Here is a 66,771-nt window from a genome sequence, read left to right as displayed (position 1 = left end):
ATAATGGATGTAATCGAAAGAAGGTACAGCCCCCCAATGACAACAGGCAATGACTCAAAATGAACAAAAATTTTAAAGATTCCAATTCCAGGGGTCCTAAGAGTGCGGTTCTAAATTTTTCATGTTGAAATGAAATCTTCATTTCGAAGCAAAAGAAGCTTCACCTATATCTATTATGTGAATTTGAAAAAATAGAAAAAGTCAAACTATGCCTTTCTTGGCAGGGTCCCTTCACAACTGAGAAAATGAATGTGGGCAGAGGAGATTAGATCATTAAACACAGCAAACACTCTCTCATGGCATTCCCTGGAGAAATCAACATGCTTTGCCGTTTTGTCATTACTTCTTTGATTCCTTCGTAGAAATTCGTTTAGTGGAGCAAAATTCCCATAAGCCCAAATAATGTATCTTAAAGCTAAATGCACATCCAAAATGCAAATCTTATGTTTAAAAGTAAAAATTCTCCCTAGAATGATTACTTATTTGCTGTTTGAAAACAATGGTCTCAGCCAGGCATGGTGGCACACAATGGCCTCAGCCAGGCATGGAGGCCAAGGTGGGTGGATCACCTGAGGTCGGGAGTTCCAGACCAGCCTGGCCAACATGGTGAAACCCTGTCTCTACTAAAAATACAAAAATTAGCCGTGGTAGCGGGTGCCTGCAATCCCAGCTACTCAGGGGGCTGAGGCAGGAGAATCACTTGAACCTGGGAGGTGGAGGTTGCAGTGATCCAAGGTGGTGCCACTGTACTCCAGCCTGGATGACAGAGAACCCGTCTCAAAAAAAAAAAAAAAAGGTTTTTTCATTGCCCTAGTCGTTATATAAATGGCAACCTGAAGATGTGGCAAGTCAGAATGTTACTAGTAAACCACAGTACCTGTTCCCGGAACCCGGAACCCCAATTCTGTATCCGCAAACAGGAACAACTTGCTGTTTTCAACTGGTCTGGAAATAATGTGCAAGGAAATAAAAGAAGGCAACAACAAAAGCTGCTGTTCCATACCTGTTCCACTGTTTCAAAGCAAACAGCTGCTCATTTCCATCCTTCCCCCTGTGCAGGGTTAAGCGGGTCAATAGAGTCAGGTTACTTTTCATTTGTTACTTTGCCAGCCAGTTGGTTATCTCTCTGGAAAACACAACAATGAGAGAATGAAACATGCATGACCGTAAAGCTTGCAATTACAAGGCATCCACTGATACCAAAATATATGCCGCATCCCACTTCTGATCCTTTGTCAACTGGTGCTTGGTTCAACCAAACACCACTGAAGAACTGCCTCCAGTGTCTCCACCAGGACTCTCCATTAAGGAAATAAGCTCATCTCCTGACATGTGAAGTGGGTTCCTTCAAACTTCATTTTCTTTTTGGTCTACGGCTAGTACTGATCAGTTGATTTAAAATTACTGGAAAGACCATGCAATATTAATAAGCGGGAAACTTTAATTGCTCACTATTTATTAACCCAATATTTTCAAATCTGCATATGTAACCCTTGTCTAGTTAACAGGCATTGAGTCACAGTACTGACTGAGGTGGTTTTAAGAGTTAAGGCGTCTCGTGCTAATGCCCATACTCTCACAGACATTAAAAATTCTCGTGAGACAACAACTCTTATGATTTCGAGTAAGATCCCACAGACTAAAAATGTGTTACGTGAGACAGGTTTTATTCCTGAATTTGGCACAGTGGGGTCCTGAAACCTGAAGGAGTAGTTTAAGTGTGCTGCTTACCAAGATAAGTAGCCCAGCTTCAGGCAATTTTGTGTGAATGATTTAGAGCACTCTCGCCTCTAGAGGGCATTGGTATTTTAGATACCTTTGGATTTCCAGCCAGAGTTTATGAAGCTGCCCATCATCACATAAGAAGAAGAAGGAAGAGGAGGAGGAGGAAGGAGGAGGGAGGAGGAGGAGGGAGGAGGGAGGAAGGAGGAAGGAGGAGGGAGGAGAAGAACAAGAAGAAGATAAAGAAGAAGGAAGAAGAGGAAGAAGGAAGAAGAAGAAGAAACACAAACAAATTTAGAACTAAATACCCAAGTTCCAGCATCACCTCAGTTTAAGGACAGTGTCCTTTGATGACATAAAAGTAGTTGCTATATACATATGGTGAGCTTTGTATGTTTATTGCAGCACTATTCACAATAGCAAAGACTTGGAATCAACCCAAATGTCCATCAGTGACAGACTGGATTAAGAAAATGTGGCACATATACACCATGGAATACTATACAGCCATAAAAAAGGATGAGTTCATGTCCTTTGTAGGGACATGGATGCAGCTGGAAACCATCATTCTCAGCAAACTATCGTAAGAACAGAAAACCAAACACCACATGTTCTCACTCATAGGTGGGAATTGAACAATGAGATCACTTGGACACAGGAAGGAGAACATCACACACAAGGGCCTATTGTGGGGAAGGGGGAGGGGGGAGGGATAGCATTAGGAGATATACCTAATGTAAATGACGAGTTAATGGGTGCAGCACACAAACATGGCACATGTATACATATGTAACAAACCTGCATGTTGTGCACATGTACCCTAGAACTTAAAGTATAATAAATAAATAAATAAATAAATAAATAAATAAATAAATATGGTGAGCTTATGGGTAGCTTTTTAAAAATGTATGTTTTAGTTTATGTTTCAGATTTAGTCTAATAAGAAATACTTTTAGTAAGAGTCATTCTTTTTGCACAATTAATCACTCTCCTTAACCATTAATCTTTATTTTAAAGTATTACATAGAACATTAGTTTCAAAAAGTTAAGTAACGCAGAACTCTTCAGCGAAGTGGAACTGTAGCTGAGTTTCAAAGAGAAAGTGCAGTATTCATTCAACAATTAGTCACCTATTGAATTCAAACACTGGACTAACTGCCAGAAATATACTGATAAACAAAAGTCAACACAGACCCTGGGTGTGTGAGTCAAAGAGTTACAGCCTTCCGAGAGAGGCAGCGAGCAATCAAATGGTCACCCAAAAAAGTGGAAAAGTGAGACTTTGGAGAGATACTACAAGAACATAAAATCAGTGAACAGGGGAAGATTAGAGAAAGCTTCCCTGAACAAAAACATCTAGGCAGAGATCTGAAAAGAACTAGATAAAGGAGTTGCTGGTAGTAGCAAATATATTCCAAGCAGGTGGAAGAGCATGTTCAAAGGTCCTATGTGCTTAAGTCGGAGAAATTAAAAGGACATACTGATGCGTACTGTCATACATAGGACGTCATTACATGCCTGTAAGCATATGGCTTCCGATATCAAAAGATACGTCCAGAGATCAATGGGATCATATTCCACATAACCAAGTAAGGCTTTCTAGAAGTGGTGAGTTTCAAATGATGTTTGCAAAAGGAAATAACTCATGGTTAGCACATTAAACAATTCTTTGATTCAAAATGCACTAATGTATTGTAAAAGCATTGCCAAGTGGATCATTTATATTTTGAAAAAGAGAACTTAGTAGATCTTCCAAGATTGAACCAAAGAGTCCTGTCTGTGAGGTGGGAAACTGAAGATAGAACCATGATGGGGAGGAGGGTTTTACATGCTAATCTTCCTTGTTTTCTCTATTTGTGGGGTCTTCACCATTCCTTTAGGGGCTTCTAGAGAACTTTTATCCACCTCTTTCAATTGCCACATATGGCTAGGGTTATTTTAAGAAATGACTGGTGCACCACCACAGAATCTGCAGCAGGTACCAGCTGAATTATTTGAATATTCCACCTGAACTATCTAACACATAAGCATTAGGGTTACATAGTCTTTCTTTTAAATTTCATATCTCAGCAAGCTCAAACACCACTTGTTTTGAACATGCGATGTGCAAGGACATGATGAACAAACACATTATTATTACTAATATTGTTATTATTTTTACTACCTCTCTACATCATTTGTGTTATTAGTATTACAATATATGAAACTCAAGCCATCACTTTGTAAATTTCAAAGAGATAAATCATCTGGTCAAGATTCATTGCATTAACTTACTTGGGAAAGGGAAAAAAACAGGTGGTTGCTTTGATTGCATAAAATGAAAAAGCTGTCGCTACTACTTCAGTATCTAAGATGTCGCTACTGAACAATTCTGGCAATTCTTCTGTAAAATCAAGTGCCTATATGTTTCTTCAGAAGAACAAACTGGTTAATTCCTATTATGTTTTATCATTTTACAAAGTTAAAAAAAGTCCCTTTTAAAGAGAAGTTACAAAGGGGAGAGAATTTTAATGTGCTGAAATCTATAAACATGTATAAAACATAGAAATACAGAAGGAGAAGCAGAGAGACCTAGATTATAACTCTCTCTAGAAGCACTTGGAAAGATTTTAAGAATTCTGACACCTGGGGCCCACCCAGACTATCCCAAAGCAAAAATCTGGCTCAGTGGTGCTGGGCTTGTGTACTTTTTAAGGCTCATGAGGTGGTTCTAAAGAGCTGCCTGGATTGAGAGCCCTGTTTACCCCGTGTCAGAGAGATCTGACTGCCGACAGCTCTCCAGTCTAGCAATGTGGAAAACACCTGCTGACCAGCAGCTGTCTGGAGGAATTTCCCACTGCCTGGGTTTCCCAAGAAAACATTTACTGAAGATAATGGCATCCTTGTGAAAAAACACAAAATAAAATTCAGTTTGACTCAAGAAGGAGTATCCAAAAACATTCTTATTTCTTAAACATTGGACAAGTCACTTTTTTTTTTTCTTTTTTTGAGTCTCACTCTGTTGCCAGGCTGGAGTGCAGTGTAGTGGCATGATCTTGGCTCACTGCAACCTCTGCCTCCCGGGTTCAAGCGATTCTCCTGCCTCAGCCTCCCAAGTAGCTGGGACTATAGGCATGTGCCCCTACTCCCGGCTAATTTTTTGTATTTTAGTAGAGACGGGGTTTCACCATGTTAGCCAGGATGGTCTCGATCTCCTGACCTCATCGAGAGGTCACACCTGCCTGCCTCGGCCCCCCAAACACAGGTGTGAGCCACCGTGTGTGGCCTCAAGTCACTTTCTTGAAGCCTATGTCTCCCCTGAAAATCATCATAAAATATAAACCCATTTTACTTTTTATCTCCTAGAACTTTTATCAAATGTCTATTACGACTTGCTAAGAATTATACTAAGAACTTTTATATACATAGATTATTTTCTAGGGTTGAAGTTTGGGAAAGTTTTAAGAAGGTACTCTCTCCCTGCCTCCCAAAATGGGAACACAGTACACTGGAAGAGCTTTAAGAATCTGAATGTGTAATCTTGATAGATTTCATTCCAAATTTAAAATGCATCAGTGGATGGAATGAGTTATACAACAAATGGAAATTGCTCCCCCGTATCACAGTGCAAGGCACTATACTGGGTATTTTGGGAGACTAAGAGGTGGTGATGATGATGATGATGTTGTTTGTGATAGTAGCTAACACTAACTAGATTATCTCATTGAAGCCCTAAAAAGTATAAAGTGGACTGGGCGCAGTGGGTCACGCCTGTAATCCCAGCACTTTGGGAGGCCAAAGCTGGTGGATCACCTGAGGTCGGGAGTTTGAGACCAGCCTGGCCAACATGATGAAACCCGATCTCTACTAAAAGTACAAAAAATTAGCCAGGCATGGTGGTGGGCACCTATAATCCCACCTACTCAGGAGACTGAGGCAGGAGAATCGCTTGAACCCAGGAGGCAGAGGTTGCAGTGAGCCAAGATCGCACCACTGCACTCCAGCCTGGGCAACAAGAGGGAAATTCCATCTCAAAAAAAAAAAAAAAAGTATGAAGTGGGTGTTTTTATGCACTCATTTTCTAGAGGAGGAATTTAAGATTGAGGAGGTTGAGTGAATTGCCCAAGGTGACCAGCCAATAAACAGTGGACTCTGGCTTTGAAATCAGGCTGGTTGATTCCATAGCTTAAGCTGTCACCCATTACAGAGCTTTGCTTCAGGAGCTTGTAATTCCAGGGGACTGCTGCCTACTATATTCCCTTGCTCACCAGTCTATGACTGTGCCAAGTGGTGCATGTTTTAAAGCTCAAGAAAAACATTGGGGTAATGGACTTAAACAAGGAACTACCAAGCGTGTTCACTAATAAAATCCAACTCACAGTTCCAGTGTCAAGGTTAAGAACTTACTTCCTTTGGTTAAGTAAACTTTTGGTTAAGTAAAGCTCAGAACCTGAGAACTGTGCTACAAAAAAATATTGACTGAGTCTTGGTCCCTGCTAGGCAACATAATATGTATTTCACATGTGTGAAATTTAAACACCTTGTTGCTTACTTACAGTAAGCAATTGCTGTAATAAACCAAGGAGGCTTCGAGTCAAACAGATGTATTTGTTTGACAAAACGTAAATAGAACTTTGGTCCCTGATTTTGCCAGTAGTTATTTTCTGTTCCCATTAGCCTAAGATGTCTCTAGTGTTAGCTTTAAAAAGGGTAGAAAACAAAAACAAGGACGGTATTCCCTGCTCAGGACAAAAGTCCTTTCTAGTGGGGTTTCTAATATGGAGGTTGCTCTGCAAATTGTTATCTGAATGTGGCTAAGCAACCACAAAGCCATGAGTACCCAGAACCCAAAATACTTTCCAATTCTATTTGTTTGGTGATGGTAACAGCATGGGCCTGAAGATATATCTTTATCTTAACTCTAAATAAACCTCTTTCACTCAGCCCAAGTAACAGACACATATTTGAAAGAGAAGGAAATGCTAAAGATTCCCTCCTGAGATTAATGACACCACTTACGTCACACTGGATCAATTCCTAAGTGCTTTCACAGGTCATATCGTATCTATTATTTGGTACTATTAACAGGTGCCCATTTTAAGAAAGGTAACCTGTTAGGTGTGATTGTGTGACTTCTGCCAAGCATGAGCATCAGTCATGAGGGTCATAAATCTGGAACTGGAATCCAAGTGGTCTGCTATCAAATTATGTCCTTCTTGATCCCAGTTAAATAAAAATACTGAATGGAGCAAGCAAATTGTAAATGACAAAGGGAACCCCCTCATGGCCAGGTAGTCCCCACAGTGGTCACTGGTCTTGGAAGCAGGGCAGTCCCTCTGCCCGCCTTCTGGGCCCACTGCACCAAGCAGATCATGGCCTTGCATGAGTTCCCATTATCCACAGTGGATCTTCTCGGTGGAATGTTTCAACTTGCTTGTGGAGGTCACAGCCATGCCCTCATATTCTCTTTTATAGATATACATTCTCCCCTCATTTTGCTGAAGTTTTCTCTTTCATACAAAAAGCCAAGGCTCACTAAATTGCCATCAACTCATTAATAGAGCTTCTGGTCTGCAAAGCCATCTGCTTTCCTGCAGAGCGAGTGCTCCTTTGCTATTTACAACATGCTGTTGCTAAGAACAGTCTTGCTCTCTGCTGAGTGTCATCAGAAGGTGCCCATAACCGTATGGCTAACATTGAGTGGCCTGTCCCAGAGGTGAGAATGGAAAAGCCCCTGTCTGAATGAGTTGTGTCATCTGCCACAGATTCTTCCACAAGCACACACACCCCCTTGGGGCCCAGACACTTGTGATTAGACAGGCGATGGTGCTGGTAGCATCTGCCTCTGCTGCCCACCTCTGGCAAGGCACCTCTCCCACGTGGTCTCTCCTCCCAGGCCTCAGGTCACCCTGGAGGTCAGCCCAGCCACCCCTTCACAGGGCCCCCAGTACCCACGAAGCCTCCCATGCCCTCAGTAGCTCTGCTCCTGCTCCTTCCAGAGCCTTTTAGGAGCCTTTAGAAAATTTTCTATATTTCTCCAGAACCATAAATGCTCTGCTGTCAGTGGGAAGCTACCAGAGGGCAGCTGTCAGTGGGAAGCTATCAGCGGGAAACTGTTCAAGACCCCAGACACACACACTGGTGAACTGGTCCCTGTTGCCGAAGCCCAACCGCTGTTGAGGCAACAACAGTGCAACCTCAGCCATCCTTCGACCTTCCCTGGAGAATCCTCCATTCTCCCAGGGCCGGGTCTCACCTCCAGATGCGAAGCGGAACAACTCACAGAACCAGTTTAAAAGGATGAGCCCAGGAAGTAATGAGCTGGGTCCCTGCAAGAGGCAGCTCTGACCTGGGACACAGTCGTAGCCCTGCTGCAGAGCAGACCAGAGCTGGACAATCTCACGACTGGGTGGGAGAGCAGGAAAGGAGTGCTGCCCCACAGGCCCCCTGCCCCAGGCCCTGGGCGTGAACATCCAGCAAGTGGTCCCAAAAGCCTCCTCTGCAACTTTCTTAGAAGTCCGAGCAAAATATTCAAATGAATCCATGTTCAATTCAGCACTTCTTAGTTCTTAAACTTAAAAAGAAAAAGAAAAGTTGGGTGCCAGGATTGCAGTCCTAAAGCAAGACCGACCCACCATTCAGTATGACTGTGGTGCCCTCTGGTGTTCATAAAGAAAGAAACTGTAAACAGGAGTTACAATTTCAAACTGTTTCTCACTCCAAATCACCCTTGATTTTCCATGTGCCTGATGCCTGTCTCTCAGCCACCTAAGATGACGAGAACTGCCTAGAAAAACACTCCTGGAAACATCCGCGTGGGGCAGGTCACGTCTGGAGAGGACGCTGCCCTCTTGGTGCATTCTTCTGAAACTAGAGTTTTGCAATAGCGTCCCACAGCTCGTCTGTTGGGGGATTTATAAGCTACAAAAATCTGAGTTTTTTTTGTAAGGCTTCTGTCTGAAGGGAGAAACATTTGAGCAACTGTGGAAATTCTGAGATCTCCACTCCATCCACTCTTCAGCTATGTCAAGACGAAAGACCCCTGAGAGATCCAGGTAGCAAATGACAACAAAAACCCAGGAACCAACCAGAGACAATCAGCCAGTTCACCAGCAGTGAATAAGTGCTGCTGGGGGCTGCTGGGGGAATGCCAAGGCTAAGAGATGTCCTTCACCTCTCAGAACAACAATACCTGGCACCTCGTGGGAAGGACCCGATCATGGTAAAGAAAACACGTGCTGGAAGAGGGAAGGTCCCCTAGGAACAGAGACAGGGAAAGGCAAAAGCCGACCTTCCCTTTGCTGTTCACGTGGAAGAACTTCCATGCCCTCCTGCCCAAACGTGAGGCTGTGACAGGGTTGTCAGTTTCCCCGCGCTGCCGTCAATGGCACAAACCGCGTGGCTTAAAACAACAGGAATGTCTTCTCTTACAGGTGTGGAGGCCAGAAGTCTGAAGTCAAGGTGTCTGCGGGGTTGGTTGTTTCTGGAGCTCCGAGGGGAGTCGGTTCCCTGTCTTTCTCTTGGCCTCTTGTGCCGCCAGCAATCATTGGTGTGTGTCACCGTGGTGTGCCTCCAATGTCACATGCTGTTCTGCCCTGGGTCTGCGTCTTCACATGGTTTTCCCCACTCTGTTTGTATCTATCTGTATCTCTTCTTGTTTTCTAAGGAGGACTCCAGTCACATCGGATTAAGGGCCCACCCTACTCCAGTAAGGCCTCATCTTAACTTAGATCTTAATTATATCTTCAAAGACCCTGCTTTGAAATAAGACCACATCCACAGGTACCAGAGATTAGGACATGTCTCTTTTAGAGGCACAACACATTCAATCCACAACAGGATTGTAAAATTGCGCAGATTTGGAGATTTATTTAGGCCTAGGCAGTGGTGCTGGGAAATATTTGATAAACTAGATTTCCAGGGATAGGGGGGCATTAGTTGAGGGAAGCCCTGGTTTGTAATGTTTGCTGATTTCGCTTCCAGGCCTATTTCAAGCTATCAACATAACACCTGGCTTGCAAAACTCCTGAAAATTCAGCAATGCGTGGCTCTCTTTCATTAGTACTAACCATGCCCTTGGGCCTATTTTATGAAAAATGTCAATAGCTAAAAGGAGTTATTTATTACAGTTTTTTAATGCATATTTTGTATTATTGAGGATAAGATGTCCCAACAACTTTTGATTATCTACATGTAAAATGACCAATCTGTATGTAATTCATATCCAATTTCAAATCTGAGCATGCATCCAGGTAGATCTGTTTTCTGGGTCTCCATTACCCTAAAACAGCATCAGCCTTCTCCTCCCAGCCCCTCCAGACACCTGCCCCCACCTCTGATGTCCTCACCACTCACAGATTTCCCATCTCCCTAGGTGTGACAACTCCACCATATTCTTTGAGGTGACCCTGGCACTCAGCTTCTACTCTTTCTATGCCAACCTTGTCATTTGGCCTGGGGCCCTTCAGCACCACCGTGGCCCTCTCAGCCAGCAACCCCTCCCTTGTCAGATCTTGGATGCCCTCCACCTCTCAAATCTGAAACTCCAGCCTCGCCTCTCTGCCCACCACTGCCACCTTGCCAACAACTCCCTTATGCACGTGATGCTTACATCTCGCTGATACTTCTGAGCTCCCCAAACCTATCTGCTGGGTCCCTTTCTTCAGCCCCTTTCCTGTTCAGTGAAATCTCTGGGATCACCATTGTAACTGCTGCCTTGTCAATATGCCTAACTCTATCCACCACCCCAGGCAACACTGGACCGCATGTCCATCTGCTGGTGGGGTGAATGCTGGAGCTGCAGATCCAGGGTCTCCAGTGCTAGGGGTCTGCAACCCTACCCAGCACCCTCTGTGTGTCCCAGTAAGACCTTTTACCATTCTCTACCACTCTTCAGCATTCCCATCTCACTTCCAGCAAAAGACATTCCCACCTACATCACACACACACACACACACACACACAAATAGAATACTCCCTTGTTAACAAAGTGTGTTCACATAGGGTCATTTGACCCACACACCTGGGACAGGCAGGCACGGCAAGTGTTATTATTCCCACTTTATAAATCAAGAAACTGAGGCTCAGAGGGGTTTCATGTACACATCAGACAGTTATTAACAGAGCGAGGGTAGGAACATGGGTCTCCCAATTCTGAGCATCCCAGGTCAAGCCGTGCGGTGATTTTACCAGTGAGACCTTGGTATCCAGAACGAGCTCCCACATCTCTGGACACCATCCAAATTCTCTATCCACCTCTAGGGTGTGCTGCCTTCTCAACTATGATTCAATTGCTCTCAAGGCACCTAAAGTTTATTTACCCTTCATGCTACCAAAAAAAAAAAAAAAAAACTAGAATGATCTTGAAAGCAAGAAGCAGTTTTTTTTTCCTTTCCTCTGAGAGTTGTTACCACTGATTGTGTTTCCTTGTGCAAGTGTTTGGCTGGTAGAGGATTCTCAGAGTCCTCGGCTGAAACAAGACAGTTGACCCTCGGCTCCTGTGGTCTGCTTCAGAGCTCGGGAGCTGACCAAAGGGTCTGATCAGGAAACATCTTCCCATGGAAGCCAAATGCGTGTCTGGAGACCCATCAAGGTATCATAGAGAAGAATCCGCTGGGTGGATCCAATGCTGTGGGCTTACATGGATGAGATGATTTTCTGTAAACACATAATACGAGCCAAAGCCACTTCCTCTGGGAATGGGAGTCCTAAGTGAGTCATATTCTAGTCAATTAGGAATCTCAGCTCTTTCCCGGGCCTTCCAGCAAAGCATGCACACCAGAGGGAATCTGCTTCTGTTAATATAAAAAGTACTTCCCTATCCCAGTTCCTCTTCCAGTACCTTTGTTTGTGTTGCACCCACATGGCTGTACATGGAGGCAAATATGCAAAACAGGTGCCAACCTCCCGTGTGGCCCTGGGCCAGCCTGCGTGCCTTCCCGCAAGGCCACCTCCAGGATGTCTTGTTCTTTGACCTGCCTGCACTGGGTCAGTCCAGGGGGCTGACCCCATCCCATCCCGTAAGAACTGATGTCTGTGGGATACACCAGAAGCACTGGACTGGGACACGGATGGCTTGGCTTCTAACTGTGTGAACTTGGGGAAGGCCCAGGCCCTCCTGAGTCTCTGATTCCTCCTCTGCAAAATGAGAGTTTTGCTATGGGCGAAGCTAACTGGCCAATGCCATGAGGACTGCTTATGTTGTCACGATGAAGGGGACTCCGTAGAGCAGAGAGTGCTGCGGGAAGTTGAGGACAAAGGAGCTCCTTTTATACAATATTTATTTAGGGGCTCATAGTTATGTTTAGAACTGAACAATGTTTTTGCCAAGCTCTAGTGGAAATGGAAAATGAGGAACAGCAATGTATCAGGCGATGAGGAGCAAATAAAAAGAAGGGAAAGCCCAGGCCTGCTCATGGGTGAATCAGCAGGCAGCACACACCTGCGGAGCCATTGATTCATGCACATTTTAAGCAGTTTTTATGGACAGATTTTGAGGAGCGATGGAACAGGATTGGACTGGTCCATGGGGCCATTTAAGGCAACCTAGGGTACTCTTGGTGGCTCTGAGGACAACAGTTTAAAAGGATGCCTCCTAGTCCTTGCCCATGGCTGCCTCATGGGGAAGCTGTCACTGTCTCCCTCCCAAACAGGGTGGGGTGGTGGGAAGAACACAGAAATGTTGTGAACATTAAATAATAATATCCACACAAAACACGAGCACGTAGCTTTCAACAAATGCTAGATTCGTGCTCTGTGGGTCATCTCAAAGGCCAAGGAAAGGGGAGCCTTCTCCAGGCTCCCAGCTGCACTCAGGTCCCACATGTTCAGGCGTGCCTGCCCCACTGCTGCCCTGAGTTTTGGCCAGTGGCCAATGCCTTCAGCTCTCCTCCATCCTAAGGAGGGAGCCCCAGGCCCTGTGGGGAGCACAGCACCAGTGCTGGGAGGCAGTGGTCATACTGGTTCAGAGTACCCAGCTGAGTCTTAGACTTGTGTTGAAATCTTGGTCCTGCCATTTACTGGCTGTGCTGCCTTAGACAAGTGTTACTTCAATTCTCTGAGGCTCAGTTCTTCATCTCTAAAGTGTGCAAACATTTGTTAAATAAACAGCTGTGGAGTAAATGGGAATAAGGCCACTTTCCACATGGGAGGTCTTTGTGGCAATTAAATGAGGTAATTACTAGGCCAACTGATGACATAGTAGGTACAATGATTAATTTTATGTGTCTACTTGACTAGGCTGCAGGGTGCCCAGATATTTGGTCAAACATGATTCTGGGTGTGTCTGCATGCGTGTTTTGGGTGAGACCAACATTTGAATCATTCAATCATTTGAATCAGTTGACTGAGTAAAGCAGGTTGCTGCTGCCCACTCCACCCTCATCCAATCAGTTGAAGGCCTGAATGGAACAAAAAGACTGACCCTCCTGCCTCACCACTTTGAGCTGGGACATTGGTTTTTTTTTCTACCTCCAAACTCAAACTGAAACATTGGCTCTTCCTGGGTCTCAGGCATGCTGAATGCAGATCTGGGACTTGTCAGCCTCCATAACCATATGGGCCAACTCCTTATTTTATATATGTATATATATGAAATACATACATTACACACATATGTCCATCTCTCCTATTGGTGCTGTTTCTCTGAAGAACCATGACTAGTACAATAGGTGCTTAAGAAAAAAAAATAGGTTGCTTTTAATGATTGCTATTTCTGTTATCTCAAAACTAAGCAAGAAATGACGTCTAAATGTAAAGCTGACTGAAATTATGTTAAGGGATAGGAGGAAATGCCAATAATGACCTAAATAGCACTTATTATTTGTATGCTATTCAGATGGTATCTTTCATCTTCTAAAATGAGCATTTATAATAACATGTGTGTGTATCAACTGTGGCAATATCATTACCTTAAATTCTGGGAAACACATTTCTATTTTTTATTTTATTTTATTTTTATTTTTATTTTTTTGAGATGGAGACTCGCTCTGTCACCCGGGCGGGAGTGCAGTAGCCGGATCTCAGCTCACTGCAAGCTCCGCCTCCCGGGTTTACACTGCCTCAGCCTCCGGAGTAGCTGGGACTACAGGCGCCCGCCTAATTTTTTGTATTTTTTTAGTAGACACGGGGTTTCACCGTGTTAGCCAGGATGGTCTCGATCTCCTGACCTCGTGATCCGCCCATCTCGGCCTCCCAAAGTGCTGGGATTACAGGCTTGAGCCACTGCGCCCGGCCACATTTTTAAATATATATTGATAACTACCTCCTTCTAGTTGTATAGTTCTTTAAAATTAAAGAATTATATTAATTGGACTATGATTTTACCATTTCCTAGTTATGATGAAATCGCTGATATGCAAACCTGACGGTCTGCTAACGAGGGTGAAGAAAGTGCTCACTGATTGCTTCTGCAACTTACAGAGGTAGTGAGGGGCTCTCACGAACATGCGCCCAGGAGAAAGCCATCACTACGAGATTCCAGACACAAGGGAGGACCGTGAGCAGCCTCAAGATGTGAATAAGGAAAGACTCACGCCTGTAATTTCAGCACTTTGGGAGGATGAGGCAGGCAGATCACTTGAGGTTAGGAGTTCAAGACCAGCCTGGCCAAAATGGTGAAACACGTGTCTCTACGAAAAATACAAAAATTAGCAGGGAATGGTGGTGGGCACCTGTAATCCCAGCTACTGGGGAGGCTGAGGCACAAGAAACACTTGAACCTGGGAGGTGGAGATTGCAGTGAGCTGAGATCGTGCCACTGCAATCCAGCCTAGGTGACAGAACAAGACTCTGTCTCAAAAATAAATAAATAAATAAATAAGAAAAAAAAAAAAAAAGAACATGCCACAACAGCACAGACTACAGGTGGAGGAGGAAAAGAAGGAGACCTCACCGCTCTATCAAGTGGACTTACCAATAGAGGAAGGGGGCAGTGGTGGCAGGGGAGGGACAGAGCAAGTTGATCGTGACCCATGATTCTGGAGATGAACTACTTTCTGACAATATGAGCATGCCTTGAAGTGATTCATAAGAAAAGATGCAGTCAGAAGACATGGTATGTTTAGTTCCTTTAAGGTTCTAGGTAGGAGTAAAGGACATAAGGGGATTTTAATCTTTTGTTCTACAGGCCATGACTTTGAAGAGAAAGGAAGATGTAGGAAGGGGACTGTTGGCCCGGGATGCTGTCAAAAGACACAGTTGATTTTCTGGTGATGACTCTGAGCTACCAGATATTAAATAGCCATCAAGGAGCACCATGAAGACTATGACGGCTATCAAATAACCCAGCTGGCAGAAGACTTGCCTCCTAATGAAGACTTTCAACTGAAATCTGAGTTGGAGAGGAAGACAGGCTCCATTATATTTACACTATGAAGGGCAATAAAAGATAAAATGCCCAATATTTTTTAGAAAACATAGCAGGAAGACTACCAGGAACAGTATTTATAGGCACAGTTGTTTATTCACCAAAGTTTATTGAATAACTAGTTGCCCTGGAGACTGTAACAAATGAATGAGATCCAGGCCCCATATCAACTGGAAGTGTCTTCTCCGAAGCAAATGTCTGAGGAGCTGTCGACTACCCCCACTCTCACTGTCAAAAGTTTCATCTCTGAGAAGGGAGAGAGAGACCCAGTCTCTTTAGAGGGCATCAGCAGGAAGTGATGCTGTGCCGTGGACAGTATCATTTCTAGGCATGCCAGAAACCCAGGTGTCTCCCTTCTCTCACCCTCTCCATTTAAACCATGCCGATCAATTAACCAGGCCTAATCGCGCCTCCTTTCTAAAGCTCTCTGAAGTCTACTCTCTTCCTCTGTTTCTTGAATAGAGGTAGTGAACTTGGTCACTACCCTTGACCAAGCTTATTATCTCCTGCCAGCCTTCTCTAACTGACAGTCCTTTCTCCAGTCTTTCTCTGGTCCCCATATACTAATTCCTTTAAAATGCAAATATTATCCCATCACTGCCCTGCTGATAACTCTTCAAACTTCCCCGTTGATCTTTAGCTAAAAGTCCAGCTTCTTAGCAGGGCCAATCCCTAGGACTTGCCCCTGCCTCCAGTGCCATTTCTTCCCAATGCTGTCCTGTCCACTCAAACCCAGTTTCTATTAACTACTATGCACGTTTAGCTCCATGAACACACCATTCTCTCTGTCCTCTGAGTCTTTACACATGCTCTTCCCTGTCTCAAAACATTCTTCTACTCCCTTCACCCTGGTCTCCCAATCTCACCTGGCTCACTTCTTCAGCACAAAGGGTCAAAATTTTTTAAATGTCAGGAGAATGTCATACAAATGATGGAGGTAGGAAGCAGTGGCCCCTGGGAAGCAGGAATCCCACAGGAGGCCGCATTAGGAGTTCAACTATCAGAAAAGCTGTAGAAATTGCATGAGCAAGACCATGGAGGCAAGAAAAGTATTGGGCAAGCTGGAAAATTGAAGGCAGACAGATCCGCCTGGTGCATAAGAGGTGGGGAGGAATGGGTAAATGGGTGGCCAAGGGGAGAGGCTTGGTCCAGTGAAGCTGGAGAAGGTGAGAGGCCTTGAAAACCAAGCAAAGGAGTTTAGTCCTTGTCTTACAAACAATGGGAAAAACTTGAAACTGGGGAGTGCTGGTTTCTATTTTAGAAAGGTGTGGCCAACGAGTGCAGAGGAATGGGGCTGGAGAGATGAGTGACCTTAGAGGAAGATGAGGAGATGAGGGCCCAGACCAGGGTGGCAGCAGGAAGAACTGGCTGAGGCAATGGGTTCGGAAAAGATGTGGAGATCCAACCCCCTAAACTCAATGCTCAGTGACCGAATGCAGCAGTAGAGAGTGACTCAGGAATCAGAGGGCACTTGAGATCCTCGCCAGAGAAACTGGGAATATGGTGAGGCCCATTGGCTGAGGTGGGAATCACAAAGGGGGAGCAGGTTTGGGGAAGATAATGAGTTAGTTTTGGAACATGTTGGCTTCAGGGTGTAGGCTCTAGAAGCCCACGTGCATAATTAAAGTCAGACACAGCCCTGGTTTCAGCATGCAGGGCTGTTCACGGAAACCACCTGTTAGAGTTCATTTTGTCCTTCCTGGTGTCCTTGTGTTTCCATGACTCCTCTTTTTCATATCCCAATGAAGCAATGTGAATTGTTTGCTTTGCACGCCAAGAACAAGTCGTCAAAGCGCAGGGAGAGTGGACATGAGCGTCGGTGAGTGGGAGAAGAGTGGTTGTGCCAGGGCCAAAATTTTCACTAGGAAATTGTTTTTCTCCCTAAGTTTGTGTCAATCAGTCATACTCTGTTTCTCTTCTTTTCAAGATTCCTCCCAAGTGTCAGTGCTGACCTGCCCTCATGAGCAACCTGAACACTCCAGACAACACTGCTTCTTCGCTCTGAGCCCCTGGGGCACTTTGAAGTCCACAGTGCGCACATTTTTCACATAGTTTTGTAGTTTCCTCTTTGCTTTTGAACTCTTTGCAGGTGTACATCTTGTCTCCTTAACTAAATTCTTAACTCTTAAAGAGCCCAACTTATGTCAAACATTTTATTTTACTGTTGTCACAGTGCCTAGTACAGTCCCAGGTGCATATTAAGTTTTTAAAAGTACAAACTGGATTGAAACTGACATTGAATTCATTTGTCATAGAAAGGAGACTGGAAAACAACCTCCTTGAAAGGACATAGTATGAGAGGAGATAAGGTCGATGTGGGGAGGGAGATAGTGCCAGTTCCTACCATGCAGAGGAACATATCCTAACTTAAAAAAAAGCTTTCCCTCTCTTGTAGTAATAATGATTTTGCATTCTAAATATACTTGAAAGGACGAGAATACTGGTCTTCTAGGTGCCAAGTAAGTTGTCTTCTCAACTGGCTAAAACGTCCGTTTTCCTGAGACCATTTTTTGTGATCAACAATATTGGTAATATAAAAATGTGGAACTTGTCATTTATAGTGAATTACACGCTGTAGTACTCAGTGCCACTCAAATGGCAAGACTGAGAGTGAATCTTTCACTTCCTATTGGTTAGAGCTCCATTTGTGTGGCCATCATGATGTTTGGGTAACTTAAAAGGAGAATATCCATGACTCAGCTCATGACATTTTCCCCAGGCAGAAGAGACGGAACAACCCCAGTATTATGGTGGCCAGATTGTGTACTTGTCATATTGGAGGATGATGTCTATGGGAGAGGTGAGGAGAGGAGGCAGGAAGCTGGTTTTGTAAATCGATGAATCCCAAAGATTTCTGGGGCTGTCCTGCTACCAGTGCCTGGCACTCTACCATCCTCATCACATATAATATGGATCCCTGCTCCCTGGACAGCAGGATGCCCTTTACCATTACAGGACATTGGAATAATGGAACCACAACTTGTAGCTTTGGTCTCAGTAGGAGACACAATTAAGAGGAGGAGGACGAGGAGGAGGTGTGGCTTGAAAGGAGGATGGGTAGGTCAGGTGATGGGTATCCTAAAAGCCCAAACTTGACCACCACACAATCTATGCATTTTTAAAAATTGCACTTGTACCCCATATATTTATACAAATACAATACAAATTAAAGCACATCAGGTTCTACTCTCTGGAGTAGCATGAAGCATGCCTCCGGAGGTCAGCAAAGATGACGGGAAAAGACACTCACTAGAGTGCTTGCTTCACAGCTGTGCCAAGGACTTGACTCCCCATGCATTTCAGAGCATACCTTCCCCCTTCTGAGGTTCCCACGGGATAGCAGGGTAAACAGCAGGAGAGCTCCTTCTCAGCCCTGGTGGCACCAACGCCCCTTGGCTCTGGGTCACATTCCTCCACAGACTTCACGGGCCTCAGGTTACAAAGGCCCTGTTGCACAATTCTTGGGAGAGTGGGCATAGGGGCTGGGCTGGGATGACAGGCAGTGTCCTGCGCGTGTCGGAGATCCAGCGTGGCCGCTTGCCAAGGCACCTCAGGGGATGGCAGCAAAAGGAGACTCTGCTGTCTCAGGATCTTCAGAGAGGTAGCTTCCTTTGCTTTTTTTCCTTCCGAATCTCTTAAATAAAACTTGTCAAGGCTGCATCTTCTCCGGTAATTCAAGAGAAAACATTTCAAAAGTTTACTTGGCATACCTGTGTTTCATTTTACTGGAGAGATTTGAAACTTCAAAACCACAATGAAGAATTCTGAAACTAAAACTTCTTTTATCCCTCTGTTTTTCACAATCAGCTTTCTCCTGTAGTTATATGGCGTGGTGTGTGTAAAATTACTCAATATATTACACAACTTTTAAAATTAATATGGAAGCTGAAAGCTATAACAACAACTGTTTAAAGCCTATGCCATGATGGAATGCTATTTCTTATGCTCCTTCTTGTTGGTAATTGCTTCATAATTATCTTTTATTAAAGGCAATCTGCATATAAAACCAGAAACATATGGATAATCCTTACAGGAAGTTCACATTTTAGTTGGCTAAAAAACAATCTAATGACCTAGAAAATACTTATCAGACCTCTCTAAGGCTAATGATGGCGCTGATGACTATAAAAATTAGGTCTCTATTTATATTTAAAAATTCTTCATTTCATTTCCTTTTCTTTCAGAATTTGGATCTTTGGACTGATACTATTATATTTGCAATGAATTTAATTGGAAAAACGCTGAGTACCTGCACCCAGGCACTGCCCTGGCTCAAACTTGCAGATTAATTATGGATGCAAGACATATATAGCATCATGTATGCCAAACCCTGGACAAGTCTAAGGAGGCTCCTCCTATACTATCATATTAATTCCAAATAGAATATTAATTCATTGGATAAGTCAGAGAAGGCTCATATAGAAGATATATGAGGTAAGTAAGGGTAGGTCAGTTACCATGGATGGATGTAATAGCCAGCCTCACGCCTGCCAGATAAAGTGTTTACTCATCTGTACATTCAAGGGTGTACACACACATGTTCATAAACAAAGTATTGTCTACCTAAACTGGAAAAGACAAGGCCACAGGAAGACTATATATTTATTATAAAGTAAAAATCTGGTAAATTGTGTAAATTTTTTTTTAAGAAAAAAAAAGATTACTTCTAATCAGCCCTCAATTTACTGTAGCTAGTCAGTTTCCCTGGATTTATTTTCACTGTTATCTCAGTCTTTTGAATGGGGTCTTTGGTGCTTTTTCTTGTCGTTAACCAAAGCTTATTTTGTATGGCGATGCAGAGGCTAGGAGAATACCTACTTTTACCAATAACCACACCAAAGTGATAAACGAGATTTCCTCTTTTTAGCATATTCTAACTTAGAAAATCAAAGAGTTAGTTCAAATATGAACCAACACATTCATTCATTGTGGGGCGGAGTGTATTGGAGAGGCCACCAGGCTGAGAGTGAGGGGGCTTAAACTTGAGTCCCCAGCACTAACTAGCTTGATCCCCTTAGCCGAGACACTTCTGTGTCTGGTTTCTCCTGGAAACGAAGCTGTGGAATGGATGATCTTCTAGTTTCCCTCTGACTCTAAAATTCTGCAGTATGTGACAGGCTGCAGCAGCATGTGACTAACACAAGGGTCAGGGAACGTTACAGTCAATAAATGCAAATGGAGATGTTAGGACTTTCTGTGTTTTGTGGGTATTATCTGAGGTTCAGCTTAAACTTAGTTTTCAATGGCTATCAAGGAAGGAAGGCTAAAAACTGGACCAATGAGATTTTAATGTTCAAGGTTTGAGTGGTTATGATTAGATCATAACCGAATTGTGAAAATCACAGTGACTTCTGTACAGCAGTTGAATGTGTGCTATAAAGTTAATGTGCAAGTGTATTTTGTTTTTATCTGGATCTCTCAGTTTTACATGCTGTGGGGACGATTACTACTTTCATAGAATGTGAGAGTATTGGCCTTACTGCTATGACATATTTATTCGTGATGTGCTGGAGGTCAAGGAGAGTTAGAATTGTGTCCTGTGGATAGAGATTCCATCTCTTCTTCCTCTTGTCAATGGCTGTTTGGGTCCCCTGTGGGTGACTGACCTACCTGTCAGAACAGGGACTCCGGCTCCCACTGAGGGAGCATCGCCATCAACTCTGACCTTGCAGGCAGAGCTCAGCGTGCCTGCCTGAGCTGTCCTGTGCTCCAACTCCGGGGTTGCAGTGTGCTAAGACCCAAGGGAGTCCACATGGGGATGAGTCAGGGCCTGGCGCTGGCCCCGTGCTCCGCCCCACTGGTAAACAGAACAGTTCTTTGCTGTCACTGAGAGCCTCTCGGGGCCCCAAGACTGCAGGAAGAAACAAGTATTGTAGAAGCCAAAACCCCAAGGCAAGGTAAAGAAAACAGAACTGTCCACATCCCCAGCAATGATTTCACTGGCGGGAGTTGCTGGGAGCTGGGTGGGGGGTCCCGTATATGGTTCCAGCAGAACTGTTTTACTTACTTCTCAGCCAAAAGCCCCTTCTCTTTTACTGTTTATAGGGGTGGCCTTTTGCCTTTCAAGGTTTGAACTTTCAAAACTCGACCTTAGAGTCAGTCTTGCTTGCTAACCCATAATTTAACTTTTCACCTTTTATTACTTTTGTTTGTTTTTGTACTGGCTTCTATTAAAATACTTCCTTCAGTGAACTTATTTTTGTTTACTCTTCCCTGTCATTCCAGGGAGAAGCTATTGAAAGACAAAAACCTCTATATAGAAATATATCACCAGCAGCACAAGTGGACTACAGCCTCAGAAATGTCCTCACCGTCCAGCTTCATGACAAGCAGACTGGCTGTTGGCAGAATGCACCCAGCTCTGCTTCTGCTCGTATGGAACCTTACATTACCCTAACACAGCTGGGGCACATGCTATCTGTGCTTATACTGTTCTTCCTAAGCTTGGAGACACACTTGCCTTGAGATCTCTCCTCTTTTTCCTTTAGACATTGGCAACTCCTGTTCCGAGCTTAGCAATGCCACGTACCTGAACTGGAGGCATGGCTGGCTGATCCCTTCTAGCTCCCTCCAGCAGCGTCCCACCTTGGCTATATCAGTAACTGCACCTCCTGTTATATCTCCTTCCCGGTTGTCAAGGTCAAACCTGGGCTGGGTATTGTGATGTCACAGAGTGGAATCCTCATTCCCCCAGATGGTCCAGCTAAGGCCCTCCTGGACAGCACTTCCTCTCCTGCCCACGGCGGGAGGTTGGGAAGGACATTCCCCCATTTCCACTTGCTCTACCATTCAAAACCTTGTGAGGGCCCTCAGGGAAGAATCCCCTTGCAGGTTATAAACTGACCTGCAGAATTATGGGATCTTAACTATGGGGAGAGACCTAGAAGATCAGCTCATGACCAGATTCTCATCTAACTCCTTTTTTTTTTTTACAGATAAGGAACTGAGGCCCCACGTGGTGAAGTGACAGAGCTGATTCTAGAGCCCAGGTGCTCTCAGTGTCAGCCTCTGCCATTCTGACCACGCTGCACTCAGATCTTGCTCTACTCTCTGGAGTTTGTCCATATCACAGTTTTCTGGTATGCAGCTCATCAGACGATTTTTACCTGAATCCACACATGACAAGAGACCATTTGGGTAATGTACATTATGGGAGGAGAACAGAGTCTCAGTGAAGATCATTAGTTTCCCTAGCAATGTAGATGCCAGGAGTGGCTGGCTGTGGTCCTAGCCTAGACTCAGAAATCCTAAGCCACCAGACCAATTCTAGATTAACAAGTAAGGTGACTTCTGAGTAACTAATATTTTCATTGAGATTTGATGATAAGCAGCAAAGCTCAAACAAAAGTCCAGAGTTAGTGTTGGCAGGGTGAGGTGGCTCATGCCTGTAATCCCAGCACTTTGGGAGGCTGAGGTGGGAGGATCACTTGAGCCCAGGAGTTTGAGACCAGCTGGGCAATATAGTGAGATCCCATCTCTACAAAAAATACAAAAATTAGCCGGGTGTAGTGGTGCATGCCTGTAGTTCTAACTACTCAGGAGGCTGACAGGGGAGGATCGCTTGAGCCCAAGAGGTCTAAGCTGCAATGAGTTGAGATTGCACCACTGCACTCCAGCCTGGACCGCAGAATGAGACCTTATTTAAAACATACACACACATGCACACACACACACAGTATTGACTACAGCGCTATACCAGGTTCTAGTGTTGTGTAGGGGACAGGGAGGAGCAATCTGTAAAGAAATAGCGTCTCACTGGAACTTCGTTCTTCATTCTTTCATATCCTTCATTTTTTTCTAGACACTAACCCTATATGGTACTAAAAAATTATCTGAATTGCGTGAGACGACGTACCTGTGAAGTCAGAGAATTAGGCTTTAAGAATCTCTCAAGAGGAGAACATATATTGGGCTTTTATAATACTTTATATATTTTACATCATGCTTCATTTACAAGCTATTTTCACATATATCACTCTATTTAATCTTCACAACTTGGTGAGATAACCAGTATTATTTTTAGTATAATTTTATGGATGAGAAAATTACAACTTAGAGAAGTTGTGTCTTGCACGATATCACAAAGCTAATTAAGTGGAAAGGTTACTTAACATTAACTACAAACCAGATCTTCCACCAAGCCTTTTCCCCACCACACGCCTTGGCTGGTTGGGGAGAAATTGCCATTTGGTCCCAGAACACACTTGAAGGCCACTGCCTTAAGCAACGCTTTGAGTAACAAGGAAGAAAGTATTCCCATAGGTCATAAATGCTGCTTTACTGACTTCCTAAATGTCTTCATAAAAACTTAGGGAAATGATTAATGGACACCAATTTTAAACTTTAAAATAATATAATTATTGCCCTTCCATTCAACAATTCCACATCTATGAATTCTCCTAAGAGAACCATTACAGATATGAAAAATATTTAGCTACAAGAGGTTTTTTTGAAGCACTGTTTATAACAGAAAACAAATATAAAGCTCAACATTGGAAAAGTGTTAAAATGGATTATGCTGAACTCATGAAAGTAACGTGCATTTCCCACACTTTGATTATTCATGTGGCATCTTCAGAATATTGCCATCTGCACTAATATTTACTTAACATTTCTCCTTTAATTCACACATTTTACTGGAATAAAATTATTTAAAGGTTTGTTTTATTATTAACGTAAGTAGAAATACAGTATTAATTGCCTTAAATGTCAGATGACAATAAAAACAAATACAATGAAAACAAAGTAATGTTATGAATGCATTAATTTGGTCCCAATACCTTGAAGAAAACACATGACTGATTTAATAAAATCACAATTAATACGCTTTTTTGCCATCACAAACTTCACCTTTCTACATTTAAAAAAATATCTTTTTTCATCTCTGATCTAGAAAAGGTTCAATGGAAAGAAGAAATGCAGTGTGTGTCTGATCCCAAATCACAGTTAGATATATTTATGCATACCTTACATTCTAAATCAGTAATTCTCAAAACTTGCTTGAAAGGTCACCTTGCTTAGAAGAGGGTATTTCCCTGGCAGGATATGCAGGGATCAATGCCTCTTTGCTCAAACAGTCTTCCTCCAACTATCATCTCAGGGCAAATAATGATGACATCTTTCCTTGTGTTTTGTCTTGGCCGAGCATACTCAATGCTGTACATTCTGTGGAGGTGTGGATTATGCCACATCCCTTGAGCATACATCCCTGTGATGAAACAGGTGCACACCTGTAGCAGAGTCAGGCAAAGCCTTACACCTGAAGCACACAGAGGCTCCAGGTCCCCACGGCAGTGATGAGGGAAGCCTGCACACCTCTTCAGAAGCAGGCATTCTGCAGGCTGAGTGAAAGTTATAGATATTTGTAAGTCAGAGTTCAAAGGTTTTTGCTCAGTTATGGAGAAGGATTTTGTGGGGGGAAATGCTAATTTTGTCAACATTTAAATTCCACTTCAAGGCAGAATTTCTCAAATTGTGTTCTACAGACTATATATATATATACACACACACACACACACACACACACACACACACGCAGATTCCCACACAGCTTCCTGCATTTACTGCCTCCAAATCTCAGGGACTGAGTGAGAGACTCATGTTAAGTCAAGCTCCTCCAGGAGCTTGTGGTGTAGGTGTACACAAATACTTGAGAACAATGCTCTAGGCCAGAAGTTCCCAAACTTCAGAGCAAACCAACGGAGTGCCTGGAGGACTTGTTTTTGGTTTTTTTTTGTTGTTGTTTATTTGTTTTGTTTTCTGAGATGGAGTCTCACTCTGTCGCCTAGGCTGGAGTGCAGTGGCACAATGTCAGCTCACTGCCACCTCCATCTCCCAGGTTCAAGCAATTCTCTGCCTCAGCCTCCCTAGTAGCTGAGATTACAGGCGCCCACCCCCTCCACCGCCACCATGCCCAGCTAATTTTTTGTAATTTTAGTAGAGACGGAGTTTCACCATTTTGGCCAGGCTGGTCTTGAACTCCTGACCTCGTGATCCACCTGCCTCAGCCTCCCAAAGTGCTGGGATTACAGGAGTGAGCCACCGCACCCAGCTGAGGACTTGTTAAAACACAAATTGCAGGCCCCACCCATCAAGTTTCTGGTTTTGAATATCTAGAGTGAGTCTCAAGACTTGACATTTTTAGCAGGTTCCTAGGCCTGATGGTGGACACCAGACTTTGAGAGCTACTGCACTTGGACAAAGAAATTGAATGTACAGTATAGAGTGCTCTCGATAGTAGTACAGAATGTAAAGTATTGAGTACACGCTAAAGGCATTTCCAAAGGCCTAGGAAATGGAGTTTGGACCTTGGGTCTTTACATATTCAGAAAAGAATTGGTATAGAAAGGAATTTTGTTCTTATTTTGCTTTTGGTTTTTGTTCTTTAGGATTTTTTCTACAAATAATTTTTATTTTTCCACTAAAATGCTTGTAGTCTATGTCCATACATTCAGGATTCTTCAAGGTTAAACAGAATCACTTTTCCTTATTTTGTACCTTTTAAAATAAGGAAAATGAAAATGAACACAATTGATGTCTGACTTTTCAGATGCCTGAATTAATTTGATTTCAGTGACCCACTGGAAACCAGTGTCAGCATAACAACAGTTACCAGAGCTAAATCTACAAAGTAGGTAAGGAATATAAACAAACTAAGCGCTAGAGATTTTAATTAAGCCTAGTGACTCTGAAGTTGGACTCTCTCTTAAAAGATGTTGAGAATTCAATGTAATCCTGAAAAAGTACATCTAAATTCAGGAATTTTTACCAACCAAATACTTAACGCTTAATAGAAATGGAAGTGTGCCTATAGAATCAGAAAGATCTTTCTGTTGAATCAGAAACATATTGCTAATGTTTGTAGCTATGGGACCCACCTCATGTACACACAAAATCATAACATTTTCTTAAAACAAAGGTAGTACTATATACCCCAACAGAATTCATTTTTAAGGAGTGCTAATGACATTATTAAAAGAAAATGTCAGCCAAACTGCAATAAAGCATTTCTAGGCCAATAAAAGTAGTTTGAGTTGAATGCTCTAAAAGTATTGGCTTTGAAAGGTTAAAATAATAAGTGATCATAGATCCAAGAAATACAATGCTCAAGTCATTAGCAGAGGCATTTTATGCTGTATTGTAAGTAAAGTGTAAGGGATGTATTGGTTTAGATCCTATAAGGTGATCCCTTTAAGACCAGTGCCTGCCCTTTCTATGTGGCTCTTCTCTGAAGAACAGAAAGTTATATATAGGACCAAGAACCCACGCATTTTAGAAACTAAAAAAAAAAAAAAGTTATATTTGACTTTGTGATACATTTGTGTGATTCCATTCAGACATAACTGTCTGATATTTTGGAAGTGCTTTTAACCAAACATGAGACACACTGTGAAGACCTACATTCCCAAAGATTGCAGCTAATATTGGTCTAGCTTTCCCAGTGAGTCCCTGTCTCAGAAAACTTTTCTACTTTCTCCACCCATGGTAGAAATCTGTCTCTTCTCCTTTTTCTTTACCCCCAAATAGTCACAATTGCAGAAACACATAATGCCATAAAGACCATGCCAAGTACAAGTGGTCTCTGCTGTGGTCTGAAAGTTCTACAAAATTCGTATGTTGAAACTTAATCTTCATTGTGGTGGTATTGAGAGGTGGGGCCTTTTGCAGAGTGACTAAATCACTCATTGTGTTAGTTCGTCCTCATGCTGCTCTGAAGAAATACCCAAGACTGGGTAATTTATAAAGAAAGAGGTTTAATTGATTCACGGTTCCGCATTGCTGGGGAGGCCTCAGGAAACTTACAGTTGTGGCAGAAGGCAAAGGAGAAGCAGGCACCTTCTTCCCAGTGTGGCAGAATGGAGCGAGTGTGAGCAGGGGAAATGCTGGACGCTTATAAAACCATTAGATCTCGTGAGACTCACTCATTATCACAAGAACAGCATGAGGGAAACCACCTCCATAATCCCATCACTTCCCACTGGATCCCTCCCACAACATGTGGGGATTATGAGGATTACAATTCAAGATGAAATTTGAGTGGGGACACAGCCAAACCATATCACTCATGAATGGATTAGTGCCTTATGAAAGGGCTGGAGGAAACCAGCTGAGGCACTGTTACTCTTTTGCTTTTCTGTCATGTGAGGACACAGCATTTGACTCTTCCAGAGGATGTGGCTATAAGGCACTACCTTGGAAGCAGAAAGCAGTCTTCACCAAGGCCGGTGCCTTGGTCTTACACTTCCCAGCCTCCAGCACTGTGAGAAACAAAATCCTGTTATATATAAATGACCCAGCCTATGGTCCTTCTCTATAGTAGCATAAATGAACCAAGACAGTCTCCAACCTCAATTATGCCCTCAGCACAGGGCAGTTCTCTCACTGTCCACTGCACAGTCATTGCAAACTCTCACCAATCTCTGGAAGCCTTTCATTTATGTCCCTCTCATTCTTAGCAGTGAGCCTCATTTCCTCTGCTAAAAACTCAGAAACCATTAACTATTCCCATTTTCAATTCCAAACCTACCCTACTCTAAATACATCCACATCTATGCCCACTCTTAACACCTTCCTGCAGCTCAGTGGAAAGGCATTCTCTTTCAGACCAAGGCTAATACCTCTCTATGTGACCTGAGCCCCCATTTAATACTGCTACTTTTAAGAATTTGCTCCTTCAATTATTCCCTTTAACTAATTTCTACCAGTGTCTCTCTCTCTCTCTCTCTCTTTTCTGGCTCTCCCATCTCAGCATAAAAACATTCTCAAGTCTTTTCTATTCATAAAAACACGAAACCTCCCTGAACCCCAAGCCCCTCTCCCCAACACAGCTACTTAAAGTTCTCTCTTTTCTTCCAAGCTAAGCTAATGGAAAAAATAATAATAATCTACTGCATTTCCTCTCAAGCCATAAGGCTGATGTCTGAAACAAGACAAGGAGAAGATAAAAGAACATAGGCTTGTTAATCATTTTATACTTAATCATTTCCCTTCATGGCGTCACTACCAAATTCTCCCAGGACTTCTTCAAGCTACAGCTAGAAGACAGACTACCCATGTCCTTGCCTCAAAGACTGTTTGCAGCATTTTAATGTGATCTTTCTCACTATAATGCTGTTGCCAGGATATCGGGGAATGTAGTATGTGTAGTTCAGGGTCAGGTGGACTCAGGATCCCTCCAGTTACCCTCCAGCTGTGTTTCTGGCTTACCTTGGTGTTGGAATCACAGGAAAGCAAGTGTTTGGAAGTGTCCTCTCCTCATGAGATCTTGGTGTCATCTGTATGTTCCCTTGAAACCACTGACTTTTCATTTTTACTAAGCCACCTCTGATCACCTTCCCTTTTATTTTCAGATGAATTATCCTCTGAATTCCCCCTGTACTTAATACTCTTATAGCATTAAGAAACCTAAAGAAATCTACCTTGATCTTTTCTCTGAGCAGTTTAGGGTGAGTTCTACCCAGTTTATTTCCATAACTACTCCTTGATTCTAAGATTAAATTGGTTAGGAGATAACTAAGAGCTAATAACAGCTTTTTAGCAAAAGAAAATAAGACTACCATATACATCAAGGCATTAATTGAACACATGTTCCAATTTAAGAGATGCTTAAATGTAGAAAAAGGGACTGCTGTTTGGAAAATATGGAATACAGTATTGGCCAGACACCAGAGCCAGGCCTGTACTCCCAGGGCTGTGGGTGGCCAAGGCCAGGAGTTGGAGATCAGCCCAGACAACAGAGAGAGACTGCATCTTTACAAAAATTTTAAAAAATTATCTGAGCCTGGTGGCATGCACCTGTAGTCCTAGCTAGTCGGGAGACTGAGGTAAGGGGGATCACTTGAGCCCAGGAGTTTGAGGTTACAATGAGCAATGATTGCCCCACTGCACTCCAGCCTGAGCAACAGAGCCAAACACTGCCTCAAAATAAAAAAAAGAAAAGAAAAGAAGAAAAAAAAAAGAAATACAGTATTTATTTTTGTTGGCTACTTAGTATACAAAACACTCCCATGGGATAGAAAGGGTCACAGTAATACCTGCTGGAAGAACTACCCCACAGAGCAGGGAGACAAAAGTCACACACAACTCAACTGCAAATCAAGTGTGAAAACAGCGTTGTTAGGACTACTATTTTTGCAGTTACAGCCTGAATTCCAATCCTTGCCCAATTTTTTCATCTATAAAGAGGAAAGAATGATACCTTCCTTGCAGGAGTGCTGCAAAGAAGAAAGGAGACACCGACTGTAGACTTTAGCATGGTTGAAGCATAGTAGAAGTTCTCAATGACAAAGCAGTGTGATTTTTTTACTATTATTAGCTTTATTATAGAGAAAAAATAGATGCTCTATGGATTTAAAGAAGGAAGAGATCATCTTTTCTTGGGAAACACAAGAAATACTTCATTTAGCATGTGGTCTTTGAGAAGAGCCTCGAAGGATGAGTGATACTTCTTTAGGGCAAGGTGGAGAACCGCTTCTCCCAGCTCTCTGCAATCCTGACAGGCACCATGAGCCTGCCAGCATGACCACCTTGAGAGTCATGGGCAGAGATGACACTTTGTACATGTTAAAATTTATAATACTTATTTATAATTGTACCTGATGAACTTTTTAATTCAATAAATTCCTATTTATATCATTGCTTTGAAACAGGCAATACTTGTTGAGGGGCTATAATGTTCATAAAATAGTCGGAAAAGCAAATAAAGGATATTTTGAATAAGTGTTACTGTGAAATCATTTCAAAAGCATGTACTAGTTATTAATGATAGGCAGTGCGTTATGTGCCTCTGGCTTGGCATCCTGTCTCTGGAGTACATGTTGTAAAGGAAGAAAAGTGGGTAATTATATTTTACATGAACATCAAATTGAGTGTTCCTTCCTTGTAGTTTTGTATAGTAAAATGTGGCAAGATTGTCCCCAGTTAATGCCAGGAAAAAATAAAAAATAAATGTTATTTAAAAGCATGTCTCTTAGAAACACAAGTGAAACTTGCTCACGTGGTTTGCAGTCATTGAACGTAGATCAGCTCCTGTGAAAACAAACTCCATGGGTAAGTCTGAATTATTTTGTTATGTTGGTATTTTGTTGCATCATATGTTGCTTAAAGTGAAATTAAATATATAGTTTGTATCAGAGTGAAATAAATATCAATGTTATTATTGGTTAATCCATTATTGACAGACTCTAATCTCTGTTATGATAAGGATTTTAATTCTATCTATATTTATCTTAACAGGTGCAAACTTACAGTTCAAAAAATGAACAAGTAACTTTTCAATCTTGTTCTATAAATATAAAAGTTAATTTTTGTCTCAGATGTCTGTTTTAACAATTATCTTCAAGGTATTTATAATAAAAACGCAGTTGAAAATGTGCCCTTAATACTTGTGTATTCTGCATAAAAATGATCTAACATAAGTCATTCTAGAACATAAGATTCTAACATTTATTAGGATTCTATATCTCTAGCTGATTCCCAAGCTATTTCTTGCTTTTTTTTTTTTTTTTTTTTTTGGTGGTGGTGGTTGTTTTTTGTTTTTGTTTTTGTTTTGTTTTGTTTTGAGATGAAGTCTTGCACTGTCCCCCCAGGCTGGAGTGCAGTGGTATAATCTTGGCTCGCTGCAACCTCTGCCTCCCAGGTTCAAGCTATTCTTCTGCCTCAACCTCCCGAGTAGCTAGGAATACAGGCATGCACCACCACACCTGGCTAATTTTTTGTATTTTTAATAGAGATGGGGTTTCACTATGTTGGCCAGGTTGGTCTTGAACTCCTCAACTTGTGATCCACCCGCCTGGGCTTCCCAAAGTGCTGGGATTACAGACATGAGCCGCCATGACTGGCCCAGTATTTATTTATTATAGAATCTTGTCTGGGACTATATTATTGCCTGGGTTTTTTTTCCTTCAACTTTTAAGTTCAGGGGTACACGTGCAGGATGTGCAGATTTGTTACATAGGTAAACATGTGCCATGGTGGTTTGCTACACAGATCATCCCATCACCCAGGTATTAAGCCCAACACCCATTAGCTATTCTGCCTGATGCTTTCCCTCCCCCTCACCGCCCATCAACAGGCCCCAGTGTGTGGTGTTCGCTGCCGTGTGTCCATGTGTTCTCGTCATTCAGCTCCCACTTATAAATGAGAACGTGCATTGTTCGATTTTCTGTTCCTGTGTTACTTTGCTGAGGATAATGGCTTCCAACTCCATCCATGTGCCTGCAAAGGACATGATCTTGTTTCTCTTTATGGCTGCATAGTATTCCATGGTATATATGTACCACATTTTCTTTATCCAGAGTATCATTGATGGGCATCTAGGTTGATTCCATGTCTTTGCTATTGTGAATAGTGCCACAATGAACATACGTATGCATGTCTTTATAAAAGAATAACTTATGTTCCTTTGGGTAGATACCCAGTAATGGGATTGCTGGATCAAATGGTATTTCTGCCTCTAGGTCTCTGAGGAATTGCCACACTGTCATCCACAATGGTTGAACTATAATTTACATCCCCACCAACACTGTAAAAATATTCCTTTTTCTCTGCAACCATGCCAGCATCTATTGTTTCTTGAATTTTTAATAATCTCCATTGTGACTGTCATAAGATGGTATCTCATTGTGGGTTTGATCTGCACTTAATGATCAGAGACGTTGAGCTTTTTTTCCCACATTTTTTTTGGCCACATGTATGTCTTCTTTTGGGAAGTGACTGTTCATGTCCTTTGCCCACTTTTTAATGGGGTTGTTTTTTCTTGTAGATTTGTTTAAGTTTCTTGTAGATCCTGGATATTAGATCTTTGTCAGATGGAAAGATTGCAAAAATTTTCTCCCACTCTGTAGGTTGTCTGTTCACTCTGATAGTTTCTTTTGCTGTGCAGAAGCTCTTTGGTTTAATTAGATCCGATTTGTCCATTTATTTTGCTTTTGATGTAATTGCTTTTGACATTTTCATCATAAAATCTTTGCCTGTGCCTATGTCCTGAATGGTATTGCCTAGATTTTCTTCTGTGTTTTTTGTTTGTTTGTTTTTTGTTTTTTGTTTTTTTTGTAGTTTTTAAGTTTTTAATCCATCTTGAGTTCATTTTTTATATAGTGTAAGGAAGGCGTCCAGATTCCATTTTCTGCATATCATTGCCTGAGTTTTAGTAGTATCACTAGTTATTAAAGTTTTATATAAAACACTGCATAAAGAATACTTTATTGGATTCTAGTCATTTGGAAACATTTCTAGCATCTCTCAGGGGTGTGGTGTTTGGAATACTCTAATCTGATTTTGGATATAGAGTGCCTTCTTATCCAAAAAAGTCCTTCAACTTTCTTTCCTACCTACTTCCTCACTTTTAAATCCCAAATAGAACTATTCCTCCCTTCCTTGGGAAACTTTACCAGCGGAATTAATCAGCTTTGTTATGATAATGTTGTGTAACACAATTTCTGAGTTTAGCTGGGCGTGGTGGCACATGCTTGTAGTCCCAGCTACTTGGAAGACTGAGGTGGGAGGATTATTTGATCCCAGGTGGTCAAGGCTGCAGTGAGCTCTGATAGCACTGCTGCAATATAGCCTAGGCAACAGAGTGAGACCTTGTCTCAAAAAAAAAAAAAAAAAAAAAAAAAGAACTCAGTGGTTTGCAGTACCAAAACATTTACTTCTTGCCCACAGGTTGACTGGTCAGCTACAGCAGCCTTGCTCTGTGGTTTAGGTGAGGCTTAGGTCTGTCCCATGAGTCTCTCATTTTGGGACCTACATTGGAGAAACAGTGGCTACCTGGGGCAAGCTCTTCTTAATGGTAGAGCAGGAAGGAACACAAAAGACTGAGATGTCAAGGCAAAGGGTGCAGACACATTCAAAGCCTCTGCTCACATTCATTGCCCAGAACAACTCCATGATCAGCCCCAGCATCAGTGGAGAGATTATGATACTCCTAATATAGGTGAGGAAAGGAGACAGAGTGAATATTTGCTGAACAGCACCCCCACCAAACATATAAGGGTGGAACAGAGATAGGTTAACAAAAATCAACATCCTGTGCCAAAAGGGGAAGCAGTCACTGTTCTGTGGCACTTGTGAAATCCCACTGGGCAAACATTCTGCTGGATGGGTCACTGGGCGGCAGAGCAGGCCTGAAAGCCTAAATACCCTACAAGCTCATGTTCCAGCCCAGGCCAACACCATGTACTACCCACAGGCTCCCCAAAAAGAGAAATGACCAAACACAGAAATGAATTAAACCGTCGTATCTGGGCCACAGATGATGAATCTGAAATCCTGCACCCACTTAAATCCTGTACCAAGAGACGCCTCTCTTCTGAGGTGTCAGGAAGTGAGTAAAGAAAAAAGAAAGCAAAGAAAGCAAAGTCAATGGAGCAGTAAAAAGAATCAATTAATCAATTGATCAATTCAGGAAACTTGAAATAATTTTCCTTTTCGGGATCAAGGAACTAGAAGACAAGAATTCCTGCCTGAGAAAGGAGTGGAAGACCTCATGAGATACCTTCTTCAGACTCGCTGGCAGCCTTCCTGGGATGTGGAAAACACTGTTCGTTATTCCTTCCTTTTCATTTAGATGAAGAGTTGACTACTTGCACAGTCATACAGTTGATGGCATTGTCAGGAATAATCTGTAAATAATCTGTAACACTCATGTTTACTCATAAACAGATCCCTCTTTCCTGGACCAAATTGCGGTTTCCTTTGGAAACTATTTTAATCAAGGCTTTTTTGTTTCAAAGTAACATCACCTCACATCAAACTAACTCAAGCCAGTCAAGTGGCTGGGGTAAGGATTCTGGGGAATCTCATAAAACTCGAGGTCAAGAGAGTGGCCTTGTGAGTGACTGGTATGAGCAATTGGCTGCACAGTAAAAACTGAGGCCAAATCTGAGCAGGATGTGTTGGAATTGATGTTTTCATGTAATTAGCAATGCCACTCGCTCAGGGAACCCAATGTTGGACTTGTCAAATGCCAGCTGTGTCTGTCATCCCTTTCACACTGAAGCTGAGCACCCCCACCATGTTCTCCACACAGAACCATCATGGAACTGTCCCCAACACATGGCAGCCACTGGTGGAACCAGATGTGGGCATAGTGCCCAAAGGCAGCTTATGCACTGCTGGCCAGAAACCCATGAGGTGGGCCTGTGCAAAGATCTCACCCAATGGTAATCACAGTAGTTAACCAAGTCAATTAGTTTTGGTTACTTTGGACTGGGAAATATGGAAGATGAATTTTGGGGAGTACCCAATTCAGTCCATAACAATGCCCTCTCCCTTTAAAAAAGTGTCTTGTATGAGTCTATGTGATTTCGATAGTCTAGCAGACTCTATTAGGACTCTGTTGTAAGCAACAGAAAAACCAAACAGCTTAAGGAAAAAGGGCATTCACTGACTTGAGTAACTGAAAAGAGTCCAAGAGTGTCACTATCTTTAGGCATGTCTAGATCCAGAACACAAATGCTGGCATTGTATCTGTTGGGGTTCTGGCAGGAAATAGATGGCTCTGTCCAACTGGGTTTTAAAAAGAAGACTGCTTACAAAGATGAGGGCAGGGCTTAGGAAATTTAAGGGATATTGAAGGACCAGATTAAGTAATAGTGGGACACTGTCGTAGCTAACCCTGAAGGAGCAAAGCAAGGGTGGCTGCTGGAACCTGAAGACCAAGAGCTGTGTGGAGACAGTCCCCTGACACAGCTGAAGCCTTCAGTAGTGAGACACAGCCAGCCCCAGGGGACCCCACAGAGAGGGAAATAAATAACCCAATTTTTCTGTCAGCACGCCTATTTGGAAGTCAAAGAAGAAGAGTTTATGTAGTCAGCTGAGAGAGAGGAGGAGAGGGTAGACCTGGGGCAAATGGAAGATATGCAGCACCATCACAAAGTCAGACTTGCTCTCCACCCTCTTCCTAATCAGGGTCTTACTAAACAGCCTCACAGTTTGCAAGATACAGGAGGAGAGCTTCTCTTGTCAAAGGTTTTTGAGCAACATCCCCCGCCATTGGATTTAGTCCTAATGACCTGGCTTATATAACCAAATCCATCTCTATTTCAATCTATATTTATGCCCATCTCTAAATCAATCACTGAGGCCAAAATAGGACTGAGCAGGTCATGATGACCTGAAGACCCCTGGAGCTCGGAGGGTGAGTTCAGTCGTATTGAGCACAGCGTGTGGAATAGAGTGGCTGCCCAAAGGAAAATTCAGGCATTGTTAACAGAAGAAGGGGGAGTTCATAGAGGCTGATCAGGCAAAAACAGCATGTGTACATTACATTATCCATACTACTCATAGTACAATCCTTGGTAAATAAGTAATGACTGGTTGCATGGATTGGATGCAGTGTTTTGAGAACTATCCATTGCACATAGCTGGTGCTCAATACATGTTTTCAGAAATGTGTTGGAATATAAATGTTAATAATCATCAAATTAGAATTCTATGGACAGAATTATTTTGCAATTGGCTAGGAGACTTCTGAATCCAGAGGATATTTTTTCCACTTCCAGTCTTTAGAGTGATCCTTATGAATGTTGACTTATGATTATTAGCTGCTTGTTTGTAGAAATCTATATTTACATCCCAAACACTGTCTCTTTCAGTGTTCTGAATTATTTTATAAACTCTATTTATTTGCTTTCATTAGACCACAGTCTTGAGAATTTCTGGCTTGTTTACACACATCACCAAGTTTTTTTTTTTAAGACTCATTTAGCGAAATATCATCATGAAAGAGGCAACAAACTGAAGTAAGATTAGTGAACAATTTAAAGTTAATAAGCCTTCTTTGTTTTTGTCCATGAAGGATGACTATCAATGTTGCTAAGAGCTGTTTATTAAACTGATAAAAATAAATATTGTCTTTAAAAAGTCAGGCTGCCTTCATCTGATCACAAAGGTGAGCTTGTAAAATTAATCCTTCTGGTGTTTGCTTGTCATTCAAGCATAACTTTTCTTCTACCTACACCCACTGTTTTTTTGTTGTTGTTGTTGTTCAGCTCCAGCAAGTTTTTGGCTGTGGTTCTATCAATGGCTCTTTGAATAGGAAGTCCTGATGGTAGGATGTAAGCAATATTTTTTTTTAAGTGGGAGGAGAGAGTTAGATTGGGCTGACATTAAAAATCAAAGAACCTTCAAAGTGTAAGACTCACCATTATTAGGGTTTTAATGCCATTGAAAGTTTCAGTTAGGGAAACTTTTCCCTTTGTGTCTCCTGTAGTCTGGAGAGTGATTATACTTTCATTTATTTATTCCTTAAATATTTATTGAAGGCCTGCTTTGTGGAAGGCAAGATATATGCAGTAGACAAGAGAAATGTGGATTAGTACCCACCCACTTTAATGAAACTTATTCTACTACGGGGGTCCCCAAATGCACAAATGATGGGACTGTCAGGGCATCTGTAGATACGTGTGTATAAATGTGTGTGATGTAGTGAAGTTACTGTACATGCTCATCTTTGCACAGAGCAATGGTGGTTAATGAGGATGTCAGGGAGAATAGGAGAGAGAGCCTGAAATCTTGTGGCATTTGCTTCTTGATTCTTTGCCAGCAAAGGCAAGCAGTAATGTAAAGAGCTCCCAAAATCATACCCATTGGATTTTGATATGTGTGATGCACAGGAAAAGTGGAAGATTTAACTTCCTTCTTACCTCTTACATACACATCTCACCTATCTAAATTCCTGTCTCTTCTGCTAAGCTTTTCTGATTATTTCAGCCCAGAATGATCTCACTGCCTCCTTACTCTCAACTCTTATAGTGCTTAGACTTCATTACCTACTCCCTCACAGTAGGATCTGATTTTTGGAGGTCTCCCTGTGCTCCTTAAGGGCAGGGACCAGATTTAATGCTTTTTAAATATATTGTATGGCCCATCATCTGGGGCAGAGTGGGAGCTCTAGAACTACTGACTAAATTGACATGAATGCTTTGCCCAAGTTAATATTAAACTCAGTTTGCATTTTCTTGGGCCATAAACCACCCAGTAATTAGAGGGCCATTTATGAAGGAGGAGCTCTGAATGTACCAGTAACGGAACAAATCTTGTCTGGTGGCTGGAGGAAGTAGACATGGCCTAATAAAAATCTGATCAATTAGGTCAAAACTGACCCAGACAACATCAGAGCTGGAAGTTTATACAAAAATCATTTGGTACACAATCCCCTCACTTTACAGGAAGGAAGCCAGGGCCCATCGAGTTTGTAGCCCGCTCAAGGTCACACTGAGTTTGTGGTAGGTCCCATTGAATTGGTGATAGAACTGATAACTATAGCTATTGACCAAGTCTGTGCTGGGTAAAGCATCAGGCTTGAGAACCGACTAGATGTAGGCTTAACCTGGTGTTTGCCAAGTCCTCACAGTAATAACGACCATGTTTCAAACCTGTTTGAATGTTCCTGGCACCATGTCAAATGCTTCCCATCTGGTAATAACATGACTTCCATTAATCTTCACCACAAGTGAGGGAGACACTGTATCAGAGTTCCACCTGAGAAACCAAACCAGCAAGGGATATTCAGAATTTTTATGTGTAGGTTTATGTCATTGTGGGGTTGGTTGGGGAAGTCCAAAATCCAGAGGGCAGGCCATTGAGAAAGGCAGGCTGGAATTTGAGGCACTCAGGGAAGCTGGTCCACAGATGGACTTTCTTCTTCAGGGAAGCCTTAACCTGCTTTCAAATCCTTTCAACTGATTGAATCAGGACCACCCAGATTATCTAGAATAACCTTCCTTACTTAAGGGCAATTGATTATGGACTTTAACGACATCTACAAAACACGTTCTCTGATTGAGGACAGCGATGCCTGGAATAGCATCTGTGATTGAATAAACCGACCATCCTGGATACTACTTTTCACTGGTTTCCCAAGTCACAGGGCTGGTTAGTGGCAGAGCCAGATCCCAGGCCTGCTCTGCCTGTCTCCATGGTCCATGTCTGAGATGCACAAGATGGTCTGTGCATGTAAACTTGGGCAAGTTCTTACACTACTCTGAGCCCCAGATTCTTTCCCCTATGAAATGTAGGAACTCATATTTATGGCACAGTGTTATGTTAATCAAATGGGGAAAAGTGATTTGTTAGCACTTAGTAGGGGCTCAACAAATGTTAGATATTTCCTTCCCCTTTGCACTACATCAATGGCCCCCAACTTTTTGGTATCAGCAGCCAGTTTCGTGGAAGACAATTTTTCCATGGACCAGGAGTGGGGGGTGGTTTTGGGATGATTCAAGCACATTGCATTTATTGTGCACTTTATGTCTATTATTATTACATTGTAATATATGATTAGGTAATTATACAACTCCCAATAATGTAGAATCAGTGGGAGCCCTGACTTGATTTCTTCCAACTAGACGGTTCTATTTGGGAGTGATGGGAGGCAGTGACACCTGAAGTGTTACTGAAGATTACTTCATAATCTCATTTTGGTTGCTGTCACTGCAGAAAGCCCTGCTTCATAAAGACAGGATGTTGGAAATGGCAGCAAGCTTTTTGATGCACTTGTAGCAATCTCAGGATATTCTGCCTTGACTTTAATCCAAAAGGTATGGTGATTTGAAGTTATCTCAAACATACTTTTAAGGTCACTGTCATTTGTGATCTCAACCACTTGACCCACCTGGCTTATTCAGAAATGGTTCACAGACCCATTCCTTCCCAGTTTGGGGGTCTTTTGTGGTTGGAAGTAATGCTTAAACTCTTTTGAAAGCTAAGATAGGTGATTATGTGCCAGGCCCTGGCTTGGTCTCTTTCAAAATCTTTGCTAATGCTTGAAACATGTCAGAAATTCCAATGTTCACTCGTTACTCACATAATTCCATTTTGGCTTTGAAGGTAGTCACTTTATTTGCCTACTTGAACACAGTTGTCATTCTCCCCTGAAGTGACAGATTGAGTCTGTTGAGCAGGTTGAATATGTTGCACAAGTAAGCAAATTTTGTGACCCATTCTGTGTCGCTGAAATGTGCTGCCAGTGGCGACTGTTTTTCTAAAAGAAATCCCTGGTGCAGCTCTAGTAACTCAAAAACTCTGGCCAGTGATCTACCTTTAGAAAGCTATCTCACTTCTGTGTATAAAGAAGACATGTGTGTTCTGTGTCCATCTCCTCACAGAGCTGAGCAAACAGATGTGAGTTAAGGGCATATACTTTAATGTAGTTGATAATTTTAATCACATTCTGCAAAACGTTGTTAAGTTCAGATGGCATTTTTCGGCTAATCAGCATTTCTCTCTAGATGACACACTCCATAGACTCACATTCAGAAGCTACCTCTTTGATCCAAGCAGTGAAACCCGAAAGCCATCCAGTCATGGTAGCAACTCTGTCCGTGCACATATTGACACAAAATGAACTATTCAGTTTTTCTGATATGTGATCATTCAAAGGCTTGAATAGTTCTGTAGCTGTGGTGTTGGTTGGCAACAAAAGTGCACATAACACGTTCTCATGCCCATCCTCCTGAAAAATATATCGCACAAAACAAGCATTGTTGCCTTATTATCAGCATAGGTAGACTCGTCAACTTGGATTGTGAACCACAGTTACTCATTAATCCTCTCTAACAATTGTGCTTCAATATCCTCTGTTATTTCATCAATTTGCCTAGTTATGGTGCTAGCCAAAAGAGGAATACGTGCCACCTTTTGAACCACAGCCTCTTCTAAAAGTTCACAACAAATGTCCTTAACTCCTTAGCAGCAGGCAGGATCAACTCTTCACCAATAGAAATGGGATTCTTAGGTTTAGAAATGTGGTTAGCCACTAAGAATGATGGTCTCAGTGCAGACACATTTGATGAAGTGTTGGCCTTCAATAATTGCTTCTATTCTTCGTGTTCACATTGTTTTTCTTTTGAAAAACTCCAAAGGCAGGGTGCAGGTCTACACATGGCAAAGCAGTTTTGAAGGCTTCATGGCTTCATTGGATATCTGGTCACCACATACTATATAAGCGGGCTTGGAGAATGTGAATCACCTGTTGCAATGAACTTGTAATTTAAGTAGGACTTAGCATTTTCTTTTAAATTAAGCTTTCTTTTTGTTGCAGTCTTGGAGTCTCCTTCTTTCTCATCATTGGGTCTTTCCCCTTTTCGAAGAGGCTCTCCAGTGGCATTTGTTTTTTTTTCTGATTTTGGCTAGTTTGTGGACTTACCAAAACTGTGACTGAGACAAGTGCTCAGTGCAGGAAAGAGGCACAGATGAAAGTGGCAAATAAAATAATAGACCACATGCAGACTAAAATAAGTGTCAGATTCATACTTAAAGCCTGCCACCAGATGCAGTTTAATTGTCACTTGCCACCCACTGATAGGGTTTTGATATGAGTCTGCAAGCAATTGATTTATTATGGTCTCTGTTCAGTCAAACCTCTCTGTTAATGTTAGTCTGAATTAGCAGCCACTCCACAGTGCTAGCATCACTGCTTCAGCTCCACCTCAGATCATCAGGCATTAGCTTCTCATAAGGAGCACCCAACCAAGATCTGATGGCATTGCATGCGCAGTTCACAATAGGGTTTTCGCTCCTGTGAGAATCTAATGCCACTGCTGATCTGACCGGAGGTGGAGCTCAGGTAGTAATGCAAGTGATGGTGAATGGCTGTAAATACAGATGAAGCTTTGCTTGCTCACCTCCTGCTGTGCAGCCCAGTTCCTAACAGGCCTGCACTACATCACCGACTCACACTCACGTGGGAGCTGTGCTACCAGTTCAAATCAAAATCAATTCCACAAGAGAAACTCTTGCTCAGATGTGGGTTTCTTTCTGAAACCTTACACAAACATCAATTTCAAGGAGTAGCATATCCATGACCGTCTCCACATATCCTTGGACATTATTTCCGATATTCTCCATATCCTTTTCCTGCTTTGACACCTACCTGCAAGAGGACTGATTTACTTTCTCTACCAGGCAAAGAGGACAAACTGATTCATTCAGGCTCTTGTTCTCTTACTCTTGCTCTGCCTTATCTGAATTCAGATCTCTTTTCTAAGAAAAAGGTATTTCTGCTTTCATGCAATTGTTGTAATAAATGATCTCATGTGCTAGACACTTCATGAGCATGTTCCCAAAATTTACTGTCCTATTATTTCCTTTGAAGGTTGTCTGCAAAGTCAAGATTGGATATGTTGGAAATTCTTTTGTCTCCCTTGACTTGGGTAGAGCAGGAAGGAAGTTAATTACTTCTGTTGTGTTCTCAAGATAAGGGCAGTCACAATCCCAGGTCCAATAACCAAGTAGCACCACCTGATATTTTGCTGTTTACCTTCCCAAACTTGAAATCAACAATTATATATTTTATTTTTATTTATTTATTTAGAGATGGGGGTCTTACCCTGTCATCCAGATTGGAGTGCAGGGGCACAATCATGGTTCGCTGTAACCACAAACTCCTGGGCTCAAGTGAGCCTCCCACCTGAGTAGTTATGACTACAGGCACATGCCATTACACCCAGCTAATTTTTTTATTTTTATTTTTCATAGAGATAGGGTCTCACTGTGTTGCCCAGGTTGGTTTTGAACTCCTGCGCTCAAGCAGTCCTCCTGCCTTGGTCTCCTAAAGTGCTGGGATTACAGGCATGAGTCACTGTACTCAGCTTGAAATCAACAATTTTAGAAGACCTTCATATCCTTGATATTAATTTAATCAAATGGAAATATTTCTTCTCACTGGAAAGTCACAGTTGCATATTTTTGTACCACCAACCTGCACTGCCTAGTGGGGAAGCAGATACTTACTAAACACCTCATCTACCTCCACCTGCCATCCCTGAGCACATCTCACATGAATATCACTGCACCTCATTCAGGTGCAGCAGGGGAAAAACGTATTATGAGTTTCAAACATACTTGGTGTCACAAACATGTGGTCCCACACATGTGAGCCCTCTGTGCCATTTATTTTGTCCCCCTCTCCCACTCTCTACTGTCATTATTCCAAACCTCTATGTTCCCTGAGCCTGTCCTTGCCTCCTAATTTTGCTCTCAGCAGATGATCTTGCTAGCTCGCTTGCAGAGAACTTGGAGGTTGGAGGCTAACAGACAAACTCCCTCAACTTGCTGACTGATCACCTCCTGCTTTCTCACAAAACCTTTCTATGTACACCTTTTCCTTAGTCCCTTCCCTCCATCCTCAGAAGAACAGATATTCATTCGTTTCCTCCTTCTCTCATTCAAGGTCAATGCCTCCATCTGTGCCATTTCCATTCTGGACTTTCAGACTCTTCATCACAAGATCCTACTTAACAGTCTTTTAAAAATGTGTACGTTACCGGGCGCAGTGGCTCACGCCTGTAATCCCAACACTTTGGGAAGCCAAGGCAGGTGAATCACCTGAGGTCAGGGGTTTCAGACCAGCCTGGCCAACAGGCAAAACCCCATTTCTACTAAATATTAGTACATTGCCTGGTCAACATGGCAAAACTCCGTTTCTACAAGAAATTAGCCGGGTGTGGTGGCATGTGCCTGTAATCCCAGCTACTAGGGAGGCTGAGGCAGGAGAATTGCTTGAACCCGGGAGGTGGAGGTTGCAGTGAGTGGAGATCATGCCACTGCACTCCAGGCTGGGCAACAGAGCAAGACTCCATCTCATTAAAAAAAAAAAAAAAAAGTGTATGTCTTGCCAATTATGAATGGAGAGAGAAGGAAGAAAGGAAGAGAAAGAAGGAAGGAGACACAGAGAGACGGAGGGAGAGAGGGAAGAAGGGAGGGAGGGGATAAACTCCTCTAGCTATTGTCCTGTGCCACTCCTCAGACAGGCTGCTCAGGAGACTTGTCCTCATGTCTGGAGTTTGTCATCTTTCACTCTCAATGAACAATCTACGTTTTGCTCCCACCATTCCACTAAAGATGCTTTTGTTAAGGTCACCAGTAACTTCTCAATTGCCAAACCCAATGGATACTTTGCATTCCTTATCAAACTTGACCATTATGAAACATTCGATACTGTCTCCTTAAAAAATGCTTCCTAATTTCCAGAACACCACACACTCATGGTTCTCGTCCACATCCCTGACAGTTTCTCTTCAGAATCTTTCATTGACTCTTTTTTTCCACTTGCTCCCTAAGCGTCTGTCCTGACTCTTGTTTTCTTCTCACTCTACACCTTCTTCCAATGATGTCCAGGCCTCATTAGCACTTTAGTCACTCATTTCCTCTGTGCTACAGACCACTAGAACTTGTACAAGCTGCTTCGGCTATTCTCTGCAGCTCAGGGAATGTCTCTGGGCAATACCTTTCACCCACTGATCAGAACCTTCTTTCATTTGGTTGCCATCCACTTCCTGGTACAAGGGTCCTTGCTCTCTGCTAAACCTCTTTGCATGCATGACTTATTTAGAAGATCAGCCTGGTTTTTGAGTCCACTGTGACAGGAACAAAAACATTAATGCAACAGCCCTTCCAACCTTTCCCCAACTCCTGGCCTCTAGAAGAATCCTGACTTTGCTGGCTTCATTTCTTCTCCTTTCTCACTCTTCAGAAAGCCTCTTCTTACCTCACCAGACTGGAAATCTTCTTTTCAAACATTTCCAAAGATTTCTTCTTTGAAATCTTTGCAGATTGCAAGATATAGAATAAGGAGAAAGTGGGAAGGAGGTAGAGACAGGAGATGTAGGGGCTAGGACTAGAAGAAGGCTTTGCAGAATGTGTAGGAGTGTTGGAGGAGCAGTTTGTGATGAGAGAAAAGTAAACGGGAAAGAGATGGGGTTTTAAGGGTTTCTATGGTCTATGTATTCACTCAAAATGTTAAAGAAACCCAAGCAAAAAATAATAATAATAATAACTATTTTAACAGTGCTTACTGGGTTTGAGCAGGTTTTCTTTGATGGCAGTTCTGCTCTAAAAATGGATAAGGAAGGAGGTTCCAAGATGGCCAAATAGGAACACCTCCAGTCTACAGCTCCCAGTGTGAGCGACACAGAAGATGGGAGATTTCTGCATTTCCAACTGAGGTACCAGGTTCATCTCACTGGGGCTTGTCGAACAGTGGGTACAGGACAGTGGGTGCAGCATATGGACCGTGAGCCGAAGCAGGGCAAGATATCAGGTCACCTGGGAAGCGCAAGGGGTCAGGGAATTCCTTTTCCTAGCTGTGACAAGGGAAGCCATGACAGATGGCAACCTAGAAAATCGGGTCACTCCCACCCTAATACTGTGCTTTTCCAATGGTCTTAACAAATGGCACACCAGGAGATTATATCCTGTGCCTGGCTCGGAGGGTCCCATGCCCATGGAGCCTTGTTCACTGCTAGCACTGCAGTCTGAGATCGAACTGCAAGGTGGCAGTGAGACTGGGGGAGGGGCATCCGCCATTGCTGAGGCTTGAGTAGGTAAACAAAGTGGCCTGGAAACTCGAACTGGGTGGAGCCCACCGCAGCTCAGGGAGGCTTGCCTGCCTCTGTAGACTCCACCTCTGGGGGCAGGACATAGCTGAACAAAAGGCAGCAGAAATTTCTGTAGACTTAAATGTCCCTGTCTGACAGCTTTGGAGACAGTAGTGGTTCTCCAAGCATGGAGTCTGAAATCTGAGAACGGACAGACTGCCTCCTCAAGTGGATCCCTGACTCCCGAGTAGCCTAACTGGGATGCACTTCCCAGTAGGGGCCAACTGACACCTCATATGGTCGAGTACCCCTCTGAGATGAAGCTTCCAGAGGAATGATCAGGCAGCAACATTTGCCGTTCTGCAATATTTGCGATTCTGCAACCTCCACTGGTGATACCCAGGCAAACAGGGTCTAGAGCGGACCTCCAGCAAACTCCAACAGACCTGCAGCTGAAGGTCCTGACTGTTAGAAGGAAAACTAACAAACAGAAAGACATCCACACCAAAACCCCATCTGTACGCCACCATCATCAAAAACCAAAGGCAGATAAAACCACCAAGATGGGGAGAAACCAGAGCAGAAAAGATGAAAATTCTAAAACTCAGAGCACCTCTTCTCCTCCAAAGGAATGCAGCTCCTCACCAGCAACGGAACAAAGCTGGACAGAGAATGACTTTGACGAGTTGAGAGAAGAAGGCTCCAGGAGATTGGTAATAACAAACTTCTCCAAGCTAAAGGAGGATGTCCAAACCCATTGCAAAGAAGCTAAAACCCTTAAAAAAAAGATTGGATGAATGGCTAACTAGAATAAACAGCACAGAGAAGGCCTTAAATGACCTGATGGAACTGAAAACCATGGCACGAGAACTACGTGGCACGTGCACAAGCTTCAGTAGCCAATTCAATCAACTAGAAGAAAGGGTATCAGTGATTGAAGATCAAATGAATGAAATGAAGTGAGAAGAGATGTTTAGAGAAAAAAGAGTAAAAAGAAATGAACAAAGCCTCCAAGTAATATGGGACTATGTGAAAAGACCAAATCGACGTCTGATTGGTGTACCTGAAAGTGACAGGGATAATGGAACCAAGTTGGAAAACATTCTTCAGAATATTATCCAGGAAAACTTCCCCAATCTAGCAAGGCAGGCCAACATTCAAATTCAGGAAATACAGAGAATGCCACAAAGATACTCCTCGAGAAAAGCAACTCCAAGACACATAATTGTCAGATTCACCGAAGTTGAAATGAGGGAAAAAATGTTAAGGGCAGCCAGAGAGAAAGATCGGGTTACCCACAAAGGGAAGCCCATCAGACTAACAGCAGATGTCTCGGCAGAAATTCTACAAGCCACAAGAGAGTGGGGGCCAATATTCAACATTCTTAAAGAAAAGAATTTTCAACCCAGAATTTCATATCCAGCCAAACTAAGCTTCATAAGTGAAGGAGAAATAAAATCCTTTACAGACAAGCAAATGCTGAGAGATTTTGTCACCACTAGGCCTGCCTTGCAAGAACTCCAGAAGGAAGCACTAAACATGGAAAGGAACAACCGGTACCAGTCACTGCAAAAACATGCCAAATTGTAAAGACCATCGATGCTAGGAAGAAATCGCATCAACGAATGAGCAAAATAACCAGCTAACATCATAATGACAGGATCAAATTCCCACATAACAATATTAACCTTAAATGTAAATGGGCTCAAAGATCCAATTAAAAGACACTGGCAAATTGCATAAAGAGTGAACACCTGTCAGTGTGCTGTATTCAGGAGACCCATCTCACATGCAGAGACACACATAGGCTCAAAATAAAGGGATGGAGGAAGATCTACCAAACAAATGGAAAGCAAAGAAAAGCAGGGGTTGCAATCCTAGTCTCTTTGATAAAACAGATTTTAAACCAACAAAGATCATCAGAAGAGACAAAGAAGGCCATTACATAATGGTAAAGGGATCAATTCAACAAGAAGAGCTAACTATCCTAAATATATATGCACCCAATACAGGAGCACCCAGATTCATAAAGCAAGTCCTTAGAGACCTACAAAGAGACTTAGACTCCCATACAATAATAATGGGAGACTTTGACACCCCACTGTCAACATTAGGCAGATCCATGAGACAGAAAGTTAACAAGGATATCCAGGAATTGAACTCAGCTCTGCACCAAGCAGACCTAATAGACATCTATAGAACTCTTCACCCCAAATCAACAGATTATACATTCTTTTCAGCACTACATCGCACTTATTCCAAAATAGACCACATAGTTGGAAGTAAAGCACTCCTCAGCAAATGTAAAAGAATGGAAATTATAACAAACTGTCTCTCAGACCACAGTGCAATCAAACTAGAACTCAGGATTAAGAAACTCACTAAAAACCGCTCAACTACATGAAAACTGAACAACCTACTCCTGAATGACTACTGGGTACATAACAAAATGAAGGCAGAAATAAAGATGTTCTTTGAAACCAATGAGAACAAAGATACAACATACCAGAATCTCTGGGACACATTTAAAGCAGTGTGTAGAGGGAAATTTATAGCACTAAATGCCCACAAGAGAAAACAGGAACAATCTAAAATTGACACCCTAACATTACAATTAAAAGAACTAGAGAAGCAAGGGCAAACACATTCAAAAGCTAGCAGAAGGCAAGAAATAACTAAGATCAGAGCGGAACTGAAGGAGGTAGAGACACAAAAACCCTCCAAAAAATCAATGAATCCAGGAGCTGGTTTTTGAAAAGCTCAACAAAATTGATAGCAAGACTAATAAAGAAGAAAAGAGAGAAGAATCAAATAGATGCAATAAAAAATGATAAAGGGGATATCACCACCAACCCCACAGAAATACAAACTACCATCAGAGAATACTATAAATACCTCTATGCAAATAAACTAGAAAATCTAGAAGAAATGGATAAATTCCTGGACACATACATTCTCCCGAGACTAAACCAGGAAGAAGTCGAATCCCTGAATAGACCAATAACAGGCTTTGAAATTGAGGCAGTAATTAAGAGCCTACCAACGAAAAAAAGTCCAGGACCAGAGAGATTCACAGCCGAATTCTACCAGAGGTACCAAGAGGAGCTGGTACCATTCCTTCTGAAACTATTCCAATCAATAGAAAAAGAGGGAATCCTCCCTAATTCATTTTATGATGCCAGCATCATCTTGATACCAAAGCCTGGCAGAGACACAACAAAAAAAGAATTTTAGACCAATATCCCTGAAGAACATCGATGCAAAAATCCTCAGTTAAATACTGGCAAACCGAATCCAGCAGCACATCAAAAAGCTTATCCACCATGATCAAGTGGGCTTCATCCCTGGGATGCAAGGCTGGTTCAACATATGCAAATCAATAAACATAATCCATCACATAAACAGAATCAAAGACAAAAACCACACGATTATCTTAATAGATGCAGAAAAGGCCTTTGACAAACTTCAACAGCCCTTCATGCTAAAAACTCTCAATGAATTAGGTACTGATGGGACGTATCTCAAAATAATAGGAGTTATTTATGACAAACCCACAGCCAATATCATACTGAATGGTCAAAAACTGGAGGCATTCCCTTTGAAAACTGGCACAAGACAGGGACGCCCTCTCTCACCACTCCTATTCAACATAGTGTTGGAAGTTCTGGCCAGGGCAGTCAGTCAGGAGAAAGAAATAAAGGGTATGCAATTAGGAAAACAGGAAGTCAAATTGTCCCTGTTTGCAGATGATATGACTATATATTTAGAAAACCCCATTGTCTCAGCCCAAAACCTCCTTAAGCTGATAAGCAACTTCAGCAAAGTCTCAGGATACAAAATCGGTGTGCAAAAGTCACAAGCATTACTACACACCAGCAACAGACAAACAGAGAGCCAAATCATGAATGAACTCCCATTCACAGTTGCTTCAAAGAGATTAAAATACCTAGGAATCCAACTCACAAGGGATGTGAAGGACCTCTTCAAGGAGAATTATGAACCACTGCTCAACAAAATAAAAGAGGACACAAACAAATGGAAGGATATTCCATGCTCATGGATTGGAAGAATCAATATCGTGAAAATAGGCATACTGCCCAAGGTAGTTTATAGATTCAATGCCATCCCCATCAAGCTACCAATGACTTTCTTCACAGAATTGGAAAAAACTACTTTAAAGTTCATATGGAACCAAAAAAGAGCCTGCATTGCCAAGACAATCCTAAGCCAAAAGAACAAAGCTGGAGGCATCACACTACCTGACTTCAAACTATACTACAAGGCTACAGTAACCAAAACAGTATGGCACTGGTACCAAAACAGAGATATAGACCAATGGAACAGAACAGAACCCTCATAAATAATACCACACAGGCTGGGCGCGGTGACTCAAGCCTGTAATCCCGGCACTTTGGGAGGCTGAGATGGCAAATCACGAGGTCAGGAGATCGAGACCATCCTGGCTAACACAGTGAAACCCCGTCTCCACTAAAAAATACAAAAAACTAGCTGGGTGAGGTGGCGGGCACCTGTAGTCCCAGCTACTCAGGAGGCTGAGGCAGGAGAATGGCGAGAACCTGGGAGGTCGAGCTTGCAGTGAGCTGAGATCTGGCCACCGCACTCCAGCCTGGGTGACAGAGCGAGACTCCGTCTCAAAAAAAAAAAATAATAATAATGATAATAATAATAAACCATCTGATCTTTGACAAACCTGACAAAAATAAGAAATGGGGAAAGGATTCCCTATTTAATAAATAGTGCTGGGAAAACTGGTTAGCCATATGTAGAAAGCTGAAACTGGATCCCTTCCTTACACCTTACACAAAAATTAATTCAAGATGGATTAAAGACTTAAATGTCAGACCTAAAACCATAAAAACCCTAGAAGAAAACCTAGGCAATACCATTCAGGACATAGACATGGGCAAGGACTTGATGTCTAAAACACCAAAAGCAACAGCAACAAAAGCCAAAATTGAGAAATGGGATCTAATTAAACTAAAGAGCTTCTGCACAGCAAAAGAAACTACCATCAGAGTGAACAGGCAACCTATAGAATGGGAGAAAATTTTTACAATCTACGCATCTGACAAAGGGCTAATATCCAGAATCTACAAAGAACTTAAATTTACAAGAAAAAAACCAAACAACCCCATCAAAAAGTGGGCAAAAATATAAACAGCCACTTCTCAAAAGAAGACATTTGTACAGCCAACAGACACATGAAAAACTGCTCATCATCACTGGCCATCAGAGAAATGCAAATCAAAACCATAATGAGATACCATCTTACACCACTTAGAATGGTGATCATTAAAAAGTCAGGAAACAACAGGTGCTGGAGAGGATATGGAGAAATAGGAACACAGGAGTTGGTCCTCCCCTGTTAGAGGACAGAGAGTAAGTGAATCAAATTCATCTTATTTGTTTTGCTTGGTCAGAATAACCTTTAAAAATTATTTCATCTGACAGAATACAAGGTAATATAAGGTTATTTTTAGTCACTTAAAAAAGTTGTACCACTTTCCTAAGTAGTGAAGGATACTTGTATTCTCCACAAGCAGAGTATGAGGACAGATGTGGCAATCACCACAGATCAAAATCATTAATGTCTTTTAAATCATGCATGGCCCCTTTCCTTCAAGGAGCTGAGTCTCTTTACAAAATCTTCATTGCCAAATAGACATGAATCTTTCCAAAACCCAAGGAGAAATGTGAAAGTGTGTGCTTTTTCTTTTTTCTTTTTCTTTCTTTCTTTTTTTTTTTTGAGACGGAATCTCATTCTTGTCACCCAGGCTGGAGTGGAATGGTGCAATCTCGGCTCACTGCAACCTCCACCTCCCTGGTTCAAGCTATTCTCATGCCCCAGCCACCTAAGTAGCTGGGATAACAGGTACTCGCCACGATGCCTGGCTAATTTTTTTGTATTTTTAGTAGGGACAGGGTTTCACCATGTTGGTCAAGCTGGTCTCAAACTCTTGATCTCAGGTGATCCACCTGCCTTAGACTCCCAAAGTACTGGGATTACAGGCGTGAGCCACCACACCCAGCCAAGTGTGTGCTTTTTAAACACAACTTAATTATTTGGGGGAAGCCATCACAGCTCACTTTCAGATGGAAGATGTAGAGAAGATGGCGATTCTCACTAATTTGCTCCACCAACACTTACTAAGCACTTTCTATGCATCAGGCACCGTGCTGTGTGTTAGGGACACAGAGATGAGAGAAATGAATACCATCTCTACTCTCAACAGACTTCCAGAAGAGTGAGAGGTCCTAGAATTACACACTGACTGATGAGGGCCACAAGACCACAGTACCAAGACCATGCACACCACAGGGGCACCTTGTGGAATAGATGGGGATGAAGGGAGACTGCACAGAGGTGGGTCTTGAGAACAAATAGAAGATAGGCCAAAAAGAACATTAAAGGCAGAAGCAGCAGCTCTGCCTTCCATAAATAAAGAAGACAGCCAGGCACAGTGGCTCAAGCCTGTAATCCCAGCATTTTGGGAGGCCAAGGAGGGCAGATCGCTTGGGCTCAGGAGTTAGAGACCAGCCTGGGCAACATGGCAAAACCACATCTCTACAAAAAATACAAAAACTTAGCCAGGCATGGAGGTGCGCACCTGTAATTCCAACTACTCAGGAGGCTGAGGTGGGAAGATTGCTTGGGCCCAGGAGGTGGAGGTTGTAGTGAGATCACGCCATGAGCTCCAGCTGGGGTGACAGAGCAAGATCTTGTCTCTAAATAAATAAATAAATAAATAAAGCACTTTAGGAAACTGGAAGGATTTCAGCATGATTGAAGTAGAGACACGTGGAGGCAAGAAGTGGTAGTCCTGTGAAGGGTATGGCCAGGGGGAGAGAGCAGGTGAGGTAGGACAAAGGCATGAGCAGGGAAAAGAGCAGAGAAGGGGCTCATGAAGCAGCCTCCCCAGCTCCCTGCCCAGCTATAATGGATCCAAATGCCTCTGGGGGACAGAGCCATTTCCCAGGTATGCCCTCTTCTTAGCAACAGCCCTGAGAGAGTTGCCACTTCGGAGTTCACAAAGCCTGTTCTCCGGTGTCTCAGGGACTCTAAGAAGCAGGAAAACTAGTCTCTTCCCATGTCCCCTCTCTAGAAAAAATTTACCCAGGAACCTGTGGCTTCCAAATGGGAGCAGGCCTTCTGACTACTGTAGGCCTTTACTTTTTATCAAGGCCAGCCACCTTCAGCCACCCAAAAGCGATGTTGCCCCCCACTATGGAATAACACCCTGCATTGCATCACCGTGGGAGCGTGCACCCATCGGGGCGACCAAACACGCAGTCTCTGACCTGTATCTCTTAGCCCATTGCTCCTGAGAGTTGTTTAGTAAATCCTCACATACATATTGACTCTCCTGAATTATTATTTAATGATAATGGATCGATGTTCAATAAATACAAACAATCATGATCATTACAATCGGGCTCTACAGTGAGAGAAAAACAAAGAAAAGAGAAACGAAGCAGAGAGGAGTAAGGGAACAGGAAGAATATGGAAGAAGTAAACATTAATATGAGCTTCTTGAGTGCTTACTAAATCACAGGTCCCAAGCTTATCACTTTATGTACCTTATCTTGTTTAATATTTTTGAGGGCTTCACTTGGTTTTGTTTTTTGGTTTCATTTTGAGACAGAGTGTCACTCTGTCACCCAGGCTGGAGTGCAGTGGCTCACTGCAGCCTTGACCTCCTGGGCTCAAGCAATCCTCCCTGCTTCAGCCTCCTGAATAGCTGGAACCACAGACACACATCACCACGCCTGATTAATTTTTCATTTTTATTAGAGGTGTGATCTCTCTATGTTGCCAGGCTGGTCTTGAACTCCTGAGTTCAAGCAATTCTCCCACCTCAGCCTCTCAAACGTTGGGCTTACAGGCATGAGCCACCGCAGAGGGTTTCATTTAATATTTATGGCAACCTATGATATACATTATTATTCTATTTAGCAAGTAAGGAAACCAAGGCTCAGAGAAGTTGAGTAACTCTCCTCCAGCCAAGGGATTGGTTTTCTGACCAAAGACCAGGGTTCTTATTTGTTACATTTAGCTTCTGGTAAGAGAGGGAGAGGTCTTAGGCTTCTCTGTAGAAGCTTTAGTAACAGTTCTTCCTTGAGAAGAAACAGCAGGAGATTCTGCCTTATGTTTTAATAACTAAAGATAAAAGTTTAAATCTTGCTTGGGACACTAAAAATACTCTGTGGACCCAGCCCCTGTTCAGTGATCCACGCCATTTTCCCTGGGCATTCTAGATCATCATCACTTCCCAGACCTGACCCCTCACTACCCTTGCTCTGATTATCCTGATCTTTGTTTATAAACCTTTTATATCCATGTTGAACAGCGACCTCCCAGGAATGACAAGTGTGTTTATACTTTTCAGGGTTCTTTGGCTTAGCAGGGAAGTCAAAGACTAGAATCTGTTGTCTAACATATGATACCACGATAAATCCCCAAATTCAGTATATGCTTTCCCATGGTGTAGGCTTTAAACTTCCCATTAGATACGAAAAAAACAAGTTTCAATAGAATTATCCATGAATGAGTAGTGAGTTGCTTTAAAAGCATTAACTCATAAATGCACTTTGGCTATTTGAGTGTCAAAAGCCCGATTAGAATATGCATTTAAAGATTAAGCATGAGTGTGTATGAAGACCCCTGCTTTTGCTGCACATAACCTAAGTATGTAGTTTTATGATTCATTCTCTGTACCTAGGAGGCAGATGTTCTGTCTTATTTAGCCCACAGATAAAATATTGTGGAGTAAGTAAGCAGTAATATATTTTAGAATAGGTTAATGAGGATCAAAAGTGTATATTAAAATGAGGAATATGTACCCCCATGTCACAATGTTTATAAACAGAAGGTCAGTTTGTATTTAAGTCCAATAAAATTAAATATACCAGGCTATTTTCTTTCATAATTAAAAAAAATTATTTTTAGGAGATCGAGACCATCCTGGCTAACATGGTGAAACCCCGTCTCTACTAAAAAAAAAATACAAAAAAATTAGCTGGGCGTGGTGGCGGGCGCCTGTAGTCCCAGCTACTCGGGAGACTGAGGCAGGAGAATGTCCTGAAGCTGGGAGGCAGAGATCCCACCACTGCACTCCAGCCTGGGAGACAGAGCAAGACTCTGTCGCAAAAGAAAAAAAAAACGTTATTTTTATAGATTTGGGGGTACAAGTGCAGTTTTGTGACATGGATATGCTGTGGAGTGGTGAAGTCTGGTCTTTTGGTGTAACCGTCACCCAAATAGTGTACCTCGTACCCATTAAGTAATTTCTCATCCATCGTCCTGCTCTCACCTTCCCACATTTCTGAGTCTCCAAAGTCTATTATTCCAGTCTCTGGGTCTATGCGTACACATTATTTAGCTCCCACTGATAAGTGAGAACATGCAGTATTTTAACTTTCTGTTTCCGAGTTACTTTACTTAAGATAATGGCCTCGAGTTCCATACATGTTGATGCAAAAGACATTATTTCACTCTTTTTATGGCCAAATAGTATTCCATGGAATTTGTATGTATACACCACATTTTCTTTATCCAATCATCTATTGATGGACATTTAGGTTAATTTCATACCTTTTGTATGGTGAATAGTGCTGCAATAAACATATGAGTGCGGGTATCTCTTTTATATGCTGATTTCTTTTGAGTAGATACCCAGTAGCAGGATTGCTGGAGAAAATGGTAGTTTTATTTTTAGTTCTTTGAGAAATCTCCACACTATTTTCTTTTCCATAGAGGTGGTATTAATCTACCTTCCCACCAACAGTGTATATGTGTTCCCTTTTCCTCCTTGCAGAATACAGGAGCTATGTGGAGAATTGATGGAAGGACATTCCAGACAGAGAGAACAGCAAACACAAAGGCCTCGAAGTGTGAGCCTGCTTGGCATATTTGAGGGAATTTGAGGATGAAATACTTGGTATTTAAATCTCAATCAGCCATAAATATGGTTTTTCATTCTTTTTATTTTTCATAGTTTTTCATTCTTTTAATTTTCTCATTAAGCAGAAAAATGTTTTTGTTTCAATCTATGTTAAAAACCCAAGTTTCCATCCAGGCACAGTGGCTTACATCTGTAATCCCACCACTTTGGGAGGCTGAGGCAGGTGGATTGCTTGAGCTCAGGAGTTCGAGACCAGTCTGGGCAACGTGGTGAAATCCAGTCTCTACAAAAAAATACAAAAATTAGCCGGGCACGGTGAGCATGCCTCTGGTCCCAGCTACCCAGGAGGCTGAGGTGGGAGAATCACTTGAGCCTAGAAGGTCAAGGCTACAGTGAGCCGTGATTGAGCCACTGCACTCCAGCCTGAGTGATAGGGTGAGACCTAGTCTCAAAAAAAAAAAAAAAAAAAAAAAAAAAAAATCCAAGTTTCCTACTCTCTATAAATACTACATAACCAACTCACTTTAATTTTTCATTCTTTTGTTAGTGCTTCCTCCATGCTAGGCACATGTAGACGCTGTTAGGGGCTAGGCACGTGTGGCGAACATTACAGACAGACACATTCCCACCTCCAAGGAATGTAGAGTGTTGAAGAATTTGCAATACCTCACAATCTTCATTTTCATAATCTAGCGTGGGCAGCTTTAGGAGCCAGGATTGAGAATTCAGTCGGAAAGAGAGATGGGAGAGCACTAGTGGAGAAGCAGGAGGGCCTCATGGGCAGACGGGCTCCAGCCTCAGAGGAGGGAGACAAGGAGGCAGGAGAGCAGACAAGCAGACCAACGGGTTCACAGACCACCAGGTTTGCGCCCTTGCAGGTAGGAATTCAAGCCAAGTACCTCAGGCAGCTGCAAGGGGCCTATGTGAAAGGCAGCAGACAACCATGGCAAGAAAGGAGCTGAAACAGCCTGTGTCTTGGCCACTGCACTCAAGGTTTGGTGTGGAGAGTTTTCAAGCATTATTGTCAGGGCCAAAGGACAACATCTCCATTTTTCTGTTGTGCTCAGGCCACAAGTTGAAAAGGCAAAGGCAGGATTGAACCACATTGCTCACCACAGAATTCGGGTGATGCCTGCTTGTTGAGTTGGATCGCCTGGTTCCTGACTCATTACCTGAATTGGACCCCATCCGCCTTCCAGCACTGTGCCCTCCTCACCTCCCAGGGGTGTCCTGGCACCGTCGTTCTCGTCTGCACTGCCAGTTGCCGCTTTCATCTGCACCCTCTTTCCTCAGCCTTCTGCTGAGTACTGACAAGTACCCTCATTGTAGAAAGTGCCAGAGCACAAAGCAATGACATTTCCAGTAAATCTCTCAGATAAGGTGGACTTCGAATGTGTTTCTTTCTTGCAGGAGAGTGCCTAGAAAAATCCAAAACATTTGGTCTTCATTTCAATTCAAATGTGAATAATCAAAATTTTTCATGATGGTTGTTTGTATTGGAGGATCTTTTTCCTTGAGTAGCTCTTTATCTATTTATGTTTTTAAAAGAGGCACACTTATACTTTCTTCCCCGTACATGGATACATAGGTCATACACCTTTTGTATGAGCAGTGAATCGTGTAACTCCATACATGAACATACCTAGTATACATTCATAACCATCCTTATCTGTGAAAGGACAACAGTATTCAAAACGTAAGCCAAAGTAGAATGTGAATGCTGGGCTCAGGACCTTATATATATTTTATAAAAGGTAAAAGAAATCTGGTAGCTGGGCCAGGCACCGTGGCTCACATCTGTAATCCCAGCACTTTGGGAGACTGAGGCGGGTGGATTACCTGAGGTCAGGAGTTTGAGACCAGCCTGGCTAACATGGTGAAACCCCATCTCTACTAAAAATACAAGAAATTGGCCGGGCATGGTGGCACATGCCTGTAATCCCAGCTACTTGGGAGGCTGAGGCAGGAGAATCTCTTGAACCTGGCAGGTGGAAGTTGCAGTGAACCGGGATCACACCACTGCACTCCGGTTTGGGCGACAGAGCCAGACCCTAAAAAAAAAAAAAAAAAAAAAAAAGGAAAGAAAGAAAGGAAGAAAGAAAGAAGAAAGAAATCTGGTAGCTGGCATTCATATAATTAGTTCCAGTATTTGAAGCCTATTGCTTGTTTCTCAGCTGTCTTGGCAACCTGGTGTACAGATAAACTCTCTCTGAGGAGATGAAACCCTTGGAAAGAAGGCCAGATGCTCACACTGACTTAATAAAACTATACTATTACAAGGAGGATTGCATTCACCTTGTTCTATCCTCCTAACTTTTTTTTTATTTAAGTATATTTTTATTTTGTGGGCTCAGAAAGTTTTTCTTGTTAATAACTTTTTTCAGTAATTATGTGTTTTTAAATAAACACATTATACTCCATGCAGAAAATGTGAGAAACATAGATATTCCCTTTACTTCTGAAAACCTTACCTTCTCAACCACCAGCTGAATGATGACGTGCATGGGATCAACCCTAGTGCAACACAAGCTTCACATAATTTATAGACAGGTTCCTTAACTTAGGGATGTGGCAAAGGATTTCTTGGGAATGACAGCTACATCTAGTTTATTAAACAAGTAACTTGGATGTAAATGTGTAGGTGATTCTGGATATGCTGCTTCTTTCTCATTCAGAAGTTGGTAGCAACACCTGGTCAGCCGTGGTGGCTCATTCCTGTATCCCAGCACTTTGGGAGGCCAAGGCAGGCAGATCATGAGATCAGGAGATCGAGACCATCCTGGCTAACACGGTGAAACCCCGTCTCTACTAAACATACAAAACATTAACCAGGTGTGGTGGTGGGCACCTATAGTCCCAGCTACTTGGGAGGCTGAGGCAGGAGAATGGCGTGAACCCGGGAGGCAGAGCTTGCAGTGAGCCAAGATCACGCCACTGTACTCCAACCTGGGCGACAGAGCGAGACTCCGTCTCAAAGAAAAAAAAGTCGGTGGCAACACATAGTGTGGTTGTGGGAATTGTATCAGCATTATCCAGCTTAGATTCCCTTCTTCCTGGCTTGGTGTTTTTATCCTTCCTGGCATGGAGTGTTAATTTCTTATTTTGGAGCACTAATATGCTTTGGGTGTTTGTTACCTCCAAATCTCATGTCGAAATACAATCCCCAATGATGGAGGTGGGGCCTGGTGTGAGGTGATTGGATCATGGGGGTGGATTCTTCATGAATGACTTAGTGCCATCCCCATGGTGATGAGTGAGTTCTCACTTGGTTAATTCATTCGAGATCTGGTTGTTTAAAAGAGTCTGGGACCTTCCCCTTCTCTCTCTTATTCCCACTCTGACCACATGATACACCTGATACTGCTTCATCTTCTGCCATTATTGGAAGCTTCCTGAGGTCCCAACCAGAAGCAGATGCTGGCACCATGCTTCGTGCACAGCCTGCAGAACCATGAGACAACTAAAACTCTTTTCTTTATAAATTTCTCAGCCTCAGGTACTTCTTCATAGTGATGCAAAAAATGACTAATACAGGGCCGTTATTACCAATCCCCCAAAATTTTCAGCCCTGACTTTTGACAAGTACAGACTATAAATATGTAATCATTTGCCTCTCTGGATCACTCTATACACCCTATTTTAAGAAAGACCATTGTACTTCCTATGCAAAACATATCTTAGGGAGCAGCACCAGAAGCGGCATTATATTTTATGTCCAATATCTTGTAGGTTCCATTTTATCTGCCCCCGTAGGCCTCCACTGAACATACTGCTGTCTCTACCTCAAACCCAACATCTAAACTTGAACTAAGCAACTGCTTCATAAAACTAGCTCCCCTGTTGATTTCCTACTTTGGTTACACATTTTCCCAGTCATTAGGCTTAAACTTGCAAAACCATCTTCAATGCTCCTTCTTGGTCCTCTGTCAGTCAACACGTCCCAACCACTTTGAATGTCATCACATCCATTGTACTGCTGCTCCATTTTGCTTCTAGAAAAATTATCACAGTTAGTGTCAAAATGTGGATTCAATAATGTGTCATTACGGGGGCTGAGTGCTAAAAGAGGAATAGTTTAGAGTTTCTGGTTTACTCAACTATATTAAAGATTCTTGTCTGGGAAACATTACACTTATTGTTGAAAAGTTGTTAAAATTTCCGTTGTTTGATTGTAGAAATATTCAGGTTTTTTCCTTCCTTTTTTTCTTTCTCCTTCTTAGTTTGATGGAGAAAAGAAGAGGGAGGGGAATTGCTTTTTTGATGTCCTGGAAGTGACAGAAAGGTTAACATTCTCTCTTTTACCTAGTTGGGCAAACGAAGATGGTGGCTTTAATAATTAGAAGCTGCAGTTTGGTTGATTACTAGGGCCTGGAACAGATGTACTATTAACTGGTCATCATAAGACTCAGGGCTTGTTGCTTACCTGAATTTCAGCAGCTCTCTTCACAGAGATGTTATGTCTTTTACTTTGTTCCAGAGTGTGCTTAGGGGGTTACCAAGTCAAATTGGCCAGCCCACAAACTGTTGAACTTTAGTCCACAAAGTAGTAGCTATAGAAACTGAAAGGGTCATTTAGAAAGGCCATGTTCAGTTAAAGACGTCTGTGGTTAACACCAAAAAAGAAAGAAGGAAAGCCCGTTGACCCTCAATCCACTCTATGAACAGTTTTACTTCTGTTTCTGAACAGTGAAGTGTAAACCATTTTCAAAGCAAAATGTCTCTGAACAAAAGAAGTTATAATGCAACCACAGCTGCCAAGGTCAGGCTGAGCTCTCCCTTTGGATAGGCAAATGATGTTTGATCCTATATACCTTTGACTAATGTGGCTTAAGTAATCAACACTTTTCTAAAAGTTCTTGTAAAAATATCATTCCCTAAAAGATTTCAGTTCTGACATTTATGAGGAACATCAGTTTCTAAAAGGAAATACAGTCACATTTGCTTTACAACACTTGTCACATGTTTAACCAGGGTAGATTTACAAGCTCAGTGTCTTAGGCACATGCTTTTAAAAGTCAAAGTTCAATCTTAAATCTATCCCAATGTGGATAAGAAAAGTGACCATATTTATAACCAACCACTGAAAAGCCAAGAGCAGACAGGAGACATGGGAAGAAGGAGAAAGCTAGTGAGAGTATGTGAAGTGGGGGGAGGGCATGAAATGAGAGTCAAGTCCTCATTCCTTCCCACAGCTCCCAAGATTCCTTCCATCAAAAACACACAAGCCCAGTGCCAAGCACAAGTGTGGGTGTGGATGTGGGCATGTAGGTTATGGCAGTGTGTCCAGAATATAGGAGGCTTTCCCTTTAGGATCTTGCAGTTTCATGAGGGAGACTGATGTAGATCACTAGTTGTGATGAAAAGCTGGCCTTGACAGATGTGTAAACAGCTTTCTGATACGTAGCAGAAGAGCAGGGGCAGAAAGTTTCCTTTCCCCTGGATGGAGCAGGGATGTTCTCATGGAGATGGTAAGACTTGAGCAGGGTCTCTAGTGATTAGTAGGATCAGGAAAGGTAGGAGATGAAAGAAAAGGAGTCAGCCAGACATGGTGACATAGGCTGTTCCCAGAGAACAGCAAATGAATCGCACTCTTAGGACACAATTTGCATAGGGAGTGTATTAGTCCATTTTCACACTGCTGAAAAAGATACCTGAGACTGGGCAATTTACAAAGGAAAGAGGTTTAATTGGACTTACAGTTCCACATGGCTGGAGAAGCCTCACAATCATGATGGAAAGCAAAGAGGAGCAAGTCACATCTTACGTGGATGGCAGCAGGCAAAGAGAGAATGAGGAAGTTGCAAAAGCAGAAACCCCTGATAAAACCATGAGATCTCGTGAGACTTATTCACTACCATGAGAACAGTATGGGGAAAACCGCCTCCATGATTCAATTATCTCCCACCAGGTCCCTCCCACAACACGTGGGAATTATGGGAGTACAATTCAAGATGAGATTTGGGTGGGGACACAGAGCTAAACCATATCATTCCACCCTGGTTCCTGCCAAATCTCATGTCCTCACATTTCAAAATCAATCATGCCTTCCCAACAGTTCCCCAAAGTCTTAACTCATTTCAGCATTAACTCAAAAGTCCACAGTCCAAAGTCTCATCTGAGAAAGGCAAGTCCCTTCCGCCCATGAGCCTGTAAAATCAAAAGGAAGTTAGTTATTTCCTAGATACAAAGGGGATACAGACATTGGGTAAATAGAGCCATTCCAAATGGGAGAAATTGGCCAAAACAAAAGGGCTACAGGCCCCAGGCAAATCTGAAATCCAAAGAGGCAGTCAAATCTTAGAGCTCCAAAGTTAACTCCTTTGATTCCATGTCACACATCCAGGTCACACTGATGAAAAGGTAGGTTCCCATAGTCTTGGGCAACTCTACCCCTGTGGCTTTGCAGGGTGCAGCCTCCCTCCTAGTCACTCTCATGGACTGGTGTTGAGAGTCTGCAGCTTTTCCAAGTGCATGGTGCAAGCTGCCAGTGGATCTACCATTCACAGTCTGGGGGATGGGGATGCTTTTCTCACAGCTCCACTACGCAGTGCCCCAGTAGGGACCCTGTGTGGGGGCTCTGACCCCACATTTCCCTTCTGCACTGCCCTAGCAGAGGTTCTCCATGAGAGCCCCACCCCTGCAGCAAACTTCTGCCTGGGTATCCAGGCATTTCCATACATCTTCTGAAATCTAGGTAGAGGTTTCAAAACCTCAATTCTTGACTTCTGTGCACCCACAGGCTCAACACAACATGAAAGCTGCCAAGGCTTGGGGCTTGCACCATCTGAAGCCATGGCCTAAGCTCTATGTTGGCCCCTTTCAGCCATGGTTGGAGCAGCTTGAACGCAGGGCATCAAGTCCCTTGGCTGCACACAGCTCGGGGATGCTGGACCTCGCCCATGAAACCACTTTTTCTTCCTATGCCTCCAGACCTGTGATGGGAGGAGCTGCCGTGAAGACCTCTGACATGCCCTAGAAATATTTTCCCCATTGCCTTAGGGATTAACATTCTGTGCCTCGTTACTTATGTAAATTTCTGCCTCATTGTCAGGCTGCAAATTTTCTAAACTTTTATGCTCTGTTTCCCTTTTAATACTGAATGTTTTTAACAGCACCCAAGTCACATCTTGAATGCTTTGCTATTTAGAAATTTCTTCGGCCAGATATCCTAAATCATCTCTCTCAAGTTCAAAGTTCTACAAGTCTCTAGGGCAGGGGCAAAATGCCACCAGTCTCTTTGCTAAAACATATCAAGAGTCACATTTGCTCTAGTTCCCAGTAAGTTCCTCATCTCCATCTGAGACCAACTCAGCCTGGATTTCATTGTCCATATCATTATCAGCATTTTCGTCAAAGCCATTCAACAAGTCTCTAGGGAGTTCCAAACTTTCCCACATTTTCCTGTCTTCTTCTGAGCCCTCCAAACTGTTCCAACCTCTGCCCCTTACCCAGTTCCAAAATTGCCTCCAGATTTTGGGGTATCTCTTCAGCAACAACCCACTTCACTGGTACAACTTTACTATATTAGTCCATTTTCATGCTGCTGATAAAGACATACCTGAGACTGGGCAATTTACAAAGGAAGGGGTTTAACTGGACTTACAGTTCCACGTGGCTTGGGAAGCCTCACAATCATGGCAGAAGGTAAAGAGGAGCAAGTCACATCTTATGTGGATAACAGCAGGCAAAGAGAGAATGAGGAAGATGCAAAAGCAGAAACCCCTGATAAAACCATCAGATCTCATAAGACTTATTCACTATGACGAGAACAGTATGGGGGAAACCATCGCCATGATTTAATTATCTCCCACCAGGTCCCTCCCACAACATGTGGGAATTACGGGAGTATAATTCAAGATAAGATTTGGGTGGGGACACAGCCAAACCATATCAGAGAGTGTTTGTCTCAGCCTGCGATATAATTTGTATATTTGTCCCCACCCAAATCTCATGTTCAATTGTAAACCCTAATGTTGGAGGTGGGTCCTGGCGGGAAGTGATTGAATCACAGGGGTAGATTTCTCATGAATGGATTAGCACCATCCCCTTGGTGCTATTCTTGTGATAGTGAGTGAGTTGTCATGAGATCTTGTCATTTAGAACTGTGTGGGACCTCCCTGCCAACTCTCTCTCTTGTTCCTGCTTTTACCATGTGAAATGCATGCTCCTACTTTACTTACTGCCATGACTGTAAGCTTCCTAAGGCCTCAGCACAAGGTGAGCAGACATCAGCACCATGCTTCTCATGAGGCCTGTAGAACTGTGAGGCAATTAAATCTCTTTTCTTTATAAATTACCCAGTCTCAGGTATTTCTTTATAGCAATGCAAGAATGGCCTAATATAGTATATTTATGCTGCTATAACAAAATGCCCGAGATGCAGTAATTTATAAAGAACATACATTTATTTTCTCACAATTCTGGAGACTAGGAAGTCCAAAATCAAGGTGCTGCTGGTTCAGTTGTCTGGTGAAGGCTGCTCTCTGCTTCCAGGATGGTGCACTGTGGTTGCATCCCCAGAAGGGAGAAACACTATGTCCTCACATGGCAGAAGGTGGAAGGGCAAGAGAAGCAAACACTGTGTGAAACCTCTTTTTTAAAATTAATTAATTATTATTATTATTATTATTTTTGAGATGGAGTCTCACTCTGTCTCCCAGGCTGGAGTACAGTGGTGCGATCTCAGCTCACTGCAACCTCCACTTCCTGGGTTCAAGTCAGATTCTCTGGCCTTAGCCTCCCGAGTAGCTGGGACAACAGGCATGTGCCACCACACCTGGCTAATGTTTGTATTTTTAGTAGAGACAGAGTTTTGCCATGTTAGCCAGGTGGTCTCAAACTCCTGACCTCAAGTGATCCACCTGCCTCGGCTTCCCAAAGTGCTGGGATTACAGGCGTGAGCCACCATGCCTGGCCTGAAGCCTCTTTCATAAGGGCCTTCATCCCATTCATGAGAGGAAGAGCTCTCATGACCCAATCACCTCTTAAAGGCCCTACCTCTTAACACTATCACATTGTCCTTAAGCTTCAACTCCTGAATTTTGGAAGAGACATATTCAAACCACAGCATTCCACTCTGGCTCCCCTAAATTCATGTCTCTCTCACGTGCAAAATATATTCATTCCATCCCTCAAAGTCTTAACTCATTCCAGCATCAACTCAAAAGTTTAAAGTCTAGAGTCTTATCTAAACCAGATATAGATAATACTCAAGGCACAATTCACCCTGAGACAAAGTTCCTTCCAGCTGTGAGCCTGCAAAACCAAACAGGTTATGTGCTTCCAAAATACAATTTGGACATTTCTATTCCACAAAGGAGAAATTGGGAAGAATAAGGGGTGACAGATTCCAAGTAAGACCAAAACCCAACAAGGCAAACAACATTAAATCTTGAGGCTAGAGAATAATCTTCTTAGACACCATGTTCTGGATTCTGGACACACTGGGACAGGGGTTAAACCTCCAAGTCTCTTGGCAGCCTTGTGTCCATGGTTTTGCTGGACACTACACACACTAAAGTGCTCACAGGTTGGAGTCAGGTGCCTGTGGCTCTCTTAGGCGGGTGTTGCACACTGGTGGCTCCACAGGTCTGGAGTCTTGGGGACAGCCCTGTTCCCATGGCTCCACTGAGCCCTGCCTTAGAGGCAGCTTTCTGCAGTGGCCCTCCCCTCTTAACTCCAATAAGCATCTCTCTAGTGGGGGCTCTCTTTGGCACCCCTGCTCCTGTGACAGTTCTCTGTCTAGGCTCCGCAGGTCTCTAAGGCATCCTTTGAAATCTAACTGGAGGCAGCCATACCTTTACAGCACTTGCATTCTGCTAGCCTGCAGAATTAACACCACATGGATGCCATTAAGGCTTATGACCTGTACCTTACAGAGAGGTATTCCAAGCCACATGTTCCTGGTTAAACCACAACCGGGGCAGGTGAGAAGGACTGCACAAGAATGCTGGGAGCAGACACTTTTAAGATGGCCTAAGTGAACTCCTATATTCCATGGGAATCCTGGGTTCTTTCCTGGAAACCATTCTGCCCTCAAGGCCCTGTCACTCTGGCTTGTTATGGGCTTGGTAGCCTCAAAGATCTCCAGAATGCCTTCAGGGTCATTCTCCCATTCATATTCTTGATGAATAGCACCTGGCTTCCTCCTGTCTCTACTAATCTCCTCATCAAATGGTTGCTTGGCCACACCCTTGGTGTTCTCTCCTGAACACACTTATTTTCATTCTTTACATGGCAGGCTGAACATTTTTCAAATCTTTAACTTCTACTTCCCTTTTAATGATAAATTCTGTCTTTAAATCATTTCTCTCTTCTCACATTTTCTCATCTTCTCCCATTTTTATAAGCAGTTAAAAGAAGCCATGCACCGCCCTGAATATTTTGCTGCCTAGAAATTTCTTCTGCCACATATCCTAGTTTATCACTCTTAAATTCTGACTTCCACAAAGTATAGGACTTGGACGTAATTCAGTTCTTGGCCATGTGGTAACAAGGATGGCCATTCCCCCAGTTTCCAATACCTTGTTTTAATTTCTAAGAACTCATCAAAATAGCCTTTTCTGTCCATATTTCCACCAGCATTCTGATCAGAACCACTTAAATAATCACTAAGAAGATCAAGGATCTTTTTTCTTCTGAGTGTTCACCAGAATCACCCTTAGTGCTCTGTTCATGGCAATACAGCCTTTTTTTTTTTTTTCAGTATTTACTTTAAGACTGTTCCAGTCTCTACCCATAACCCAGTTTCAAAGCCACTTCCATATTTCCAGGTATTTATTATAGCACTCACCCCACTTCTCACTACCAATGTCTGCCTCAGTCTGTGCTGTAATAGGCGATAACCTAATATCTAAGACTGGACAATTTATAAACAACAGAAATTTATTTTTCACAGGTCTGGAAGCTGAAGAGGCCAAGATTGGAGCACCAGAAGATTCATGTCTCGTGAGGCCTTGCTCTCAGCTGCAATGTGATGACTTCTTGCTGCACCCTCACATGGTGGTAGGGCAATGGAGCTCCCTTCAACCTCTTATATAAGGTCACTGATTCCATCCATGAGAGCTCTGCCCTCATGACTGAATCACCTCCTAAAGACCCACTACTTAATGCTGTTGCACTGGAGATTAAGTTTCAACATGAATTTTGGAGGAGGCACAAACATTCAAATCATAGCCTTTCACCCCTTGCTCACTAAAATTCAAGTCCTTCTTCCATACGAAATGCATTCATTCCATCCCAATAGCCCCCAAGTCTTAACTTGTTCCAGTATCAACTTAAAAGTCTAAAGAGTCTCCTCTAAATCAGATATGGGTGACACTCGAGGTATGATTCATCCTGAGTCAAATTCCCCCTCCTGCTGTGAGTCTGTGAAGTCAAAAAAATTTGCTTGCAAAACACAATGCTTAGACAGGCATAGAACAGACATTCCCATTCCAAAGGGAGAAATAGAAAACAAGAAAAAGTAACAGATGCCAACCAAACCCAAAATCCATCAGGACAAACATTAAATCTTAAGTGTCCAGAATAATCTTCTTTAACTACACGCCCCACCTGCTGGACACACTGGGGGTACAGTTGGACCCCCAAAGTTCTGGTAAGCCCTGCCCTTATGGCTTTGCTTGGTGCCACCCATGCAGTAGCTCTCACACACTGGAGTCATGTGCCTGTGGCTTTTCCAGGCTGGCCTGCATGATGGTAACACTAGAGTTCTGGGGTCTCAGGGGTGCCCCACTCCTATGACTCCACTAGAGATTGCCCTGGTGGGAGCTCTCTGCAGTGGCTCCACACTTGCAGCAATTCTCTGCCTAGGCCCCAAGTATCTCCAGGACATCCTTTGAAATCTAGGTGGACATAGCCATGCCCCCAAGCTCTTGCAGTCTTTGTGCCTGTAAGAGTTAGCACCACGTGGATGCTGCCAGGGTTTACCACTTGTGCCCTCCAGAGGTGTGGCCATAGCTGACCACCCTGCACATGGGCCTACTGGAGCCACATGTGGGGCACCAGAGGAGCTCTACACTGGAACGTGGGTGACAGGAACTTAAGGTGGCCCTAGGCAGGAGTCTCGAGGTCACATGGGCACTTCCATCTGGGCTCTTCCATTGGAACCTATTCTGCCCTCAAGGCTCTGGCACTCTGGGCCTGTGATGGGAGTGGCAGCCCCAAAGATCTCCAAAATGCCTTCAGCGTCATTCTTCCATTGTCTTGATGAATAGCACATGGCTTCCTTCATTCATGCTAATCTCCTCATCAAATGATCTTTTGGCCACACCCTTGGTTTTCTCTGCCAGGCATACTGTCTTATTCTTTACTACCTGGCCAGGATGAGAGTTTTCCAAATCGTTATGTTCTGTCTTCTTTGTGGTTAAAATTCTGTCTTCAATTTGCTTCTCTCTTCTCACATTTTACTATAAGCAGTTAAGAGAAGTCAAGCTGCATCCTCAACACTTTGCTTAGAGAT

The 66,771-nt window shown here is 42.7% G+C and overlaps 2 long non-coding RNA genes across 2 annotated transcripts; one reads left to right on the top strand and one right to left on the bottom strand.

Annotated features, from left to right (window-relative positions):
- Positions 1 to 18,519: 18,519 nt before the first annotated feature.
- LOC135964743 (uncharacterized) lies at positions 18,520 to 23,812 on the top strand. Its single transcript, XR_010577328.2, has 4 exons — positions 18,520 to 18,668; positions 19,252 to 19,501; positions 21,293 to 21,440; positions 22,003 to 23,812. It is a non-coding gene; the product is annotated as an uncharacterized lncRNA (long non-coding RNA).
- Positions 23,813 to 54,373: 30,561 nt separating this feature from the next.
- On the bottom strand, positions 54,374 to 60,105 carry LOC123575212 (uncharacterized). Its single transcript, XR_006700404.3, has 4 exons — positions 60,009 to 60,105; positions 58,735 to 58,870; positions 55,528 to 56,362; positions 54,374 to 54,594 (listed from the first exon to the last, which is right to left on the bottom strand). It is a non-coding gene; the product is annotated as an uncharacterized lncRNA (long non-coding RNA).
- Between the last annotated feature and the right edge of the window lie 6,666 nt (positions 60,106 to 66,771).

Source organism: Macaca fascicularis, chromosome 8, assembly GCF_037993035.2.
Source record: "Macaca fascicularis isolate 582-1 chromosome 8, T2T-MFA8v1.1".
Lineage (NCBI taxonomy): Eukaryota > Metazoa > Chordata > Mammalia > Primates > Cercopithecidae > Macaca > Macaca fascicularis.
The sequence above is the reverse complement of the archived record's forward strand: the minus strand, read 5'-3'. Positions and strand labels throughout refer to the sequence as shown.